The sequence below is a fragment of the Acomys russatus genome, chromosome 4 (assembly GCF_903995435.1).
Source record: "Acomys russatus chromosome 4, mAcoRus1.1, whole genome shotgun sequence".
Classification (NCBI taxonomy): Eukaryota; Metazoa; Chordata; class Mammalia; order Rodentia; family Muridae; genus Acomys; species Acomys russatus.
In genome coordinates, this window is record NC_067140.1 from 42,524,414 (window position 1) to 42,596,352 (window position 71,939).

General features: G+C 45.4%; 1 protein-coding gene across 1 annotated transcript; it reads right to left on the reverse strand.

Moving 5' to 3' along the window:
* Positions 1-42,730: 42,730 nt before the first annotated feature.
* Positions 42,731-54,166, reverse strand: Rcn1 (reticulocalbin 1). The gene is made up of 6 exons (XM_051144286.1): positions 53,636-54,166; positions 49,163-49,356; positions 48,088-48,266; positions 46,359-46,419; positions 44,001-44,200; positions 42,731-43,068 (listed from the first exon to the last, which is right to left on the reverse strand). Exons 1-6 carry the CDS (start codon positions 53,869-53,871, stop codon positions 42,961-42,963), a joined length of 978 nt encoding a protein of 325 aa, XP_051000243.1. The 5' UTR covers positions 53,872-54,166; the 3' UTR covers positions 42,731-42,960.
* Positions 54,167-71,939: the final 17,773 nt, after the last annotated feature.

Below are 71,939 nucleotides of genomic sequence, written 5' to 3' on the forward strand. Positions count from 1 at the left end.
ATTTTACTAAATGTTGAAAGATAAGTGCCACCTTGTAGTCTTAACTAGCAGATAACCTGAGCTTTCTCCATTAAAACCTGTCTTGACCTTCACAAGGCGCCAATGTGTTCACATTCCTGGCTAACGTGCAGGCGTCTGCTAGAGCAGCCCAGGGAAACCCTCCGGGAAGGGCGGTGTGCTCGGCAGTGGTCTAGCCACGGGAGTCCCACCATTGCGACAGTTGTTTGGGCTGGTTGAAACTGACTTGGGGTGACACAGTTGAAGCTGCTTGAGAATTCAGCTGTTTCCTAGTTGAATACCCACACCCCAGGCAAATAAAGAAACAAGCTTGGACAAGCCGTGTTGATTGTGGTGGACATTTTTCAGGGCCGTTCCAATATCTACCGCCAGCTACTTACAAACCTGGATTTTTTTTTTTTTTCTTCTTTTCCTTCACAGGATTCAATCTTCTTTCTTCAGATTTAGCTCTATAGTTTGGCTGGAGTTAACCTCTCCTCCAGCTCCTGAGGTGGCCTACACCAGAGAAGCTACCAATCACTTGCAAGGGTTGGTTCAAAGATGCACACGTGACCCAGTACTGGCCAATAGCAGCATGTGAACCCAGGGGTTTGTGGGAAGCTGGTGAACAGGCAGAGCGCTCTCTGGTGCTGAAGCTGCACTGGGCCCTTACAGTGACTTCTTCTGCTTCCTGTCTGAGCCTTCTAGATCAAGAGGCCACAGAGGGCCCATTCCCTTTGCACGTAATCTGAACTTTTTGGAATTAGTGTTTTGGTCACGTGCAACTGATGACTCCCTAACCGCTAACTTGATGAAACGCAAAGTAAATATTCATTATAACTGGTAGGTGAGGGATTAGTGACAGGTGGAATTAGCCAGGCACACCTGTGGAAGCCTTTGAGTAGGACAGCACAGGGTTCCAGAACCAACCGATTTTTTTCAAACCTCACGGAAGTATTGACAGCCGACTCCGGGCTAGCGATGTTCTGTGGGTCTTGCGGGCTAGGATGCCGCCTCTCTCTCACACGGGTCACATTTCATGATTCTGTGCCTGTTCTTTTGCCTAGTGGAAAACAGTCCATCCATCCGCGTTAAAAGGCAGCTCAAGGGAGTGACTTGGGCCACTGTCTCCTGGGTAAGGGGTTATTCTGAGTCTGAACATTGCTTTCCCTGGAGGAATACTAGAGATACTCGCAACATGCAGATCACTAGAGCCTCAGATGCCACCTGGTTTGGTACAGTAGCAAGCAGCCTCCTGTGGACGCTTCTTGCGTGAATGGAGAGGTTCGGGGATGGACAACTCAGTCATACATGCCGTATGAAGTACATATCTAACTAAAAATGTTTTGAGTTGATTGGGTTAAATAAAATCCATTATTTATATTAATTGCACCTAGTTCTTTCTACTTTTACTACTGAGGCTGGTAATATAGAAAAGGTACATTGCTTTACATATGGTGGCTCCCATTATATTTTAACGGCATTGCACCCCCTAGAGGACCGAGATCATATTTTCCTTGCTTTGCCTCTGGCTCAGAGAGCTCTTCCCACTTTGTGTTTTGAATAATGCATCATGACTTGAAATGGCCATTAAGAGCCCTGTTGTCAGTCACCCATGGCCTGTATTTCTGCTGTGTGTGAGGAGCCTTGATATAGAGCTTGTATGCTAATGTGCTGGATTCTGAGGAAGGCCACAACCTCGTGAGTAAAGGGACATTTTTCTTCAAGAAGGCTACCTTCCTAGGGACAAAATCCAGAAAAGAGGTGCCATCCGAGGAGTAGTGGATGGAAGGCAGTCCTCACAGGACTGGAAGGGGAAATTCTGTCTTTCTCCAAGCTTCATTTCTTTGTATCTGAACAGAGAAGGTTCTAAATGGTCTGAGGGCACTTCTGAAATGGGCGAGGAATGGCGTTTCCGAGGCTGGGAGCAGATGAGGAAAGGAACTTGGGCCCAATGAGTGATAGGAGAGAGAGAGCTAAAACTCATCGTCCTGGATGGCTCGGGATGTGTCGTTCTCTGTAAATGCCCATGAGCACAGCCTGATCTGCATGTTGCCACAATGGGTTGGGGCTTCGAGTCTAAGCCTGACTGGCCAGTGTGGCCACTGCCTTGTGAGCCCAGGCTGTCCCCCTGTGCAGAGACGCTTGCTTAAGTTTCACTGGCCAGTGTGGCCATTTCTCTAGAGCTTTGTTAGCCCAGGCTATGCCTCTATTCAGAGATGCTTGCTTAGCAGACAAGGATCTGCTGCCTTAGCAGCTGGTTTTTAAACAATGTCTCTGAGGTATGTCTGGTGCTCACCAAGGTGGTGAAATCAGCAAGCAATCAGATGGTGGAGACAAGCATTCTCTACCCTGGACTTGCTCAATATGCTTTGCATCCAGGCTCAGTGCCAGGACCAGTCTAGAGCATCCCATGGCACATCCCACGGAGACTTGGGATGTCTTCTATGTCTCATCTTAGTCTACTCTGGTTCTGCTTTAGTTGTTGTACCTGCTATCCACAGACACATTTGTCAGTGTCTCTATGCCCTCTTGACATACCGTGTACTTATAACGGGCAGGTTCACACAGCCCTGGCACAGCATCTGACACAATGCACCAAGATAGGCAGATGATAGATAGATAGATAGATAGATAGATAGATAGATAGATAGACAGACAGACACTTGCAATGCTGGGGACTGAACCTAAGGTTGTATGCATGCTACATGAGCTCTCTACCACTAAACTGTACCCCTCAAATGGCCTCGAATATTATGTTTTAAAAGAAGGCAAACTTTATACCACTAAGTTATGCCCTTGGCCCCAAAAATGTTTTTTCAAAGAAGCTAAGCAGGTTAAGGGCCTGGAATTTATGTAGGTAGACATATGGAAACTCCTAAGCTTCACTCTGTTAACTAGCAAACTTTTTAGTCTCCCTCAGCCTATCTGGGAAATGGTTTGGTGATGCAAAAGCCTGTTTTTGTTTTTGTTTTTTGTTTTTTGTTTTTTCCCATTCATCATTTGGGGCCTTTTCTCTGTTTCTGGCTCTTAGCTCAATGCTGGGACTCCATAATGTAAAGTGCTTAGCTTTGTCAGATGTATGTGCACAGTATGTACACATCTGCATGTGCATCTGTACATGAATAACTGACCCTCTTGTCCTTCATGCTCTTGGCCCTCTGTTCAGCTCTTAGCGAGGAAATACTGCCTTCCTGCCTCCTTGGACAGACTGAAGAAACCACATATGTAAACATATTTTCCTTGCCCAGTCCTGAAATGAAACCGATGCCAGCTGAATTCAGGAGGCTGTGTCTTGGTTCAGCCTGTTGAAATGGCAGTTGAGCACAGGCGAGCGCTCCAGTTGGCTGGGTTATCCACATCTGCCCACAGCTTAATGTGGACAGTTAACCGGCCCACATCACAGTCATGGGAGCTGTAATGCCACATCCTACCCTGCAAGAATTTGGATGAATCTCCTACCATCTTCACAGCCTCAAAGAAGCTCAAGGAATGGATGGCATGGTTATCATTTGAGCAGAAATAATTAAAACAAACTGGCTGGTTCTTAGCTGGATCTTTTAAATTACTAGCTTTCTAGGGTGGCAATTTATGCAATTTTCTGAACGGAAAACCTGTAGGTTTGGGCATGGGTGTGACAGGCTTGGTTTGTTTGAGAGCTTTAAGGAAATCAGAGCTTGGTACTTACTTTGAAAGTGCTTTTCAAGTTTGACATTTTCTACAAATTACTTCCGAAGTTAGACAGTTCAATGTGGCTTGTCGGGGGCAATCTTAGGCACAGATGCCCTCTCACTGTCCTGGTATTGCTCATGGCACCAAAGTTTCCAGAAACTGTGAGTGAGAGCCAGGTGTTTACTTCTCAAGGAGAGATGTTGGAACTTGTAGCTTTCTGGTTCACTGATGACTCTCACCAAATCAAGAGCTTTAGGAGTGACACTAAGAAAGATTGACAGTTTAATAAGAAATTGCATCGATTCCCCAGATCAAATCAACTGCTTCTGTCATCATTTTTTTTTTTCATCCATGCCCAAAGACCTAAAATCAACCCCAAACTCATGTTAGAGGTTCATTCTTGTCTTCCCCCAGACTGTCGGTCTTCCTTGATTTGCTGTTTTAGCCTCTGCCCATTTCCTATCCAATCTGTCAGTTTCCAGTTTGTGACTGGGTGGACATAGTCTTCCACCCTCAGAGAAATCCCACTGAGAAGCCACAGCATGGCTTTCTGAAGTAAACGACCCTGTCTTCCAGTCTCTGGTTCACAGCCTCAGAATTCTTCCTTTTACCCAGTTGATGTTGTTTTCATCTCTCCCTGACGCAGTCTTCTCTTCCTAGAGGATGTGCACTGCCCTCATTAGGGCCCAGAGCTCAGTGCCTGTCAGGAGGTGTTTCCTCAGCTCTGGAGCCTGAGCTATGTAACGATCTGCGTGTCCGTGCATGTGTGTAAATGCTAGCATAGAACCTAGGACCTCGTGCGTGCCAGGCGAGCACTCTGCCACTGAGCTAACACCCCTCCATGTCCTGCTCTTGTTTTCTTTATGAGATGAAAGATGGGGTAACCTAAGAATTTATGCAAATTTGGGGGCATAGGTATTGCTTTATCTTGTTGAATGACTTCAGTTTCTACTTGTTTGCATGATCAGAGCTGAAAATATTTCCTTTGTTATAACCTTTCTTTTTCTTTTCTTTTATTATTTCTTTATACTTTTATTTTATTACACAAGTATAAAACAAACTACATACATCTGGGAGAACCATGTGACAATCATGAGAATAATGAGTTCTATACATGTTACATTCATAGTGACTTGGCCATCTGCATTCGTCTCGTTTGAAGTAAGTGTCTTTCCTGGCTTGTTGAGTCTAGATTTCTGAATGAGATTCAATATCTATCTTATCTCAACTCTAATAGCTTAACTTCTTTATCTTCTTTTTTTTTTTTTTAAAGAAAGTATTGTTCTATGCATATGAGTGTGTGGCTTGCACGTATGTTTGTGCACCCCTGGTGTGCCTGGTGCCTGTGAGGCCAGAAGACAGCACCAAATGTCCTGTAACTGGAGTTGCAGATGGTAAGGAGGCACTGTGTGGGTTTGGGGAATTGAACCTAGGTCCTTTGGAAGAACAACCAGTGTTCCTAACCACTGAGCCATCTTTCCAGCCCATCTGTTTTCTTGATGGTATCCAATCTGCCTGGGGTAAGACAAAATCTTAATGTGGTATTAATTTGCAGTTCCCTGATTGCTAAGGATATTAAACAGAAATGTCTAACTCACTGGCCCATGTACTGATTGGATTAGTTTTTAGTATATGGTTTTAGATGTATTTATTTGTTATTTTTTATGAGTACATACATATGCCTGGGTCAGTTTATGTCTACCACTTGCATATTGGAGCTCTAGGAAGCCAGAAGAATGTATTGGTCCCCATGGAACTGGAGTTATAGGTGTAGTGAGCTACATGATGTGGGTGCTGGGAATTGAACTCACACTCTCTTTAAAAGGTAGCAAGTGCACTTAACCTCTAGGCTGTCTCTTAGCCCTACTTCTTTGTTGACAAAAGAAAAATTTTATCTCACCAACCTTTACAGTACTAGTCAGACTCTGTCTCAGTATTTATCTGAGCAGCAGCAGCCAGGGTGTGGCACGTTGGTGGGTGCTCTGTCCCATGGGCTTTGTGGTGAGCTGATCTTGCTCTCAATGCATTGGGGTCCCTCTGTACTACCCAGGGCCAGTTTGGTGAATGTTATTTTCTCTGGATTTTGGAAGAACTATGTGTAGAAAAGAATACAAATGCAGAATTAGATCCAAAATATTGATGGGGGCCCCCCACTGGTGGAGGCCTCCAAGTTAGGCTCCTATAGCTTCCTGTCAGCTGGTCTCTCCTCTCCTGAGGATGGGCTATGTGAGATATGGAAAGGACTGAGGTCCTAGATGGGCAAGCTGAGCCCGAGGCTCACAGCGGCTGGTGGTCCCTCCTCTCCAGTGCCTGTGCACTTGTCAGAAAACTGAGAATTGCAAAAGATGAATTTGAGAATGAACACCAAGATGTTTGCTAATTATAATTTGTGTTTCATTGCACTGTGTAAAATGTCAGTGCTAAAAATCATTTTTAAGTTAGTAAAAATGCCAAGAAGTACTACATAATTTGTTTTCCATGGGTAATTCATCACGCTTCTTTAGATGCATTTAGTGCCATATGTGGCTTTTCAGGATAACTTGCAAAGTATTCATAATGTAGTGCAGTATTTTACCCTGGAGCGTGACTTCAGGGTCACTGTGCATTTCAGGACACCAGCAGAGTTTCTGCAGAGGACAGGACAGAACTCTTTCTGTGAATTCTTATGACAGCATAAAAGCAGAAAACGGCTTTTGAGAGTTTTTGTTCAAATTCAAGTTTCCAAATGTCTTATCTGGCTGTTTTCTTCACCGTACTCACTTACTTACTTAATTGCCATCGATTTTTTAAAAACTACTTCTAAATTTTGGATTGAGTACTGCTCTTCAAGAACATTCCCTAAAAACAATCACATGTGGATTTGAGAGTCTGCAGCCTTGGGTTTATTCTGGTTACTGTTAAAGGACTTTAAGAATAGCACTCATTTCTCTCTTTGATACATCCTCATGGTAGGGCATTTTGCTAAGCCCTGAAATGGTCAATTGGTCTCCAGGTCAGCACTTCATCCAGCTGTTAGAGAACTATAGAGTGAGACCTCCCTTTTCCTTGTGAGACCTCCCTTTTCCTTCGTCTTCCTTGGCGCATCTCTTCTGAGACCTGGCCTTACCTGGATCCCACAGAACAGCGATGGCTCCAGCCATCTTGCTCCGGGCTGCCTGCTTACAGCCATTGTAATGTACAATTAACACCAAAGCTCATGCTGGTAATAAAAGAATCATCATAAAGCAGTAAACAGAGCAAGTAACATTTCAGGCTGGATTTAGCCCCAAATACCTGGCACTCAGAAGCAGGGAGGCACAAAAACCCAGACACCAAAACGGTACTACAGCGTGGCACGAAGGATTAAAATTATAGCTATAAATCTCTGTGTAGAACCACACTGCTGAAATTTTAGGCATTAGTTGGGACTGCATTCAGTGTGGGTAAATATTAATTTAAAGCTGCAAAAAGCTGGGTAAAATAGTCTCCTAGGCTTAATGTGGCAACCAAACAGTTTGCTGGCCTGGCAGGTAGCAAGTGGGACAGTCAGGAATGTGGAGCCCTGGGGACTCAGGCAGCACTTGAAGGGGACAGATACTTTCTTCATCTCTGTGTGTCATTTTTCTCATTTAAGAGGGGGGAAGTGTGGATAAAAATACTTTGGGTGGGGAGATGGCTGTCAGTACAATGCTTGCTACATAAGTATAGCACTGGAGTTAGATACCCAGACCCAACATATAAAATCAAGTGTGGTAGCATGAAGTACACCCCAGCTGGGAGGAGGCAGGCAGGTGCACTTTTGAAGATCTTTAGCATATGAGCCTTTGGGAGATAGTGTGACAAATCTGGGTTGGGGACTGCATGGTGGGAGAGTGCAGAGACAGTTCTGTCATCAGAAGAGAGAGCTGACTTTCCTCATACAGATTCAAGCACCTTGGTCTATAGATGTGGGGGTACTTACGAGAGCGTGAGAGACCCAGACAGGGACAGATGCATAATAAATAGACCTCAGTGGCTTTCTCTTCCCTTTGTACTCTCTAAGGCTGTGTGCAGAGCTGAGAGGTGATGGTTTATTAATTCCAGTTTCTAAATGCGATGGCAACCTGAGGATGGTTTTCTACCCAAAATAGACACGGAAGATGCAGACGTGCTTGGGGGCCGGTAACTGACCTTATTGTCTTTATCTGTCCAACTAAGCTCAAGAAAGCTGCCAGGCTGGAAGGAGCTGGCAAGAATTATAACAACCTCCAGCCTCAAACCTGCAAGTCTCATACAAGCCCATCCAAAGGAACTGACGGCTTAGAATTACAGTGACGCTTCAGGAGTCTTTCCCGTCAATTTTTCTGTGTGTGTGTATGTGTGTGTGTGTGTGTGTTTGTCTTCGGGGAGTTTGTCTGACATGTATATGTGTGTTTGTGTGTATATGTGTGTGCATGTTCACACACATGAGGCCATCCATAGGCCAGAAGAAGTCATCAAGTGTCTTCCTCTGTCTCTTTAGGCTTCTTTTACTTGGGAGAGGGTCTGTCATTGAGCCTGAAGTCCACCCTTTAGAGAGGCAGGCTGGCCTGGAGATCACCTGTCTCTGCTCACCCATGCTCAGGTTACAGGTACTTGTGTACCTGTACAGGTGCTCATCTTCAATGTTGGAGACTTGAGGTCAGGTCTTTCCTAGTGTTTGCACGACAAGGCCCCTCACCCACGGAGTCATCTCCTCAGCCCTTCTAGTTAAATTTCTTAACAGAGATCAATGGGGGGAGGGGGTAAGGTAAAAATGCAGTCCATTGTTTCTTAGCTAGAGCATTTAAAATTCTACTTGCTAAATGGTATTTTTTTTAGTGCCTGGAGGGTGCCTTTTCCCCATAGAGCTTCCTCTAATCTGTAAGCCGGATGGGACTTCAGCACATGGTGTTTTTATATCCCAAAGTAAGTGGGTATTTTGCAAAGCTTAAATATGTGAGGAGGTGCTCCTTGCATCATTTAAAAAATCTTTAATAAGCTTGTGAACTCAGGAAAGTAAATCACGGGCCTCCAGAGGTTGCTAGAGGTTATTATTTTTCTTTGCTCAACATGAAGAGAGCTAATCCTCCATCAACTCAACACGTCACGTGTGCTTCCTGCTCTCGGGGACAGGGCATTAGTCCTCAGCACAATGTGTCATTATTAGCTCTTTTTCCAGCCTTCATGGTGTGTATTTTAATAGGAGAAGGGGATTTTCTGATGATTAAGAAGGAAAATAGAGCAAGAAAGGTTCTTACTTGCATAAAATGATTCTCTGCGGATATAAAGAGGATTCTCCTGGGATTAATTGAGATGAGAACAAACAGGAGGTAAATGTCCTATATGTTTACAGGTTCAACATTCCACAAGTGGCCGGGATCCAGACCTTTTTAGAAAGGCTCAGGGCGGCTAATTGCTGCAGCACTAAAATGGCATTTTCCGCAGGAACCTATGCGTGCGCACCGGGATAATGCTTACCCTGAGAGAAGTGTCACAGTGGGGACTTGGCGTAATTTGTTGATATGATATCAAAAATAACATTAAGGTAATTACATTTGGCACTTGTAGTATTGTACTTTTTTTTTTAGTAACCTGGTCATTTAAACATTTTAAAATGGAATTGTGTATTTGATGGGTTGTTGTTTCTTAAATGTATGCTCACTCTATAAATGCATACATGAAGCCATTATTTCAACCATCTTGCCAGAGTTAAAAGACCTCAAGTAGTAAATGGGAGCTGTTTCAATGGACATAAGAATAAAAGAATATTTTAAATTAATAAAGCAGAGAAATGAGAAGGGATACCAATAAGCCAGGGCAGCTTGTTATAGCTGAAGTACTGCTTGAAGAGGCCAAAGACAGGCGAGCCCAGACTCTTCTCTTTCCCCTTGTAATGTGTACTTCTGAGAGCTATCAAATCTCTGCTGGCTACTGCTTCAAACGATGATGAATGGACTGGTTTCTTTCAGGCAACTCTACTTAAAGTGTTTATGGTTCTAGTAAAAATTCAAACTTCTCCTTTTTCCCCTATCTTTTTTCAGCAGTACTAGGGATTGAACCAAGAGCCTCATGAATGCTAGGTACATACTCTGCAACTAAAATATTTCCAGGGTCACTAAGAAAGAATCCAGTGTCCTACTGATTTTTTTTCTCATTGCAATGATAATGTAACCAAGATAACACATTTCTTTTGCTCACACTTCCAGTGTGTCACAGTAAAGGGTGCGACAGGACAGCTCATGTCATAGTCAGACAGCAAACAGAAACAGGGAGACAGAAAACCCAAGACAAGATATAAGGTCAAGGACATACCTCTGGTTACTTGTTTCCCTCTAAATATTGAGGATTCAGTATATTTTTTATTTTAATTTTATGAGAGCTTATTTCAAGGCATCTGATTTTTTTATTTAGAAAATAAATAAAATGAGAAGATAAACAAATGCTTGTATAATTGCTGACCTCAATAAGAGGTTTTCTTGGAATAAAGTAGTTCAGTGAATTTATGTATTATTAGCCCAAAGTCTTTGTCCCAAATGGATATTCACAGGAAATACATTATTAAGTAGGAAACTAAAGAGGTACAAAAGGTATGGCTAAGAAGCAACATGAGTGAGGCTGAGACTTTTGGCCAGCAACTTTGGGGCAGCAGCTGAGAGGGATGATCTAAGGTACATCTGTAAGAGGTTCACCCAGCTACACTCTGCTGCAGAAATCTGGGGCCAGGGTCTAGCTTCCTTCCCTATTAAGACAGGCTGAACATTTCTAGTCACTCCTGGAAGTCGTATGACAAATTTATCACCATCGGGACTCCAGGCACAAGAGACGAGATTGTTTCATGGAGCATGGCTGATCTGTGTGTTGTCAGGTGTTTCTCACCATCCCTGGCCCTACTAAGCAGCTGTATGTCAGGTTGCCAACGCTGTGATAAAATACCTGAGAAAAACAGCATGAAGCAGGAAAGCCCCAAAATGCCACTGGAGAGCAGATTGCAGGTGATCTTCACAGAGTCTGTTGCAAAGTTGTCAAACAGGAAAGATAGCCAGAAATGAAAAGCAAAAAAGGGAACAAGGGAATGATAGCCAACCAGGAACAGAAAAACAAAGAATTAACAGTCCCTCAACCAGGGGAAACCAATGAGCTAATCATTTGACGAGCTAGTGGATTGGAAGATAGGAATGAATTCACTCAGCACATAGCATGAATAGAGAGTGTGTTTAACCAAATAAAACAGTAGAAAATTTATTTTTAAAACTTAAACTAGAGAAACAAGGTCAGAAGCACCAGCAAAGGAGATGGCGCGGTAACAGCAGCTGACAAGAATAAAGAGAGACATGGACCTTTAGATGGAGTTGCATATGCCAAACTCAAAGCAGTGACCAAAATTCACAACCACACACACCACAGTAAGAGTTTAGAGCATAGGGCTGGGCCTATAGCTCCACTGCAGGGTGCCTGATGAGCATGCATGAAACTGTGAGTTCAATCTCCAGTGCTGATTTTTTAAATTAAAATATCTTTAGTGCCTAAAGTGTCATTACTCTTAAGCAATATTAAAGACCAGTTGATGCTGAAGTGTTGAGAGAAAATCACCATCAACCTTGACTTTTCATCCAATAAAACTATTTCAAAGTGAGGACCTGGAAACTTTGTCCTAAAGGGCTAAGTAGTAAATACCTTAATCTTTGGAGCTATATAGTTGTCTTCACACAAGATTTATGCTAGCAAGACTCAGTGATTTGAGAGTTTGTTGTGTAAATACTGTATACAGTCAGCTAGGTTAAAATAATATGGATCAGAAGAATAGAAATATACTCCATAGCCTCCAAACTGGATATAAACTCATATCCAGTGGTTCACAACCACCTCTAACTCCAGTTCTAAGGAATATGATGCCCTCTTCTGGACTCCTCAGGAAGTTGCATGCATATGGTACACAAACTCATGCAGGCACACACACATAAACAGTAAATTAGATAGTTAGATGATAGATAGATAGATAGATAGATAGATAGATAGATTTCTAAGAGAGAGAGAAGAAGAAATAAATCAAGAAACAAGCCATCTATAAAATATACAAAATAAGGCACAAATAACTCAGTATTTCAAGAATTGGGACAAATCCATTAAATGTCAAACACTATCACTTTAGATCAAAGTAAAACCACCACAATGCCCAGAAAAATATTGGCACAGAACTCTCCTAAAGGGCTGTCTACAGCAACGGGGTTAGGATTGACAGAGCTGACACTGTTTCTGCACTGTAGCTAGCAGTCAGTTCCGATGGAAGATTTCTTATCTTCGGGTTAAATTCACGTAAGTCAGTCCCCAAGTTTTGATGGTTTGACGTTATGGTGTGGCAAACATGACACAAGGCCAGTACTTGCCACTCTTCGCTGAACTTTGAACCTTGATCAACTTTGAACCTTTCCCTGGGCTGTGATGGGTGGTCCGGTCCTCTCTCAAGATGCCAGAGGGCAGCATCCCAGGCTGTCTGTCTCCTGGGTGAACACCTGGCACTCTACAGCGTGCTGTTTGCTAAGCCAGGATGTTTGGCACGTTAGGCACATCCATCTCATTCTCAGCTTAGTGGTGTTTTCCATTTATAGTCAGGTAATTGGGACATAACTCCACTGTATGTGGGGGAACATCTCTAGTCCCTTCTGTGAGCTGAGATAGCTCAAAAAGAAACAAATTGGACTGGAAGAGTCTTAAGGCATTTCAACGCTAAGATTCCAAGATGTAATGTCTCCACATACATGTGAGATCTTTGTGGGCGGAGTTTCTGCCAGCTCTCAGGTACATGAAGGATGCAGGACATTGGTTATCACTGACCATTTAATGGAGGAAAGGGCTGTTGCCTGGACAGTTAACATCTGCTGTGCAATCTCAGTGTCTCGGTTGTCACTGGGCTGTGTTAAGGAGCCTCTGCAGATGAACAGATCCTGCCATCCACTAATGGGTGACATGGAGATCGGCCTGTACGAGGCAGCAGAGGGCCTTTTACTCCTAATACGTTATGAAAGTTTGATCAGAGTGGGAATTTTCTGTCACTGGTGATTAGTATCAGTTCAGATTAATATTCACTTACTGTAATTCAGTATGAAAAGTGCCAACATAAGGGCACGTTGTGATGAGATGGAGAGAGATGGCAGAATGATGCTAAACACAAATTCTCATGGCTGCCCATCTTCCTAGCTCTCTGATTATTCTGAATTTGTCGAGCTACCCAGCCCAATTCTGTTTTTTAAAAAATACCTTCATCACAACAATAATAGTGCTGGCACCAGGTGTGGCAGTGCCCATCTGTTATCCTAACACTTGGAAGGCTATAGCAAGAAGATTATGTCCTGAAGGCCACCCTGGACTATATACTAAGAACCAATCTTAACAAAACCAGCAAGGGCTGGAGAGATTGCTCAGTGTTTAAGAGCACTTGTTCTTGCAGAGGACCAGAAGTCAGATTCCCAAGCACCCTCACGGTGGCTCGCAACCATCCCTAACTCCTGTGCTGGGGGATCCAGTGCCGCCCTCTGACCTCCTTGGGCACCAAGCACACACAGCACACATACATGCACGAGGCAAAAACAGTCATATATATAAAATGAATATTTTAAAACCCAGCGAACACAAAACAATAATGCTCTATAACGACCATGGAGGGGAGTAATGACTGTTTGGGCTAAGATCTTGATGGTTATTGATTCAGTAAGTTCTCCCTAACACCTTGTTTTATGTATGTGGAAACTGAGGTTTAGAGGGGTTGTGGCATGCTTGACTTCACAAGGCCAACAAGCAGCTCTGTAGGACTCTAAGTCAACAGAGGGATAGCATTGACTATATAGAGTAAGGTTATTCCTGCCCTGGAGAAGACAGCTATTTTTAAGGCTGGAGACAGGATATAGGGGTACTAGGGTTACAGGCATGAGCTATTGAGTTCAACCTTATATGGTTTCTAGTGAGCCAAACTCAGGTCCTCACACTTGTGTGGTAAGCTGAGCCATTTCCTCAGCTCCGCATTCTTTTCACACCCAAATTCTTAAAACTCTTTCCAGAAATGGCCAAGAGTCACTCCTCTGAGCCCCAAATTACCATGAGTGAGAATTACCGCTATGGACCAAGCTGGTCAACCGTCTACTGTGGAACTTATTTCACTTTGGCCTTTGGGAAGCAGTTTTCCTGTAGAAGAGCTCTTGTCTGCAGCGGTGGGAGTAATGGAGTAACTTGGTCCCAGTTATGAGTGTTCCTCTTGAGCTGTGACAAAGATAAATCTGGTCCTCTACTAGCCTGGATAGGCTGTTGGCTCTCCTGGCAGTCCCCTGTGCCAGGTCCTCATCTCTGGGAATGATTGCACATGCGCAAAGGGCTTCAGGGGCTTACTCTACTTGGACCAGTGAGTTCTGGCTACCATGAATGTGGGGGTGGGGTGGTGGAGGAGAGAACCTCTCCTGGGGAGGGGGAACCTCTCCTGGTGATCTGAAAACATGGTGGCTCTCTGTCTGTGCACCAGCATCTCAGAGTTGGTGGCCAAGTCAGTAGCAGCAGTATCGCCTGGAAACTGCTTAGAAATGCTTGTGCCCAGGCCCTGCCCCTTAACCAACTGGTTCTGAGGCTGAAGGAGAGCCCAGTGGGCAGTCAGCATGTGATCAAGCCTCCTTACAGAGAGGATGAGCTGCTTGGGTTGGTGCAAGGACCCCAGTGGAAGCGAGACTCTGGTTCAAACGCAGCTCTTCTCCATGCCCTTGCACTTATAAGCGCCTTCTGTGACTTATGAACTGAACATACCCCTGACTTTTTTATACCTAAAGTTGATTGACATTGGCTTTCTCCTTTCCTCGTCCACCTCACATGGCTGCATTGGGCAAGTGTGGAAAGGAAGCTATGGGGGCAATGTCACCCCAGATGCTCAGGGAAAGTCTATGGTTTTAAAATATTTCATTTTTATTCCTGTGTATGTGCGTGCGTGAATGCTTGTGTATGTGTGTGCACATGCCTGTGTCTGTTGTGAATTTGTGCATGTGAGTGCAGAGCCCACAGATACCAAGAGAGAATGTCAGGTCCCATGACGCTGGAGTTGTAAGTGGTTGTGTTTCACCTGACATAGGTGCTGGGAAGCCAACTCAGGTCCTTGCAGGAGATGGTACTACACACTCTCCGCCATCAAGCCATCTCTCCAGCACTAGGAAACACTGCAGTTTCATCAAGGGCACTCAGAAATATTTAAATATCCCATACAAACTATCCCAAGGTGTTCTCTTAGAACCAAGAGCAAGAATGTGTGTGTGTGTGTGTGTGTGTGTGTGTGTGTACTTAAATAAAATTATTCGTGTACAAAAACACCCTGCCCCAATCTCTGTGTTCACCAGTGTTAACGCTTTGCTGTTCTCTCCACTGCTTTCCACCAGGTCAGTCTGGCAATAACATAGGTTTCCAGTATCCTACAGGTAATTCGAGTGCCTCCAAGGGGCTGGGTGTTTGGAGTTGTTTGATCATAGTTCTCACACGGCATCACTGTTAGTCAGGGCACTCGATGGTCTGTAAGGAAGAATTCAGTTTTCTTATGTTGCAGCCCAGAGCAACAAAGCCTGGATTAAGTTCAGCACAAGGCCCAGAGGGAACTGGAAAGAGGAGTACTGCCCCTTCTGGTTGGGGATATTCTGGGGAAGGAGGAAGTAGTGCTGAGCGCTCAGATAAGACTTCCTCTAGGAGGCACCTCCTAGAGACAGAAAGGTGGTTTTGTATCCACCCAGCACAAGAGGCAAGAAAAGGGGTGCAATTTGTAGTTTTCAGTCATCACAAAGGAAGAATTTTAATGCGATCTTGATTCTGGATGAAGTGGAACTCTGGATTGCCCCTCCTAGGCTCATGTGTCCCCAGAGCTTTGTCCCCAGGTTGTGGCACTGTTTTGAAGGCTGTGGGATCTTGAGGGGGGAAGATCACTGAAGGTCTTCGCCTAGCCGGGATTCCTTCTGCCGAGTGGAAAGTGGTGGGCTTGTGCCTCTACTACCATGGATAGAAGTGCTCCACCACCAACTGTCTCCACCTAGAAAAACTCATAGACTGCCAAAGCTACAAGCCCCCGTCAACCTTCCCACCCTTGAATTGTCTCAGTCAGGTACTCTGCTGACAGGGATGGAGACATTGACTACAAGGGACTACAGTATTATATAAACATTAAAAATAAGACTCAGCTTTTTCAAAATTCCTCAAGCCTCTGTATATGCCTCCACTATAGAACTGTTGATCCCTCCATCTGGACATAATTTATGAGCTGGACTTTGAATATGACATGGCTGAACATAATGGGTCTCTAAAGTCATTCTTATAAGATTAGACCGGCTGTTGGTTTATCTTGAGACGAGAAAAATAAAGAGTACGAAGGGGTGAAAATTTCCTTTTAAGTTTTATAATTACAATGTGGAAATTCAGTTAATTTCTTTTATCATAGCAAGTCATTAAAGACTGGAGTAGGCTCCCAGCCTTTTGTTCCGCAGACAGTCCCCCAGAGGCTTCGTGCTCTGTCATCCAAATGGGCATGATTACAGCAGGGAACCTCTATCTTCAGATTACCGCTCTCTGTCATTAGCATTGTGTTATCTTGCTCTTCAGACTGATTTTTAATTTTTATGCTTGCAATTAGAAATGATTTACAGGGACATTCATTGCCCGACCTGTCCTGAGTCATTAAATTCACCTAGGTTGAGTAGCCTGATGTGCACCTGAAATGAACCAAATCAGCGACATTATCTGACTGGGCTTTTCAGAGGTTTTAGAAATCAAGGAGGAGGCTCTATTCTCCCTCTCAACTCCTGGGCTTAATGGGAAAAATATTTTTAATTGATAAAAGAGCTAATTAGCCAAGGCTAAGAGGTGCACACTAATTGTTCAGTATATCTTGTAGGGTGAGTTTGATCATCGTTTGGAGGGTTGAAGGGAGGGAGGGAGAGGACCCAAGTGGAGATGGTTTGCTTGTGTTTTACCTCTTGCAGTTGAGCCCTTGGAAATAACCACATTTGTGTTTGCTGAGCACCTACTATGTACCAGAAACAAAAGCTCTCCTAACAGTCTTCTTTATCCTCTCTGTAGTCTGTGTTGTGCTGCTCTGATGCCAGGAATGGGGAGTTCCTAGCTCTGATGATACAGAGACTATGCTGTGCTCTAATGTCGTGAGGATGAAGGTCACTCTTGTTTCTCTTCTGTCACTCATGAGGTTGGCTCCTGCTCTCACTCTGTCTTGTCTGGCTATTATATCTCCTTTGTCTTGCTGGCTTCCTCTGCTCATTTGTTTTTCAGTTGGGCCTGGATAGCCACACCAGTCCCATCTACCCATTTCTTTCCAGTTCAAGTCACCACCACAGCCCTTCATCAGTCTCCGCTCTTCTCTGTTGGAGTTCTCGGCATGTCTTCTTTTTGGTGAGTGGGCTGTCTGCCTTTGAGGCAGGAATATGTCCCTTGTGGACAGAAAGGACATGGGTTGTGAGTAGAACAAATAGTGTCAGGGAAATGGCAATCTGTTTGGTGCATTTTAAGACAAGTGTGATTGGACACAGTACGGAAACTGATAGAGGTCAAGCTGTTTGTTAGAAGACCAGCGGCTAGGTGGCAGAGGCAAGAGCAAGGGACAAGGTGTAACTAACTTCATTCTCTTGCTTTCTTCCTGGTGTGCTGGTTCTGTGACAGCTTTGCCATTTGTTGCAGATGTGTGAGCAGAGGACACTCAACACGCTGGCTTATTGATGCTGAATATTAGTGGAGATTCCATGGCTATTGGGGCACTATACATAGTACCGTCCTCTAGCCAAGCCTGGTGCCTTTTATGTGTGTTTAGAGGCATTGGAATAGTACATATCACATGCAAATGTCAGTGACAAAAGAGAATGCATCTTTTTCCATTTTGAGCTTTGGGAAGAGCCTAAGAATATATGATCGAAAGATCAGCTAAATATTTGTAAGGCTTTAACACTAGCGAAGAGACTATAAATCACCCTTTTCCTTACTGCTGAGGGGTTGAGACCTAGGTCATATATACTGTAGACCAGGCTGGCCTCAAACTCAGAAATCTGCCTGCCTCTGGCTCCTGAGTGCTGAGATTAAAGGTGTGCACCACCACGCCTGGCTCTGGGCTTCTTTTTACCACCTCTGTCAGATGTCAGCTGGACGTCTAAGAAAACTGCTTGGCTGTCTTGATCTTTGTTCCTTCCTCTGTGAGATGAGGGAGTTGAGTTGCAAGAAGTGGAATAGCAACATGTGCACTAAGTACAGCCTCATACACCCTGTGCTCATCCCATGACTGTTAAGTCTCTATCCACTCTGTCTCTATGGACAAGAACCTTGTCCAGGCCATGTGTAGCATTTGCTCCAGATCTAAGATTTCTATGGCAAATCCTAGTAATTAAGGAACTATAGGTTTTATTTTGTTTTTGTTTTTTTTTTTCCAGCATCCATTCCCTCCATTTGGTAAAACCATACCCCCTACTGGGTGATCAATACCTCCTCTCTTCATGTGAGCCTAACAAGGTCGTCAATTTACTACCACCCAGGTCTTTGTATGAGTTAAGCTGCTGGCCTCCCTGACTGGACCAAAGATGGACACATGACTGAAGATGAGCAAATGAGAACTTACATTCAGAAATGGGAAGACTAGGTCTCTACTTTCTTGAGGGATTAGTTGTGAAGTTACAAAGACTTGAGTGACCTCTACTGGGACTCCTACTTGCTTCAGTAGAAAGCTACTGAGGCAAAGGGATGGAGAGCTAGACTGAGCTAAATTCTAAGAACGTTGCTAAAATCCTTAGAGATCTTGGCACTGCACTTGAACATCCGCTATGGGAGCCAGAGGCCTCCCTTTTCTTCTTCACGTATCTAGCTCTGTGATCATAAGTGTGAATACCTTGGAGTACCTCACAGCTGACTTGCACTGTTCTCAGCCGTGGCATGGCACCTCATGGTAGTCTCTGGAGACTGCTTGGAGTGTGTGCTCCATCTCCATTACATACCACTTAACTGACTTATAGATGCTCATACTCACAGTTTGCTCATGGTGACACATGTCCACTGGTGTGCTTGCTGTCACAGACCTCACTCAGGATGTCCCTGCTTGTCCAGTTGTCTTAGCTATATCCATAACCAGTCCTTGTGCATGTGCCTCTCCAAGCCTCCATTTCTGCAGGCCCACCTGCCCTTACCCTTGTCATCAACTCTGCAGTTTCTCCCATTTTCAAGTGATGTTTTAGTCCAGCCCCAGTATGTTCTTCCACAGCAAATATGCTATTTCTAATGAGGCAGCCTTGAGGCATCACCTCCCCAGCTGAGCAGACTTTAGCAGGGAGTTTGATACCATCAGTAACTAGTGATGCAGCCCATTTGCAGCCTTAGCATTCTCATCTTCACAGGGGAGATGTCTTGGGCTTCCCTCACACAAACATACCCACCCTGAAACAAGCATAGCAGGAGATTCAGACACACTTGGCTTGGGAATTTGGCAACAGTGCCCTTTTCTCAAATCCATTTGCATCTACTATTCTGCATCAAGACCAAGTGCCTCCTGAGGGGTGGTGTTCAGGGAAATGTTTTGAACAGCTAGCATCCGTGTACATGCCTGTAGTCAATATGGATTTCACTAATAACAAAAGACAGTTGGCACACGGTTTGCAAATGGTAATGAAACCTACAATCCTGTTTATTGTAAATTCCATACAGCTAATTGGTTCTCAGAGAACATTGTTAGGAATTTGGGTTGAATTCTTCTGTAGCCAGCCTTCAGCTGCAGTTGACACACAATGCACCTCTGGCATGGAATGTTGGTTGGCATTTGTGTTTGAAATGAAGACTGTGTTGTTGTGGGCTTTAAAAGGTAAGTTTTTAAGGGCCAGAGAGATACCCCAGTTGGTAAAGTGTTTGCTTTGCAAGCATGAAGACCTGAGCTGTCTCCCCCAGAACCCCTGTAAAAAGAGGCAAGTGGACCCAGAGGCCTCCCTGCTGCCTGAGCCACTATGATGTGAAAAGTATGCGGTGGAAAGCAGGAGAGAAAGAGAAAGAGAATGGTTTGAGCCTATGAAGAGAGGCGGAACTGGAGAGGCAAGGGTAGTGAGGAATAGTCTGATGTGAATAGCCTGCCCTGTCCCCAGAAGGCATTGACTCCTGCTGCAGCTGAGGGCCATGTCTGGGTCTGTGGTGTGCTCGTGCAGCAGAAAGGGTCTGTGTTGATGTTTGTGGCCCATGTTGCTGCCAAAGACCATGCAGACGTCTCTCTTCTGGGCTGCCACCTGGGACCATGTTGATGTTCAAGGGCTTCAAAGAATTGGGCTTGGCCCTCACTGGTTTCTGCACACGAGAGACTGAGCCCTGTATCACACCTGGGCCACACAGTAGAGCTGGCCATGATTGTGGGTAAGCTGGCCTCACCCTTCATCTGCCCTGCAGTGGCATAGGCAAGGGAGAGATGCCAGCCCCCCAGGAGAGCTGGTCCTGAGGTCATAACAGAAGGAGAGCTATCCCTGGTCTTCACTGACTGCAGCACTTGGGGGAGCAGGCCCTGTTCCTCACCTGAGCAGTACGGTAAAGCTGGCCCTGGTGGTGAAGGTGCAGATGAGCCAACTGCAGAACTAACTCTGCTTCTCACTGGTTGCAGTATTGAGTGGGCTAGCCAGGGTAGTGCTGGAGAGCTCACCCAGGTGGTGTAGGTGCGGGAGAGCTGGCAGGCTGGCCAACTCAGCTACCACCCAAGTCCAGATCCAGGGCTCTGAGTTGGGCCACCCCAACATCTTCCCCATCTGTGAACTACTGGAGGGCATGAATGGCTCAGTCCTTCAGAAATAAAGCTGCAGGAACTCCATGACACAGGGCCACCACAGGATAACCAAGAGGAGTGCTAGTGAGGATCCGGTATAGATAGCGTAATAGAAGCCAGGGGCCTCAAACCAGACCAGTGACTCATTGCAATGAACAGTTCCAAGTAAAGATGTTTGGACAAACAGGTATACTGTGTGACACACTGTGACACACTATAACTTCCACGGTGAGATGTTGTTGTTGTTATTATTATTATTATTATTATTATTGTTGTTGTTGTTGTTGTTGTTGTTGTTGTTATTATTATTATTATTATTATTATTATTATATTTTTTCTTTCAGTGGGGGAAGATTGCGAGAGTGGAGGGGGGATACAAAGGAATAGGAAGATGAGTGGGATTAGGATCCATGAAGCACAATTCATGTATAATTAAAAAAAAAAAAAACTCAAATGTGTGGCACACATGGAGAAGCAGAAACAGACAGATCTGTGAGGGTTCCTGGCCAGGCAACCCATTTTTAAAAATAGGTTTTTTTTAAAATGTAATTTGTATGAGTGTTTTACCTGTAGGTATGTCTATGCACCATGTGGATTCCTGATGCCTGTAGAAGCCAGAAGGCGGCATTGGATCCCCTGGGGCTGGAGTCACAGAGGGCTGGGAATTGCAATATGGGTGCTGGGAATTGAACCTGGGTGCTCTGCAAGAACGGCTAGGGCTTTTAACAGCTGAGCTGTCTCTCCAGCCCCAGCACTCAGCCTGTTTTAATCATCAAGTTCCAGGCCACTGGAACATAAAGGGAATACTGGAGGACAGTATCTGCCACTTTACGCTATTCATGTTGCAGACAAGACATGCGTTCGATTCTCCTCTGCATTTTAAGCATGTTATTAGGTCTTTAGCTGAGGGATCAACATATCAGGACCCTTCAGCCAGCTCTGGCCTGTGCCTGCTTTTGTAGGTGAAGTTCACTGCATGTTTGCCTGCCTGCTGCCTTAGACGTTGGTGAGCAGTTGTGACAGAGACTGTATGAGCCACAGAGTCGGCAACATTCACTCCCTGATCTTCTACAGGAGATGCCTGCTGCTTCCTTCCCAGTCGCTATACTCAGTAAAATAATAAGTTAACTGAGAAAAGCACTCATCTGTAATGTTTGCTGATTTCAGTGCTGGTGTCAGTTACCGCCACCATGGAGCTTTGCAGCATATAACAGTCTCATTGTGCGAGTACAATAGATCTAAATCAACGCAGAATATAGGTTTAAAATGTAGTAAATACAGGGACTGGAGAGATGGCTCTGCTCTTGCAGAGGCAGACGATACCAACCGGTTCAATTCCTAGCACCCATACAGCAGTTTACAGCTATTTGTTTCCAGTTTCCAATGCCCTCTACTGGACTCAGTGGGCACCAGCCATGCTTGCGATGTACATACATACATACATGCAGCCAAAATACCTACACACATAAAATGAAGATAAATAACTTGTTTTGAAGTTGTAGAAAAACAATTAGAAATATTGAGTTTTGAGTGTTTAAGGCTATCATTTATTTCATTTTTTTGTGTTGCATGTAATTTAGTTTTTAGTAGTGGTCATATTTAATAACAAGTTGGTAAAAAGTTCTGAAAATATAATCGGTCTTATGAGTACAGATTTTTTTCCCTAGGGAAATAGGAACCATTTCTCTACTGGGGGCTGGATAGACAAAGGCATAGTTGTCAATTCAGTTGGAGATGGAATGGCAGCAGGGTGTGGGAGGCCAAAGAGAGGCAAAGAGCCAAGGAGCAGAACAGACCTCTTGAAAGAGAAGACTCCACCCAGACTCTGAGCAGAGAGCGCAGAGGGCAGGGGTTGGGGATGGGGTGTTGGGGGGCGACCATCCTAGCACTTGGAAAACAGAGGTTGTAGGACTGTGAATTTGAGGCCAACCCGGCTGACCTGTGTGTGTAGTGAGACCCTCCCTGTCTGGGAAACAGCAACAAGCAGAGCTGAAAGGTCTCTGCATACAGACGCTTTGCTAAAGTACCTTCTGAAGGTGATGGGACTCAGTCAGTACTTAGTCTGTCCTTACCCACCACGCAGCCAGCAAAGAAAGGGAGTCTGTTATCAGAAGTGGGTGATGATGCTTTCCATCCGGCCATGGGTTCGATATATCATTGCATGGCTGTCAAAGCTATTCTGGGTAGAAAGTAACAGTGTGTCGTCGTGAGGTACTTTTGAATCTGAGGCAAACACAGTTCTAATACACTAGATACTCCACACCAGGTGGTCCGTAAGCAGGCATCTATTCGGCTGTTGGCTTCCCTTCTCTTTCCCCTGCCAAGACAAGCCTCGCAGTGGTACAATCTTGGTGGTAAGTAACTCGCTTACCTTCTAGCCTTCAAGGTGTGTGAAAACACCGGCTCCAGCTTTTGAGTGTCCCTGATACTGGTGGAGTGTGAAACCTGCATCTCAGTTAGCTTTTCTTATGCATGCAACTGTTCACCCCTGAATTTGATTAAAAGCAGTGTTTGTTTTTAACACCTGTTTCTTCCATTTTTGTTCTCATTCCATTTGCCTGGTTCCTGTATCTGTGGACAGTCTGGGTCTTTATTGATCTGGGATGACTTTCACCTGGAGGCTTAGCTAGGCCTCATTCTGATTCTCCAGAAGGCTAGCCTGGGCTTGCTCCTGTGGTAAAGGGAGAATCTATGAGGTTTTGGGGGTTCAAAGGGCTCTCAGAATGTAGCCTTGGGTGTTTTTTACAGCGTTCCTTCCACTATCCCTTTGCTCAGAGTATGTTATAAGGCCTTTGATGGCTATTTTTGGTTGTCAGCTTGACTATATATGGAATTAACTAAAACCCATGTGGCTGGGTACACCTATGAGGGGCCAACATGTCTCTTCTTTCTTTCTTTCTTTCTTTCTTTCTTTCTTTCTTTCTTTCTTTCTTTTCTCTTTTTTTTTTTAAATTGGATTTTGGAGAGAGGGTTTCTCTGTGTAGCCTTGGCTGTCCTGGACTCCCTTTGTAGACCAGGCTGGTCTCGAACTCACAGAGATCCACCTGCTCTGCCTCCCAGAGTGCTGGGATTACAGGTGTGCACCACTGAGCCTGGCTAGGATTTTTTTCTATATTAAGTCATCTGAAGTGGGAAGACCCACTAGCAGTCGGGATCTTTTGAGGTGGGGAGATCTGGCTTTAATGTGGGCCACACCTTCTGCAGGCAGATGAAAGCCACAGAAGAAGGACGTGTGCTCTCCTAGCTGGCTCTCACTCTTCCTGCCAAGTCCATCCCTTCTCTGGCATTTGAGCCTACTTCTTTAGGATTCCAGCATATCCCGAAGACCAGCTGAGACATCATCTAGCCTCAAAGACTGAACAACTAGTGGATTCTTGGACCTTCCACTGGGAGACACCCGTTGTTGGACTAGCTGGACCACAGCCTGTAAGCCAGTCCAATTCATTCTATCAGTTCCATTCCTCTAGAAAACCCTGACGTATACAAGGCCTGCCCAGGGTTAGGGAGACGAGGAACGGGAAATTCTGAGGTAAGGGCATTGTGCTCCACAAAGCCACTTGTTTTGAACACACATAACTGCATACAGTCCTGCCCATGGCCCCAGTTTGCTCTAACACTGCCCCCTCCACTTCTTCAAGCCTCGGTGGCCATTTGGGTCTTTGGGGGTCTCTTTCTTTGAGGTTGTGAATTTCGACTACTTTTCTTACCAAATCTTGCTGACGGTGAACTGCCTAGGGAAGATCCCTGTTAGAAAAGCACAGACCCTGGAGGAGTATGCATTCGGAATCTTGTTATTTCAAGGGCGTGTGACTGACTGTGCTAACTTTTCCGGGCACATTTCTCCTCCTCTCAGAATTTCTTCTCTGCTCCTTGGAAACTATAAGTCTCCTGGTTTTTTTTTTTTTTTTTCCTTCTACTTCCTGGTCCACATGGTCTTATTTTCTCTGCAGCTCCTATCTTTGTGCACCAGCCTTAGGTTGGCTCTTCCTAGAAGCAGACCCAAGCCCCAACTTCAAAAGACAAAGTTTTATAGAGACATATCAGTTCTGTATAGCATGGAGGGCCCCAAAAGTGGGATTTCCCAGAAGCAGGCTTGATGCTGGGGGTTAGGATAATGCATCTGTTTGGGAGGTGATTTTGGACCCAACTGGAAAAATGTAGGCAGGTTAAGATGGGGAAATGAATGAAGCCAGCTCAGTCACTGCTGAGGAGACAGGGGGATCAGGCCCAATTGGACCCAATTGGGTCTTCATGCGCTGATGTGGAGTATACTTCACTTGTCCCATGAGATAGATGCCAAGGAAACCGTGATATTTCTTCAGCCACCTCATCCATCTTCACTGAGAACAGTTAGTCTGCCATTTCCGACTTGCCCCAGGCTCAGTCTGTGGGAAGCTCCTCTGGTGGTGTCTTAGTCCATTTCTGTTGCTGGAACAAAATATATGAGCTGAGAATTAGTAAAGAAAAGAGGCTGGAATTTCTCATGATTCTGGCAGCTAAACAGAGCGTCTGTTGAGCTTCCCCCCACATTGGCTACATTGCAATGTTGTAGAAAAATGGAAAAAGGAAACAGCCAAGCAGCCATGTGCTGAAGAGCCCACACAGTGAGCCAGGAAACCAAAGAGGGGAAGGGCAGACTTGCTCTCCACAGCTCTTGCTGCCTTGGTTCTCATCCTGAGGGTTTAGCAGCCACCTTGAAGGTGACACATCTGACGCCAGCTGGTCGCTCTTTCTTCCCTACTCCATGCTCTTTTTAAGAAAATTAACTGTTCTTATTCACAGTCCTTGGTTCCAGTAGAGCCCCAGCAGCTACGCTCAAGGGAGGAAAGATCAGAGTGCTCTGGACTCTTAGCTGTGATGGTTGGCTTGGGGTTGGACACATGACCCTGCCTGGCCAATAAGAACACCTCACTGAATGAATACAAGATTCCAGTCCTTAGGACAGCTGACTCCTGGAGGATGTGGCTTCTTGTGTCTAGGACCTAGCTCTCACTCCAGACATTTTGTATTAAATAAATGAACATGAAATATTACTTGATAGAACTGAACACTGGATATTCAAAAAATTAATGCACTGAGTATTTTAAAAATATTTAATCATGTGAGCTGATTAAAAATGTTCCTTGAGTGCTTTTCTAAAAAGATTACTACTTTAACCATTAACAAAATTTCAGAGCCAACTAGCCAGGCAGATTTAGTAATCATCTCCAAGAGTGGAGTCCGTATTTGAACAGATGTCGAATAGATTCTGTGGTCTAGCTTGCCCTTGCTGTGTATCTTTTTAAGGGAATCTAGCGAGGGGCCTTTGCTAATTACATTAAGTTATTCCTTAATCCTTCTGGTCCCAAGTAGATTCCAAAAAACAACGGGCCCTAACAACATGGAAAGTGGCACCTTCTACTGTGCCCGCACTGTCCCTTTCTTGCCTCTTTTAACTCAATCTCTTGTGGATGGATTTGAAAGGCATTTGAGCCTGGCTGCCCAGCTAAATAATTCACTTGCTCAAATGGTCCAGTCTCCTCAGATTGCCTTAGCTTAAGATATATACTCCCTACTCCATCCTCCAACCCCCACTTTACCCCTCATCCACTCTATGGACCTTACCATGCCCTTTCATAGTGCCCACTGAGCTTCTGGCCTTTAAAAGAACAGTTATTTTGTCCTTTAGTTTTTCTTTTTTCTTTTTTCTTTTTTTTTTTTTTTTTTTTTTTTTTGTTTGTTTCGTTTTGGTTTTGGTTTTGTTTTTTTTTTGTTGTTTTTGTTTTGGTTTTTTTTTTTTTTTTTTTTTTTTTGGTTTTTTTCTGTTGTTGTTTTGGTTTTGTTTTGTTTTTAGACAGGGTTTCTCTTTGTAGCACTGGCTATCCTGGACCCACTTTGTAGAGCAGGCCTGGCCTCGAACGAACTCACAGAGATCTGCCTGTCTCTGCCTCCTGCGTGCTGCGATTAAAGGCATGCACCACCACTACCAGGCTTATTTTGTCATTTGAAAAGAATTATGTCTTTGATTTTTTTTTCATGTATGTAAACTAGCTTCTTCAAATCTCTCTTCACCAATTCTTTCCCTCACAAAAGTAGTTTTATGATTTTAATAGTACAATAGGTTCATTTTAAAAAACTCAATAAAAAATTTAAAAGGATAATGAAAAAAAGCATTGTGCGTGCTGGTTAGTTTTGTTTTTTGTTTTTTGTTTTTAAATCAACTTGACATAAGCTGGGAAGAGGGAACCTCAGCTGAAGAAATGCCTGTATCTGATTGGTTAGCCTGTAGACACATCTATAGGACTTAAAAAAAAATGATAATGTAAGTAGGTTCTGCGACTGTATATAAAAACAACAAGTTAATAAGCTGGTTAGCAGGGTTCTTCCATGGCCTTTGTTTCAGTTTCTGCCTCCAAGTCCTTCCTTGAGTCTCTGCCCGGCCTTCCTCTCCTCCTCAGGTTGCTTTCAGTCATGTACTTATTGTATCAATAGAAAGTCAGCTAGAACCTTGTTACTAATGCCAGAGAGACCACCTTCACTAAGAGATCCATATATTTGCTGCTCACATCTTAGTTTCTTTCTCTCCAAGATGTTCTTTTTTCCCCCCAAAATAAATCTATGAGTGTGTAACTTGCTTAAGAAAACCACACTGAGGGCAGGGGGAGGTGGGGTGGGGGTAGGGTGGTGGAGAGATGGCTCCGTGGTTAAGAGCACTGGCTCCTTATCCAGAGGTCTTGAGTTCAATTCCCAGCAACCACATGGTGGCTCACAACCATCTACAATGAGATCTGATGTCCTCTTCTGTCTGATGCTCTCTTCTGTCATGTGGTCATACATGCAGATAGAGTGCTTATATATACAAATACACAAACAAATCTTAGAAAGAAAGAGAAAGAAAGAAAGAAAGAAAGAAAGCTACACTGTGGGAATTAAAAAAAACAAAACAAAAGCAATTCTTATATGTATATGCCTCTCTATGTTCACAGGTGTGCATATGCATGTGGAGACCAGCAGCCAACATCAGGTGTCTTCTTCAATCACTCTCCTTATCTTCTGAAACAAAGGTCTTTGTCTTGCCTTAGAGCTCACAGATCTGGCTATATTGGCTGGCTAACAAGCCCCAAGGCCTCTTACAGTCACCTCCCCACTGCTGGCATTACAGATTGACATTAGGGCACCCAGCTTTTTTTTTATGTGGGTGCTGAGGACCTGAACTCAGGTTCTCATGTTTGGATAGCAATCTTGACTGCCTGAGCCATCTCCCCAGTGTCCCCAAAACTGTCTTTCTAAAGATCTGCCTCCCCTCAGTTCTGCCCTTTCTAGATAAGAAAACTTCAGAGTCATTTCTAGCACTCGAGGGATTCTAAAACCATTTGCGCATTTCAAGTCTTTTCTGCCCTGTGCCGATGTAAGAAAAAACCAGAAACTGCTGCACCTTCTGCAGTTGCCTGTGCTGAATGCCAGGCCAGCCAGCATCTTAGTGGCCTTCCTGAATGCTGTGCTGAGGGAGGCATTACCCAGACACATGTGACCGTCTGTGCACATGCTTCCCAGTGGACCCAGGACAATGATCAGATGCCTGGCCTGCTTCATTTTGAGGACTCCAGCTACTTTCTAACCACAGCTCAGAGACGTGGTCTTTGAAGCATCCCTATGGGAGCAGTCCCAGCAAAGGCAGGGAGCATGACAGTTACAGTGCCATCAGTGCTTCGTGGGCAAGTTTCTCTGTACCTCAGCATCTCTGTTGGAGCCCTGCTTAATGGCAGATTCTGCTTCTCAGCGTCTGAAAAATCAGATAGCTGTGTTCTACATTTACTCTAGCTGATGGTGTTTTCCTGTTAATTGAGCATCATGTCATGGTCCTCCTGTTTTCACTCAAGGCGTTCTAATGAATTTGTTTCACTCTTTCAATTTTCAAAAAACAAAACAAAACAAAAAATTGATTCAATTCCTTAATCTTCTGAACACAGAATTCGACTTTCTTTTTTTATTTTCTTCTTCTTCTTTTTTTTTTTTTTTCTTGTTATATATTGTGCCTCTAGAGACACGTTGGATTGTCTTGTCATTTTGACACTGATTTACCAGAATGAACTTCCTGTGAGAATGCAGTTACAGAGAAATGCTTCTGCTCTCAGAGCAGATAATTTCCATTATTTTGATTTCCCCAGTCTGGGACCTTATTGAATGCACACTAAAAACTGCAGTAGTTACGGTCTGCAGCCAGCTGGGGCTGCACATATTCCTAATGTAAATGATTGCTCACTTGTTTGGAGCTAGGCAACTTGGTTTAAAAATATCATTTTTATTTTTTATATTGGTATATTGCCGAGCACCAAGATAAACATAGCTTGGACTAAAGGCTTATTTGGATATTTGCTCAATCTCGCATCTTGCTAGACTTTAGTTTTGAGAAATTTTTCTTGTTACCTCCAGGATCATTTGTCCTGTAAATAAAGCCAAAATATGCTCAAAAGCAACATGAAACTAATCAAAGGGGGGAAAACAACCCAGAGCACTTGAGGTCATAGTTGCTTAAAATACGAGGCTGTCAAAAAGCATTCCGGTCCATTTTCATCTTCACTGCCTCCCATCCCTTTTCGAAGCAAAACAGTTTCCATGTATTTCAGATAAGTTTACTTATCTGTACGGTCATTTCCCCTAGCTGTGGAATGATGTTCTAGAAGGACATGGCCACACCAGACAGTGGAATAAGAGCCTAGGCACAGCCAAGAAGAATGATGGGTTACTATCAGGTCACCTTCCTTTATAGTGAAGACCAGGTGGGGACATGCATCCTTCTGTGACATACATAACTGTTGTCAGCTGTGGCCTTTGTCAGAGGAAAATGGCTAGCCAAGAAAAAAATCCCAGGTCTCTTTCTTTTTCTCCTTCCTTGACTCTCCATGGAAGCCACACTTTGGTCTCTAATGTTTCCATCAACCAAATCTGTGACTTCCTATCCTGTCTCTGCATTTACCCTGCCTACGCCAGCTCATCCCTAGAGCTGCATATCCTGTGGTGCAAACATGACCATGCTGCTACCTTCCTCCCACAGAACAGTCCTACATCGCTAGGGTAAAGTCCAATGTATACATGGTAGGGCCCAGCCTCCCTCTCCCAGCTCACCCATTCCATTCTCCCATCCCATCTCTTTTTGGTACCTTAAAAGCTCTACCCTCTACTTGCTTTATATCAAGCCGGGTTCCTTTATTGCAGCATCTCATACAACTGTATATTTTGCTTTCTTGCAGTGCACACTCTTGGTTTCTAATGAAGTGGTCACCATTCTTTGATTATTGTAGGACCACCAGAGAAGAAAACCTGGTATTTGTTTGTTTTTACCAGCACCAAACACCAGGATATGGTTAAATTGGTGAAACTTAAGCAGTTAAGCTTAGACTATAAACTTTTAATATCTTAGTATCACTAATTGGCTATGCTTGAGTCTTTGTCACCAAGGACCCAAGCTGGACCTCCTGAGTAAATTCCTATTATAACAGGGCAGTAAATGTTAATTAAGTTCTACTATACTTACTATGCAAATTGCAGTAGTTTAAAATCTGCCTCCATAACTGCTCCTACTGTCTTCTGTCTTTGAGTTTGTACAAGGCCCTGGGTTGAGTTCCCAGAACCACAACAAACAAACAAACAATTATAAGAAGGGGGCTTTTCACTGGTATGGTGATACACAACTTTAGTCCCAGCACCTGGGAAGAAGAGGCAGGTGGATGTCCTTGAGTTCAGGGTGTACACAGAGAAGTCACCCTAGGCTCACTATGACAAATTACTGAACATGGCTAACATAGAGACTATTAGTCTTCCTGGGCTTTGTAGATCCTAATCTTCTGTGCCAACAAGATACACACATGCTTGATAGAAGATTATTCATGCAGAGCCACAAACAGTCCATCCCAAGTGGTCCCGAGGCTGAGTGTCCTGCTGATCCTGTCGGATGCTCCCTGGGGACTCAACCCAGTGTGGGCTCCCACTGCCAAACCTGTGTTTAGATGGGGCAGGGTGTGGAATGGGTTTCCTATCATCTTCCTGCCCTGGGACTCCAGATGACTGACCATAGGCCTGTTCTCTATAAATTACAGCAAGTGACATAAATAGCTGCACCCCTCTGAAAGGGTTTGCAATGCTATCTGCCCAAGGACCTCCCATTCTCTGACAGGCGCGTGTTCTTCCAGACTGTGTCCTTAGACAGACAAGAAGCCACTTAGGCAGGACTTTTTCTTGGGGGCTCAGGCAGAACCCAGTTATGAGTTCACTGAAGGAGATGAAAATTTGGAGGAAAGGGGAGTGAGTGAGAATGAACCCAGTTGCTGGGCCAGGTGCAAGTCCTGGCAGGTTGGTGGGCAGTGCTCAGCTGACCCCGAGCAATGACTGCCTGGGAGACAACTTGGTTCCTCAAGCCAGAGCAGGGGCTGAGTTACTGGGTGAAGTGAGCAGCTCCTCTGAAAAGTATAGAGCCTTTCTATCTGAGTGTTTGGGGCATTTGCCATCTCATGTGGGTTGTCTCCTTATCCAAGTGTGAGCGTACAGTGAGGAGACACTGATTTGCATAATCTCCTGCAGCCAGGAACTCTGCTCAAGGAGGTCTGGCAGGGTGTAGGGAATCTGTGCCTTTCAGAGGGTCTGCAGGAGATTCTGATTTGTATCAGGGTTGAGAGCCCCAGTGCTAGAGGATCCATTCCCAAAGGCTCTTTCAACTCAAGCAGTCCATGGTCTACAGTGTACTGACTCAGGTGTAGGAGTGCAGGAAGGACTAGCATTCAGCACCTGCGAGTCATATGCTTCCGGTTTAGTGTTACACCCCAGGAAGTCATCGGCTGCCAATGAGTTTATGGAGGGCTGAGTCTCTGGGTCACCAAGACGCTCTCCTCCCATGTTTGATGATCACTTCACCCAAAGATTGTAGACTGGGGCCTTGAAGGACAAAACCTTCAGGTCTCACTTGAGTCTGTTGGTAAGACCACCTTCCAAAAGTCTGAATTTGTCTGGAGTTGGACCGGCGCTTGCTTTCCAGTACCCCACAGACATACCACACTGTATTCCTCACAGCCAGCCCGACCCTCTGGGTTACCTGCCCGAACCAGATTCCATTAAGCCCAGAGCTTGGTGTTTTTCCCAGGAAGCATTTGGATATGTATACCTGGAGCTCAAAAAAACAGGTTTGGCTGGAGGTAGGAGCTGAGGGAGGCAGGGGACATTAGGCAATGATTCATATCACCTCTCAGAACCTTCCAGTCTCTCAACTCAGCCTCCTTGGCCCCTGACTCACTTTCCACCATTCCTTCCTGCCACACGTGGAGTCATCAGCTCCTTCCGGAAGCCTGGGAAGTGCTATTTTAGGCACCATCTTCCTCATTCTGTCACTAGACTTTGGCTAAAAGAAAAAACCTCTTGAGCTCATCAGCTTGTTTTCCATCTCCTCTGTGGCCACTCTGGCCCAAGGCATCAGCATCTTTTCAGGAGGATAGAGTTGCCTCATTGCTCTTTTCTGCAGGCATTACTGCCTTCCATGTCTTCCACTGTTCCATTGGAAACCACTCATTGTTTCACAAAACCACCCCATCTTGCCTCCCCCCTGCCTGTGCCCCCCCCCGTTCTCTGTCTCTGTCTCTCTCTCTCTCTCTTTGTCTCTCTCTCTCTCTGTCTCTCTCTCTCTCTCTCTCTCTCTGTCTCTCTCTCTGTCTCTGTCTCTGTCTCTGTCTCTGTCTCTCTCTCTCTCTCTCTCTCTCTCTCTCTCTCTCTCTCTCTCTCTCTCTCTCTCTCTCTCTCTCTCTCTCTCTCTCTCATAAAGGGATAAAGGCCAAGCTCACTCACATACCCGGTAGTAGACTGTCTTCTCTGCAGCCTATGTTCCAGCTGATGGAACTTCTGCTGTGTCCACAAATAGCCCATCTCTCTCTGGCATTTTCCACAGAAGGCTTTTTCCTTCTTCTGGTCACTTGGGTGACTCCTGCATCTTTTTAACATCTCATTTTGAGCTGTCACTTCTCTGAAAACTACCGATGTTTCCCAAGATGATGTAGGCTCGCCCTGCTCTGACTTGGCAGAACTCCTGTACTTAGCCTGGTATTGAGTTTATCACATTGCATCAGGATTGAGTCTGATCGTTGATTCTGCTTGAGACTTAAACTGCACACAAATGGGCCCTGGCTCCCAGCTCATTTGTTTTTTCCTTCTCCTCATCCAGGACATGTTGGGGATGTAACAGGTACACAATTAAGGCTTGTTGAAGTTCCTCTGCAACTAAAAGGGAACAAGCTAACATCTTGCCAAGGGAAGGGTAATAGCCCGTAGAAAACTGCTAGGTTTTATGTGTGAGCACTTAACAACTACTGGACTTTCTTACATATATTAACTTTGAGAAAAAGAAAAGTGACAGTAGACAAGCTTCTTCTCGCTGGTAGCCTATGGCTACCACCAATCCAGTCGGACTGGTTTGTGAAGTTTTCAGCATGTTGTGTTTTTCAGGGTGATGACATTGCTCTTAAGTCACAAAAACAATTGCAGTGTAAGGGTTATGGCTCCTGGTAGGTTGACCACACTGAAGCTACACACACACACACACACACACACACACACACACAAACACACACACACGAAGTTGTAGAGCTAAGGGAAGTGGGGTGGATATGAGGGGAGTTAGGGAGATTAATTAAGTGATTGTCAAAATATATTACATGAATTTCTCAAATAATTAAACATATGTTTTAACGTAATTCATCCACTGACCTAAGATGCAGATTTTTTTTTGTTAGTTTCACCATCTAAAATTTCAGGATGAGGGCAAGGAGCAGGGATATGAACGCGCATCAAGAAAGCCCAGAGTTTGGGGCCAAGCCCAGCACTACTAAGTGCAAATCCCCCTGCTTTATTTCCCTCCCTGTAAAGTGGGGGAGGCAAACACTGCCTTACAGTGTTGTTTGGAAAACTGAAGGGAAAACAATGCAGGGAACATGGGCTTGCCACATCCCAGGTGCTGAGTGGCCGCTGTGTTTAAATGTGCTGTGGTTCAATTATTTAAGAGCAACCCAGCGGCACAAACGAGGAGCTCATGAAATATTTCTATCCTGGAGGGGAAAGATACACTTTCTCTGCTGGTTCCTCTCTAACAGAGAGACGGAAATGTTGCCAGGCATAGAAAAACCATGGAGAAGTTCTGAAAATAAAGTGGGCATCTGGTTCTCAGTGGATCTTGGAGACAGAGCACAAAGCAAAGTTCTTCTTGGCTTTTCCTTCTGCAATGCCATGGATGTTTGTGCCATCCTGGATTCCCACATTGAAACGTAATCTTCAGTATGAGGGACTCTAGAGATGGGCCCCATGGGAGCTGATTAGGTGATGAGGGCAGAGCCTCATGAACAGAGTTAATATCCTATGCTCTAGACCTGGGAGAGTGCCTTCACTCATGCCCTGCACGCACATCAACACTGTAACGCATTCACTGGATGCTCCCCTGACCCCAGGCTGTTGATCTTGATCCCAGATGCCCTGGATGTCAGAACTGTATGAAGTGAGCTGCGGTTAGAAGCCCCGCAGTCTATGCTGCTTTTGTAGCAGTCACTTGAGCAGACTATGCCATTCCTGAGGAAGAACCAGAGGAGCCAGAGGAGGAAAGCCAAAGACAAGAGACCTCATTGAGATCTTTGAGTTCCTTTTTTTTTTTTTTTTTTTTTTTTTAACATTCAGTCATTTTAAAACATTGTCTTCTTCTTTCAAAGGTAAATTGTGTTCAGTTGGAAACATTCACACAAGGAAAAGGAAACACTGTAAACCTTAGATATCACATCACTGAAAACAGTTTGGACATACACTACGTTCTTAGGTAACAAATGAGGTCCCCCTGCATGATACAGTGCAACTGTTCTGTAAAGGTCTTTCTCATTGGACACTTTTCCATGTGGCAAGGTTAAAAAGTACCCAGTGTTTCCCTGGGTGACATCAGTAAGCAGCAAGGTGACTGAGAACAAGCCCCTCGGGTGGCCCTCTCTGAAACCTAGAGTTGGTTTTTGTCACTCCACCTCCAGTGAGCCACACTCCAGTGGACAATTTTAGAGTGGACCCTTTATATAACCCATCCTTGTCCCTTACAGAGAGATGCCTCACAGTCAGTCTTTACAAGAAAGGGCAGTAGGGAAATGCTGAATTCACCATAGTGATGGACCTTCTGCAGAAGGAGGGAGGTGCTGAGCTCAGCACAAAGTCTGCCTTCCCGCTCTGTTTGACCCTGAAGGCTTTTGTTTTGTTTTTCAGTTCTTTAAGAATTTTGCCCAGTGAGTTTTGAGCACGTTCACTCGTCTTCCCTCACCCCTTGCTAGATTCATCTCACCCTCCCCTTCCTACCCAGCCCTATGACATCCCCCTTCTAGATAGGCCAATCTGTGTCAGTCTTGGATGTGTGGCTTTCTGCTGGAGCATGGTCGACTTCTTAGGGCCTACATACTTGGAGAAAACTGACTCTTCATTTTTCAGCAGCTAACACTTGCCAATAGGTCCACTTTGCTGGGATTTGGTCCTCCGAGTTTTATGTTAAGTGTAGCCCCATTTCTTGTCAACAAGCAAAAAATGAGATACAGCCCCTGTTCTTGAGATCAAAGTCTAGAGGCAGAGATAACAGATACTGTGACTTCTTATGAGTTTTCTCTCATTTAGCTCAGAAATTCCTAATTCTTAATGAGAAGCAAAATGGGTGCGATGGGTAATTTTGATTGTAAAATTGGTACAATCTAGAATCTTCTCGGAACATGGGCTCAATGAGGGGTTGTCTAGATCATTTTGGCCTATGGGCGGGTCTGTGGCAGAGTTGATGTAGGAAGACTTGGGTAGCACCGTTCCCTGGGCATGGGATGGAGAACTGTGTAAGGATAGAGCTAAGCACTGGCAAGCATGCGTGCCTTCACGCCTCTCTGCTCTTGACTATGGATGTGACCAGCTATTTCAAGCTCCTGTCACCTTGACTCCCTTGCAGTGATAGACTCTAACCTAGAATTATGAGCTAAAATAAACCTCCCTAAATTGCTTTTTTGTTATAGGGTATTATCCCCACAATGGAAACAAAACTAGGTAAGTTGCAGAATTATATTAAAGTAGCCTATGTTTAATGGCAGCTCATTATGGCTAGGAGCTGTGGTATACTAAATGATAAACATTCATTTTTTTTTTTTTTTAAAGAGATGTTACTTTTATCTCGGCATATACTTGTTTGTGGGTATGTGCACGTGGATGTAATGACCAGGGAGGCCAGAAGAGGGCACTGAATACCGTGGAGCTGGTGTAACAGGCAGTTGTAAGCCTCCTGACATGGGAGCTGGGAACCAAACATGGACCTTCTGGAACAACAACAGCACATGCCCTTAATCCCTGACCCATCTCTCCGGCTCTAAACATTGGCCTTTTAATGCTCATATTCAGACTACAAAGACTATGGTCTTTATAGTGTAGAAACTGAGATACAGGGAAGTTAAATAAGTTGTCCAAAGGAGTTCAGGTAGGTGATAGAATAGGCGGTCCCAAGCTGCTGAACACACAGCCCTTGGGCTAGGAGCTGTTGTCAGTGTTGTGGTGACCTAGAGTAAGCACTGTGCTTTCACTTTCTAGGTGCTGTGGCCTGGAAACCAACTTGCTGACGTCACCCCTGGTGGGGTTCATGGTGACCAATCAGTGCAAGTACCACACCCCCATCAGTTTCCCTCAGATCCCAGTGGCTGCCCTGGCTGTGGAGAAGGTGGGCCGCTCCAGTGTATGTTACCGTCTGGCTCTGTTTCCTCCTAAGCCCAGCAAAGAACTGCCTCCAGTGGATCACCGTGACCTCACCGATGGCTTCTTCTTAGGCCACGCTAAATTAGCACACTTTGACACTCTGGCATGTACCACGGGGTCTTCAGTCCATGTCTTTGTGAATCCAGCCACTGGCAAACCAGAGAGCCTTCCAGAAGGCTTCAGGAGGGGTCTTCAGAAGCTGCTGAGTCCAGCGTAGCATGGATTGGGCGACACTACACACGGAGCTTGTCATATCATAAAACAAAGGCTAGGTTGCGCTCTGCTTAATTCCTTAGCATGTTTTCCTGCCCCTAAAATGGCTGTCGATTCTTTAAATATGTTTACAACAGAGTCATATAGTGTCATCGTCGAGCAGCTCCTTGGGTCAGCCTTGTAAGTACTTTATGCAAATTCATCGCGCAGAGCAGCTCACAACTATGCAGTGAGGTGGGCACCATTGTGACCCTTTCAGGAAAAGTGCATAGTGAGGTTTACACAGAGAAGCCATTCGCCTCGGTGGAACTACCATACTCCAAACTCACACTCTCAACCCCAGCCGTTATGGCCTTTCTGCCCATGCAGCCCCTGAGCAAACCCAGGGCCACGAAGAGGGCCATGTCCACAGATGGGCCATTCACTGCCTGCAGGCCAGCTGTTCTGCTAGCTTCTCCACATCCAATGGAATTCTTTTCTTCTTTGCCAATATATTACCAGCTAGGTTACCTGTTTGCCATGGTTTGGATTAATTAATCTAATATGAGTCATTACATGTTTTTAGTTTCTTTCAGTAAACAGATATCTCATTTGTTTTTGTCAATGTGAAGTATGGTACTGGGGAAAAATATCACCTTTCCTTTTCATATATTTCATATATTTCAAACAACAAAAAGACACACCTTTGATATGTCTCTGGCACATCTTTAGCTTGTATTCATTACCAATGTCATGGGTGGAAGCTGACAAGTAACTGAATAAAATTAATCTTTGATGCTAAGATATGTGAAGACCTTGCTGAGGTGTGATGCTAAGGGCTGCCTGTGGTGAGTGCTGAGCCATCTCCCCAGCCCTGGAACCATCTTTCTGTCACACCAACTCTCCACCTCATTACAGTGGTCCTGACTTTCTACATTGCACCACGTAGGTTTTAAACAATGTGGAGACTGTGATGTCTTTCACTGAGAGGGTCTTAAGTCAGTGTTAATGAGAGCAAGACCTGGCTCTGTAGCCTGAGTCCGCCTGTTAGGCAGGAAAACAGCATGTCTTAGGTAACCCAACCGGCCCTGATTGTCCTAGTGATGTGATAGACCCTCCCCTGACACTTACAGACCCTAGAGTGGGAACAAAAGTGACAATGTGTCACTCCACATTTCTTCCTATCAGTGGGCACCATGTAGGCTGTGTATCTTTGTTACTACTTTTATCACAAAATACATCAATCTGGACCATTTATAAAGAATTCTCACTGCTCTGAAGGCTGAGACACCCAAGATCAAGGTACTGGCTGCTATGGTATCTATGAAGAGCATCCTTCTGCTTCCACAATGGTATCTTGTGTGTCTCCACATCATGAAAGCATTGATGGTCAAGGGGGCTGGTTGGTTCCCTTTTATCGTATACACACACACACACACACACACACACACACACACACACACACATACACACACACACACATTACTGATCCTTTGACCTAACCATCCCCTAACGGGCCCACCTCTTAATGCTATCATATCAGGTCTTCAGTTTTGGTGTATGAATTTGTGTGGGACACATGCATGCAAACCAGGAAATTGGGAGGAGACCCCATTGGCTAATTGTGGCAACTAGAGGTGTATATACCTGCCATTCTGCCCACCTTTTGGAAGATAACGCTGGAGAAGTGCTCTGAGGTCATTTGGCATGAATGCTGGGTCCCATGGAGACTTGGCATGTGGCATCACCGATTCTGAGTCAGCAAAATCCCTTTGACCCATGGACTCCTCCATCTTGTGGAAAGGCACTGCCAGAGCAAGAGTGGAGTGGGTCTCTCTAAAGCCCAGAGTGGGCAGAAAAAGTGGCTCAGGATTTGGGGAGATGCGGGCAAAAATGTCAAAACCTGGGCACTCACAGTTACCTTTTGCAGTGAGCTGTGTAACTCGAGTCACTACTTCCCTCTGTAATTCCCTCATTTGTGGAATGGGGACAACAGTGCCATGCTGTGATAAACAGTGCTGTGCTGACCACAGTCCCTGGCCAAGGTTTTGGCAGCAGGACTGTCCTTCCCTGGTACCTGAGAACTAAAACGCTGTATGTGTCCATGACACACCCTAAGGCAGAAAACCACACAACTGGTACATCTCTCTTACCTGCTTCTGTAGTGAACCAGACATCATTTCTATTTTATGTGAGAAAACCACAACAGTGAATAAGGAGCAAGGGATGTTGGGATGCATTTGACCTAGATTGTCTCCTGGAATCTCCCCCTTCCCCCCGCAATTGAGTCGGGATAGTTTCTTTGGAAACAGCCTCAAGATTAGGTAAACACCACGAGCTGAAGTGTGCCGACACACTCTTTGCGGCACAAACCAAAGGTCTTGCGTCACACCACTCACTGGACTTGAGTGGGCAATTCTAGTGCTATAAAATCACTTCAAGACTGCAGAGAGAGCCAAGTCTTGGTTGCATGTTCTTGGAGGAAGCTAGGATGTTATTATAAAGGTGACTAAGTAAGCCCAGAGTCTTAAAAAGAAATCGCTGGCTGCTTGTAAACTACTCCACAAGAAGTGGTTAAGTGAGCAGCTTGTAGCTCTTGTTACCGGGCCCTTCTGAACAGGTGTGAGTCTTGTGCTCGCTAACAAGGGGACCAACTGTAATAATCTGAGCAGGTGAAGAAAACTCTCAGACAGTGCAGCTTTTCTAAGTGCCTTTTGTTACACTTGAGTTCATTTGAAAACCTACAGTAAGAGACGAGGTACAAAATGTGTGTTCATGTTCGGCTTGGACAGAATATGGCTCCTAGCAATTAATGCTTTCAGTCACATTAAGCATTAAATAATGCCTTGTGACATGACAGTATTGCCCATTACAAATCAATTTTGCAGTGTTTGTTCATAATAAGACTTGAAATGTTACCTAGAAACAAAATATGTTTTCCTTGAAACAGTCAGACCTTATTAGAAATCCAGGGCTTTACAAATCACCATGTTAACAGCTATGTCCCCTGGCTAAGGTTTTCTTTCTTTAAATAGTGTTAAATTCAGCCTCAGACACTCAAGTCTCTGAGTATTAGTCTTCGTGTGTGCACTGGCTTGAAAGGAAAAACTTAATGCTCCAAATGCACCTACTGTCCCACTATTTGCAACCCAGCTAATCATCCGGGATTCCTTTTTCAGGGAAAAATAATAAGTACCTTGCAAAACTGTTATTGACTATATACAGGGCTGCACAATGTTACTTGGTCATTTTGTTAAAAGTTGGGGTTTCCTATCCTTTATAAAGAAAAAAAGAAAAATTATTGGTCACAGTGACACATAGCACTTGGGGAGACTGAGGTAGGCAGATCACAAATTGAACTCAGGGTCAGCTTAAGAAGCATAGTAAGACATGGCTTTAAAGAAAGAGAGGGAAGGGAAGAAGGGCAGGAGGAGAGGAGGGAGGAAAAAGAGAAAGGGACAGTGGGAGGAAGGGAAGATGTAAGGGAGAGATGGAGAAGGAAAGGGACGGTATGTTGGATAATTCTAGGTCAACTTGCCAACAAGCTGGAGTTGGGAAGAAAGGGAGTGCCAACTGAGAATGCCCCCGCAGATTGACTGGTAGTGCTTTTTTTTTTTTTTTTTTTTAATGTTTGGTACTGGAGGTGGCAGCTCACAGTAAGCAGCATCCCTGGGCTATGGTCATGGGTCCTACAAGAAAGCCGCCTGAGCAAGCCATGGGAGCAGGCCTGTAAATAGAACTCCTCCACGGGCTCTGCATCAACCCCCACCTCCATGCTCCTACTGTGAGTTCCTACCCTGACTTACCTCAGTGATCTGCAACCTGGAAGTGGAAAATGAAATAAATCCTTTCCTCTCCAAATTGCTTTTGGTTATGGTGTCTTATCACAGCAACAGAAGCCCTAAGACAGAAGGGAAGGGAGGAAATAAAGTGAGAGGGAGCGAACTAGAGCAAGAAGGACCAGGAAAAGAAAGGAAGTGAGACAACAGGATAAAAAGCCTAATTCTGGCTTAGAGGAGTTAGTCACTTCTAACCACACAATCGTAAACCAACGAGGAGCAAAGACAGAAAACTAGATGAGAATCAGAGACTTAGCTCAGTACAATACTAGGTCGCTGAGGCTTCTGGCACCTAGGTTTGAATTTGGACCCTGCTGATGTCTGGTGTGCAGACTCTACCATTCCAGGTCCTCAGAAGCAGATGAGACAGTCCACCGTCCACTGAGATCACCCGTGGCTACTTGGGAGAGTCTGTGAGGACTGGATGGAAGGGATGAGGGGGGTTGGTGGGCCCTCACCTGAGCATCCTCCTGCTTTCCCCAGTCATTTGTATGCAATTCTGCCCAAACTGGAAGTGTGGCTGTCTTAGTTATTATTTTATTTTATTTTATTGCTGAAACGAAACACCATGACCAAAAAGCAAGACAGGGAGAAATGGGTTTATTTGGTTCATACTTCCATTATTGCTGTTCATTGTTGAAAGAAATCAAGAATTTAAACAGCAGGGGGCCTGGAGGTGGGAGCTGATGTAGAGGTCATGACTGGTGCTGCTTAGTGGATTGCTATCATGCTTGCTCAGCCTGTTTTGTTTTGTTTTTTGTTTTTTCGAGACAGAGTTTCTCTGTGTCACCCTATCCTGGACTCACTTTGTAGACCAGGCTGGCCTCGAACTCACAGTGATCCACCTGCCTCTGCCCCCCAAGTGCTGGGATTAACGACGTGTGCCACCACATCTGGCCTCACCCTGTATTCTTACAGAACCCAGGACCACCAGCCCGGGGATGGCACCATCCACAGTGGGCTGGGCCTTCTTCCATGCCTTACAGAAAATGCCTTACAGCTGGATCTCTCATGGAAGCATTTCCTGAACCGAGGTTCCTTCCTGTCTGAAGACTCCAGCTTGTGTCAAGTCGACACACAAAACTAGTCAGTACAGTGAGTATGGCCTTGGGATCTCTGTGGCTGTGAGGAAGCTGTACCCATCCATGCTGGGCAAAGATTCAGCCATATGCTGCCCTAGGATCAGCCATGTTCTTGTCAGGACCCTGTCACCCATGCTACCCATGGAAGCCCAGGGAGCTCTCTACTACACCGGGTGAGCTCTGGTGGAACTGTGCTCTGGCTTCTCATCAGGACATTGTTCGTATCTCACCCAGGAAGAGAATCTTATCAACACTTGATGTGTTTGAGGACAACAAAGTCAGTGAGGGTGGAGTATGGGGTAAAGGACGGGAAAAGATGGAGAAAAAAAGAGGACTAAAGAGGCGGTGCTCAGAAGGGAGGCAGGGACGGATGCTGTAGGGCAGGACCCAGAGGCCCTGGTAAGAGGTCTGGATTTTCCAGTTAAAACCTGTCTTGGAACAATCCTACTGTGAAAATGGCATCAGGTTCCCTAAGGACCCAGAGGAGACGAAGGATACAGTGACGAATCAGCAACTGTGGATATGTGCTGAACTTGCTAATAACTGCGTCCGTTCCACTCTGCCCCATGGACTCCTTCAACTGGGTAATTCCAGAGGAACAATAAAACCATACTTTCTATGTCGTCAAACACCACAGGACACGTGGGAAAATCCTCAAGGGTATCCTTTATTCCATTCGCCTCCTGCTTACAAGGTAGAATTTCATCTGTACTTGTTACTCCAGCTAGTTTGGTCAATGGCTTTGGATTACCACCTTGCCCTGTTTCCTTGGCATGAGCTGTGCTGGAAGCAGGCTCAAAGGCTCAGGATTCAACAACAAACAACAACCTCCACCACATCCGGATCCCTAGCTGTCCACAGCCTCACACAAAGAAAAAGACTGAATTTCTATTCACTATTTCAAAAAACAGACCCACTTCACTAACGTGTTAAAAAAAAATTTCTCAAGTATATTTAAAGTGTTGAACATGGTCATACAGTTTTTCAAATAGCTGGCATTCATCTTTTTCCTATCCCTAAAATATTTTTCTTGTTCACATTATCTTTTTTGATTGCTTCTTAGTATTAAGAAAAAAAAAGATGTGGGTTTAGTGTGCACATTAGCAGGTCCATACAGAAAAACACACAAAAGTTTATATACCATTTACAGTAACAGCTCAAAATATAAAGAATTCGAAATACCATGCTTGCTTCAAGGTTAGCCAACCTAGGACAACACAGCATTCACTCCTTCCGCATTTTCTTCACCACCAGTGGCAACTAAAAAACCCAAAATCTAACAGTTCAAATGCATAGCAGTCAATTGTATACAGATGTGTCCCACTGTCCCACCCCCTGGGATTTACAAAACCCTTTCTTGAGTTCTTTCCCCTTCCTTTAAACTGAAGTGGGGAGAGAAGACTAAGAAACCACACTGCAGTGATGCACCCCTTCAGGGAACTGTGGTTTGACAAGAGTTTACTGTGCTTCCAGGGAAATCCTACTGGTACAAATAGCAATGGCTATTTTCCAGTAACTATGAAGTGAAAAATAACTTTTACCCCAATCTGAGGTATAATTTCACTGTTTAGGGACACAACTGCTATACACTCGACAACCATAGCAACCACCTAGAACACCTGAAGAAAGCCTGTGACAGCTGCCACATCAGAATGAGTGTCTTTCAAAGTTCATCATGATTTTTGGTGAGGTCTTCTCCGTAATTGGTGGCTTGGCTTCCCACAAACATGTTCCAGTTTTCTAGAATCTCCTCCTTGGTTAGCAGCTCATCCTGAGGGAAAACAGAAGAGCTGGCAGGGGGGCGGTGCTGGGAGTTCTCACTGGTCAGCATCCCACCCACACTTTATTTCATTGATCTGCAGGGTTTCAAACACCATGTCTAACAGGCCAGAAGCCAGAAGCGGTCCCCTCTCATCCCCCATGTCTGCGGTGCAAAACTCCAAACCGGAAGGGACTCTCACTGTCTGTAAGAGCTGTGTTGCAGTACCAGGAGATACACTCTAAAAGCAATGATGGTGTCTTCAAAACAGGCCAGAGGGACCCCACTTCCCTTTCACAGCCTCACTGTGTAACCTGTAGGTCCACAGAGTTCGGTGTTTGGAGCAATTAACAAAGCCAGATGAGGCAGGAATGTTGTCTTAATCTTATTTATTTGCTCATTTGGATTCTAAATAATTATTATTACTATAGTACTGGGGACTGACTCACGATAGCCAAGTGCTTTACTACTGAGCTACAAATACCCTCAGTCCCTATTTATTTGGATACCTATCAGCGGATATGGAAATACTGGTGATAGGGCCCCAAAGCAAACAAACGAACCCCAGGAACTCCCCTGGGGTGTTTGACCACCAAGGGAACTGAGTCCCTATGCCAGGCATCTTTGATAAATATCTGATGACTAGATGAAGGGAGGAATAAACATGCCTCAGGTCATACTGAGTTAATTTCTCATGCCCCACTATATCGAAGAAGTTAATGTTTTAGTCCTATAGGGTGTGGCTCAGTAATTTTAGTCTATGGCCCATGACTGATTATCTGGGAAAAGACGAAGCCTTGCTCACTGCAGCCGTCATGGTACTGGTGTAGCATACAGGTCTCCACTGGAGAGTAAGAGACATAAACAGGCCTTGTGAAGGCCGACCAATCCAGTCTTGCACAAACTGCTTCCTGTCAACCAATGGCTCAGAACATGGAAGTTACCTTGTTTTTGTCTGACTCGTAAACCAGATGCCGGGCCTCGGCCTGTGCATGGTCATAGTCCTGAGGGAGGATCCAGTGGCGGATCTCATCCTTGTCCAGCTTCCCGTCCTTGTTTAGATCCCGGAAATCAGTGAACTGCTCCCGTTCTGACAAAACCCAGTCTGGCTCAGGGCCATTGTCCTCATGGGAAAACATGTCCGCTGGAGAGAAAAGCTGTCCTCAGTTACGGAAGGGAGGGGAAACTCTAATACACTTTACTCCTTCCTTCTTGGAAGGATGACAGCCCATGAAGAGCAGAGCTGAGGGATGGCCATTGAGATGCCACAGGAGAGCCTGGTTAGAAGCCAGCAGATGAGACCTGGGTTATCTTAGTTCAGTGTCTGAGACCAAAGCTTGCAAAATGGAGAAAAATCATCAGTACATCACACTTCTTAAGACCAAAGGGCTACTTATGGGAGCGCCTCTACTCTCACTGGGATCGTAAAGGTGAGAACATTGGGCACCTTCCACAGGCCAGATTCGGCAGGAAGTGCCCTACTATGCACACTTTCTTTTCATTTCAATTACGTCACCCTGTCTCAAGTGGTCCCCCCCATTCTACACATGAGAATGAGGTGAAGCTGCAACCCACAGCTGGTCTGAACTGGAGGCTGCACAGGGCGGCGCGAGGCTTGTGGCCAACGCCGCCTTCTCCTCTGTGCGTGTTACTCCGCCTGCCACGTTTCCAAAGGGCTTCCTCAGCCTCTAACAACAGAGGGCAGGTCATTTTCTCAATTTTATCAAATGCCTGGGAAAAGAAGAAGGGAACATTCATACACTGCATTTTGTTTGGTTTGGTTTGAGACAGGGTGTCACTATGTAGCTGGGCTGGAACTCATTATATAGACCAGGCTACCTAGAACTCTCAGAGAATTGCTCTCCGCCTGCCAAGTACTGGGATTAGAGGGGTGCTCCACCATGCCCAACCCCCATACATTTAAAAATTTTTGTTATTGCTTACTTACTACTTTGTGTGTGTGTGTGTGTGTGTGTGTGTGTGTGTGTACACATGTACCCATATGTGAGTGTGCAAAAGGCTTATGTCAGGTTTCTTTATCAATTAGTTCACCTTGTATTTTGAGTTAGGGTCTCTCTTAATGCACCTGTAGTTCACTGATTGGAGAGACTGACTGCTCGTGGAGCCCAGAGTCTGGCTACCTTCCGAGTGTTGGGATTACAGGTGTGTGTCATGACTCCAGATGTTTTATGTGGACACTGGAGATCTGAACCGAGGCCTTCCTGCTTTCAAATGACACCCCTGCATAGTGTTTTTGGGAAACGACCATCATATTAGCTAGTTTGAGCCTCATGCAACCCTGCAGGAATGGGTGTTGTTTGTCCTCATGTTGCAGATGATAAAACTGGGGTATAGAAGAACTACAGGGCTCTCTCAGGACCACACAGTCAGTGGATGGGAAAGCTAGGGCTCTGGATCCCAGAGCCTTTCCAGTATGCTACACTAGCAACTCACTTAAGGTAGGAATACCCCAGAATCAGGTCCTAGCTTGACAAGTTCATATGTTAAGTCTTTCTCACTATTAGCTGCTGGAAGTTTGATTACAGAGCAGAGAGCCCTCTTCCCTCTCTGCACAGTATTAATAATGAAGTGTTTCTTTTAGTCAAAGCCACTATGAATTTTTGCCCCTGCAAGGTACCATCTTAATGCAGAGTTCAAGAGGGCAGTCAAGGGTGTACACTGTTAATCAAAAGTGTTGTATCATTTATTTTTATCACAGAGCCTTTCTCTATCTAATTCAATCACTGCTGCCATGGTGACAGGGTTGAGGCTCTGAACACTCCCCTCCCTTCGTGCCTCTCAAGAGGAAGCCTCCACACTTACACTGAGGAGGCCACTGTTAGCATCCTTCCTGTACAAGGCCAGAGTCACCAGGATCACTTTAATTAGAGGCAAAGAGCTACCTGGCTATTTCCTGTGTCAGACAGGGAAGTGTTCAGTTCTAGAACCATATATGGCCTTTCAGAACTGGCAGAAGCTGTGTTCATCATTACCAAAGGTCCTTGTCATTTTTCATGGGGACAAAAGCCGTACAGCCACAAACCTGGCAACCTGGGCTGTGGGCCGTGTCGAGATCAGCCTTTTGGAGGCCCACAGAGAATGGTGAGTGAAACATCAGCGGCCCCGGGGGGGGGGGGGGTTAATTATTCACTTTGCAGCAGTTGGAGCTATGCAACAAATAGGGCTGGAAGGTCCTCTCTGTTGTGACCTCTTAGCAGTGAGGCCATCAGATCATAGGTGTGAGTGGGTGGAGAAGAATGCTGCCCAGTGTGGACAGCTGAGCCACTGCAGCCTACACTCACCAATGTACTCATCCTGGTCCACGAAACCATCTCCATTCTTGTCGATGTCCTCCAGGGTTTCCTAGGAAGCAACGGGGAAGCAATGCAAGACAACCATGTGCGTTAAACCAGTCCGAGGCTCCTACTGCCCTCTTCAGCTTTCCTAACTCTTGGGGATTCATTTTCTTAGCTCTCTGGACAGCGCACTTACATTAAAAAACAGGTGATAGTTGGTATCCCCGTATCCTCTCTCCACAATTTCAAGGGAAGAACCTTCTCTTCAAAAGGAAAAGGCCTGTGAACTCTGTGTGCTCTGATGTCCTCAAGAAGCCCTGACAAACCAACCAATACCTACCACCAGACATCACCCCCAGGAGACGTAGAGCCCAGCATGAGAAGCTGCCATAATAGCAGATTGCACAGCTAAGAGAACGGGACACTCACCTGGTGTCAGAGACACATAAAGCTATAGAGAATTAAGCATTAAAGGGTTAGCTGACTTGTGAAGATTTTCTACTCTAATTAGCTACATTTGATTTTTAGTTATTTTTCCCCCCCAGCATCAGTAACTAAGTGAACTGACTGTCCACTGGCCCACCAGCTCAAGCACATCCTGAGTCAAAAAACCTCTGGCACCAGAGCACCAATCCTGGTTGCAGGCAACCAATTCTGCTGTGGCACCGCCCCCCACTGTCCTCTAGAAAATTAGTTATCACTAAATGGATGCTGAGTGATTAAGAGAAATGATTCTTGGACCACTGCCCTGTCCTTGGGGTCCTGGAAGCCATGAGACAAAATATGAGGCAAAAGAGGACACTGTCATCGACTGGGTATCTTGGATACTCAGCTGTTTACGAAAAGACAACAACAACAACAACAACAACAACGCCTTTCATCAAAAGCTTCTCAGCTGTTTGAACTGACTCTGTCCAGGAATTAGGTGATGGCATTTATTTAAATGTCATGTAAAATGAAGACACATGGGGCCCAAAGCGACACTATGGAGAGCAGTAACACTGAGAGGCCTTATAAGCATTGACCCTTTACAAGCCTGGCATCCGAGCCATGTGCTCTCTACAGACTACTGCTGGAATAGCAGCCTTTCCAGCCGCAATTTCACTTTGTTTCCATGAGGTTTTCTATTTCTTCTAAGAAAACAAATGAAAGAAAGAAAGGAAGGAAGGAAGAAGGACGGAGGAAAAGGAAGAGAAACTACAGCATCAAGAGTCCACCCAGCTGCTCCCTAACCCATCAGCTCTTTCTGCATGCATGTCAAAAGGTGTCTCTTAGCCGCTGCATAACTAAGAGGGGCCAGAATGGACAGGTACAGAGATCCCTTTTCTGGCCTGAACGGTAAAGACAGGCGATCACATTTCCTTCAGTCTGTCTCTATTCTTTGTCTACCACCTGGCTGTTACCAAGACGACCCTGAAGCTAAGATGGCAGAGCAGAAGGCAGAGGTAGCCTGGGTACCTGCTAGTGTTTAGAGGGGAGCTGCCCAAAGGATCTGCCAGGGACCATCCTTCAAATAAGGAACAAGCTTGCTTTGTGTTAAATGGTTTCGCCCAGGGGTAACTGTTACAGCAACCAGCTTGTCCTGACTACTAGCCAGATAGAGATTTGAATTATTCAATTTCCGTCATTCCCAACTCCTAGCAGTTTGAAAGAGTGTCTTTTTGGAAAAAGGGACAATGTGTGGGTACAGTTATCTCCCTCATCTTTTCCCAGTCTGGATGTTTACTGTTCTCACCAAAACTACAATCTCCTTCATATGTTCAAACTCCTCCGGGTGCAGAAAGGCAGTGAACTCCTCCCGGGTCGCTGTCAGGTCGCCGTCAAGGTCTGCCGCCTTAAACCTTCTCTCATCACGCGGCAGCATCTTTTTAAAGGTGTGATGGTCGGAACTATCTTGGAATTCAGTGGGGTTTCCTGCAGGGCGCACACAGCAATGACCAGCCTTTGTTAAGGGGGGACCCTTTGTTTCATCAGATCACTTACTCTTCACATACAAAGAACCTGATTCACTCGTTGGCTTCTTTAAAAAAACGTTTCTACTCAAACTGCCCCTTTGCACCCTCTCTCCCTCCAAGTCATCCCATATGACCACAGCCTTAGTGCCCAGTAGGGGCTTTTTTAGCAAGCAAGCATTGAACAGCTTGGGCTGTAGGCCACACAATTTCAGACCTCTATTTATCGATTCATGCGTTCATCATAACACCTTTGATCTAGGACATACAAGGATTCCCTGTGTGTTCTAGAGTATCTAAAGATGCCTCTGCTGGCTTTCAAGCTCTCAGAATCTGGCTTGGATTATCTTTCTTTCTCCCCAGCCCTGTCTCCCTGCTGTCCACCAGGCACCTGGAGGGTCTGCACCATGCTCCTCCCTCCTTCCTCTAACTGATTAACCCAAACCCCACCCACCGTGCATGCATTTCCATGCCTCTGCCCCTCCAACTCCACCACCTTCCCCTCAGTCTCTCACCCCCTGCATCCCACCCAGACCCTTCCTGATGATGTTTCCGGCAGACTTCACCCTTACTACCCAACTTGAGCAGCAATTAGAAACTGTCACAAGCACATTCTCTTTCTCTTCTCTGCCTGCACCTCTGAGAGCTAAGTTCAAGCAGGGCCACGACCTAAGACATCTTCCCCTATGTCAGTCAAAGGAAGCACCTTGGTACATTCTTAGTAGGCAGAGGAGGATGTTACACAACAGGTTTTACTTTGAAGGTTGTGACATCGGCTGGGGGGGGGGGTAGCCATGATAACGGAGTCTCCTGCCACCTTATTCTTCACTGTGCCATCACCACTGTGGCGCCTCTTACCTAGGTAGTAGCCATAGGTGGCCTGCTTGTATTCTTCCCAGGAGATCTTTTCATCTTTGTCCCTATCATAATCCTTCCAGACTTTAGCGACATTATCATAGATGTATCTTTTCTGTACTCGTTTTATCCAAACTTTCAGCTCCTCAGTACTAACAAAGCCATCTCCATCATTGTCAATTCGATCAACAATTTTCCTGTAGAAAAAAAAGATAATAAAATGAAACAATAAATACCTCAAGGCCATAATAAAGACTTATATGGTCTTGGTCCAGCAAAATGTCAAGCAATTTGCAATCTTAAACGTTATAAAATTCTAAGATACATTCAGCCAATCAGTGATCTGATGGTTCTTTGGAAGAGTCTTAAGGTTATTCCTTTCCAAAGATTATCATGCCTGCTCCTCCTAGAAACCAGGGCCAATGGCAAACATCACTAATGGATCAAGCTGACATCAATGGTAGACATCACTAATGGATCATGCCTCTACATCCTGAAACCCAGATATGGATTCAGAATTCTTCTCAGCTCAGGACTTTGGAGGCCGCCATGACCAACTGATGAGAACTGGCTTGGAAGATATATCAGGTCTAACTGAGTTGAGCACTTATTCTATTTAGCTTCGGATACAATGCAATGGCAGGAAGTTTTATGTTAATTAAAAGATGTGGGAGCTGTTTGTTTTTAAATCCTGCCAGCTTTAACTCAGGGATTTGAAACAAGGCGCAGGGATCAATCTTGTCAGACAAAGCAAAGTCTTCCAGAAACCTGGCTTTCCTGCAGCTGAAAGGGTGCTAACAGGGTACAGAGCACTGTGCCCTCCGGCGTTTCTAACTCTACCATGGCCTAGGTTCCAGGGATTTCAAACTAGGCTCTGCTGAGGCATCCTAAACACTAGTTCAGGGTAAACTCAGGCTGGAAACTCACCACCTATCGCCACCTCTGTGGGGAACTTTGAAACACCCACAAGTGATTGCCAATGGTTTTTTGGTTTTGCTTTGTTTCGAGATAGGATTTCTCTGTGTGTAGCCCTGGCTGTCCTGGAGCTCCATTTGTAGACAGGGTGGTTAGCCTCAAACTCAGAGAGATCTGTCTGCTTCTGCATCTCAAGTGCTGGGATTAAAGTTGTGTGCCACCACTCCTGGCACTATTGCCAATGTTTAAGAGAAGTTTCTCAATGCCTAGGACGAAAGTCACACAGGCCAGCGATGACTCAGTATCTTTCCTTGGAGCTAGAACTTTATCAAATGTGATTAATCTTATTGTCACTGATTAACAGTTAATACTGATTAATTAAAGATGGGGAGTGAATTCCCTAGTTCCTTATAAATACAGCTTGATCTGTAACTCATAACTTTTAGTGGAAAAGGTAAAAATGGCGGGGGGGGGGGACAAAGTCAACATCTCCTACCTGAACCCAGGGAGCCTAGCTCCCTTCTCTGCAAGTTATGGACATTATGAACAACTTTAAAGTGTCCCTTCAAGCACAACTGTGACAAATCTGGGACAGGAAGACTAAATCTCAGGCATCTTCAGGCTTTCCTGCGGAAGACTCAGCTGGACCCAACAGGATTCATTCACACCGTGCAGGCAGGGGTTGCTCCAGTCCTGAGGATGCACTGGCAGCACTGCCCATTGGTTACCCAACACCACTGATAAGCAGAACCTCAGGCCAGCACAGGCGCAATGACCTGAAGTCACATAACCCTCTTTTGAAGAAAGAATAGCATTTAATTTACAACAACCAGCATCCAGGGCGTAGCTCTGGTCCAACACACAGCAAGGGCTTGAAAACTGCTTACTGGGGCTGGGCGTGGTGGTGCACGCCTTTAATCCCAGAACTTGGGAGGCAGAGGGAGGTGAATCGCTTTGAGTTTGAGGCCAGCGTGGTCTACCGAGTGAGTCTAGGGCTGCCAAGGCTACACAGAGAAACCCTGTCTCAAAAAACCAACAAAACAAAACAAAAAGGAAAGAAAAGAAAACTGCTTACTGGAATTACAGGGGTGATTTGACCTCTCTTGAAAGGTCAAAAGATCAAGATAGTAAGAAAGGAAATGGAAGACAGAGAGACAAGGAATGCCTTAGTCAGAACATCCAGTTCTACATCCTGGCTCTGGTCCCCACTATCTGTGTAACCTCAAGCAAGGGAGCCTCTGAGGCTCAGTTTCTCCACTGTTAGCAGAAACATCCAAGAGACAAGAAGTGTGTGGGGAACAAAGAAGAGGAGGGTAACTTTCCTCACTCAGGACAACAACGTAGGTCAAGTGTGGAAGAAAAAACAAACAAACAAACAAAAAAAGACAACTCTCAGCAAGTAAGAGAAATGAGTAACGCCTCCAGGAAGGGCCCAGGGCAAATGGAGTGCCCCCGCCAGTTGCTATCAAGGAGCAGAGAGAAACCAGAAACTGGGGTGGGCAGGTGAAATCAGTCCCAACTTCAGATGCTGGAAAGTCATTTGCATTTTTCTAAGACTGTATGAGGCCGCTGAGACCGAATTCAGCCTCTGGCTTCACTTTGCAACCCAGGACTCCGTATGTGCCAGTTAGACTCTGCGCTCTACTGCCAGGCCAGCCTTCCTAACAAGGTTTGGGGATTAGGACGTCCTGTGCAGCACATTGGCCAGGCATACACAGATAACATCGCCACCTCCCTGAGGCCCTGCCCTCTGCCCTTTACCTTCCCTCCTCCTATACCTCCCATTTTCCTCTCCTCTGCCTCTTGCGGAGCCCAGCACCCCTTCTGGCCCACAGAGTTCAAACCCCTGATAAAACAAGCAGGCCCTTCACTGTGGGACAGCTTTTTGTTATGATATACCCAGCAGCCTTTGGACCATCTCGTAAGCTCTGATGAGGAACCACCTGCGAGACCCAGGCATCTCTCTGCAAGCTGAAGCCCCCAGGGGCCTCCTGATAAACACAGGGATAGTGTCACCACCATAGCAATCCTGAAAGTGCTCGCCTGTCCTCCACATCGGTTGGCCGGCACCATGAGACCTACAACGTCAAGGCTCCTCTTAGTACCCGCCAGATGCTGAACCCTGTGCCAACACAGTAGCCACTGTAATAATGCTTGCTACATGAATAACTGAACAAAGTCAAGGTCTTCAAACAAGTATTAAACCCCTAGAACTCCATGAACACTCTGCCACTTAAGCTAATTACCCTGATAAAGGAAATCGATGAAGCCAGAGGACGCAAATTTAGGGCTTCAAGTTCCCAACTCTGTTCCCACTCCTCCTTCCCAGGACAGTGCAGAATAGCGGCTGCAGCCAGGGCCTCAGGATAAAGCAGACTCCAGGCCTCACAGCTGTACAATAGAGTGGATTTATCAATGGTCCCTATTGTTAGATCCCAAACAAGAAGAGAAAGTACTTCCCTGCCAAATAAAAGATAAGTGTTTGGAGGTGACTTTCAAGTCCAAGGTCTTTTTTTTTTTTTTTTAATCACAACAGGCAGATGTTGCATCTACACAATAGGGTATCACTTATCCTGGGCCACTCAACACTCAGGCCTTTCTGTAGCACAGAGATAACTGTGCACTTTTCCATTGTGGCAGAACTCGAAGATCCTCCACCTTCGGGCAGCCAGCTTCTGGAAGCTCGGGTGGCCCACAGGCAGGTGGCTGTATTCCTCCCCTGCCCTCCCTCCACCTGGCCAAGTGCTCCTGGGGACCAGAGGGGGGAGTACTGAGATGTTGCCCGCGTTTGTTTCCTAATTCCAAGCTAAGCTCACAATGCATCACCATAGCCATTCTACAGATCTCCCTGCCCCCCCCACCCCCCGCACCCAACAATCAGTTGCCAAAAAACTGAGTGCCTCAGTCATAAACTCATAATGGGGGAAGCAGAGATCAAGGACTCAGTTTCTATCTCAGCATCTCCTCCTCCTTGTACAAGCCCCAATTATCTCCTTTAAAAACCTGATTTCTATGTCTCTATGGGAGATTTCTGGGATGACTGGTCAGATGACAAGAACATCCGTCCTGACCCAGCGACAGGCCAGGCACAAGCCTCTCTGTCCCCTGCTACCTTCCTTCACCTCTTAGGCCATTTCTGTCTGATCTTGAGGTGCTTTTTAGGAAGTCTCAAGTGTCTCTCTCTAGACTAACACTATGGGAAAGAACTCGGGTACTAAAAGGCCAGAGCCAACAACAAACTCTGGCTCACTCTCTCCAGTCTCATCTGATGAAACCAAATTGGTGGGGGGTGGGGGCGGGCCCTCTAGCTCCCAGCTCAGGCTGCCACGTTCTCGCCTCCCCGTGGGAAGCTATCTCAGCTGGGGCGTGGCAGTGACCTTTACCGGCCGGGTCTGAGAGCCCGCTGGCAACTTTGTGCCGCTGAGCCTGGCTCTGGCCTAGGCGCTGTGGCCAACTGGTACAATTTCACTTTCGGTTTGCGCTCGAGGTCCCGCGTGGCTCCCACTGCGGTTGCCGAGGACCCCTGCGTGGTCTCCCGCACGGCCCGGGCCGCGGCCTCACCCTAGTCTTTCCTTGCTCTCCTCCGGGGTTAGCTGATCGAAGGTCTTGGAGTCCTCCTTGCCCAAGAAGGCCTCGTGGTCATACTGGAAGCTCTGGTTGTCCTCAGGCGGCCGCTCACCCAGCTCCGAGTCGGGCCGCACCACGCGCTCCTTGCGCACCATGGGCTTGGCTCGCAGTGCCAGCGCCAGCGCCAGCAGCAGCCCCACGGTGAGTCCCAGGCGGCCACCAAGCGCCATAGTCAGGAGCAGAGGGAGGCGGCGGGGCAGTAGGGGCTCGGAGCGTCGCAACCGCTATCCCCTCCCCAGCGAGGGGCGCGACCGGCTAGCGCGGGGAGGCTCGAGCCGTCCCACTCACGCGCCCATTGGCCACGGCGCTGCCGGGGGAGGCCGGGTCCGCAGAGCCAGAGCCACGTAGTCAGCCGGGGTGGTGGGCGTCGGGCTCGGGTTTCGCTTCGGCCCCTCCCCGCGATCTAGTTGCGAGGGGCGGGCCCTGATGAAGGGGGCTGTGTACAGGAAGGCGCAGGGCAAGCCCGAAAGTTCTTTGTAAAAAAAAAAAAAAAAAAAAAAAAAAGCAACAGATGTTCGGGATGATAGCTCTTCCTCCAGCTTAGAGAACAACTCTCTGCCTAAGGTTCCAGCTGAGAGCCCGAACCTCAGCCCTAGGCTTGCTGGGAGAAGAGCACTTAAGCCCACTTCAACTCCAGTGAATACAATTTGCAATGTAGGTTCCTGTACAAGAGTCTGAAAGGAGGCCAGGATGGACGTGGTCCCCTAGGTTAAGGAGGAGGCAATCGTAACATCCAGGAGATAACGCTGAAGAGCTGTGGCAGGGGACACGTGAGAAAGTCTTTTCTAGCTGCTATGGGGAAAGAGACAGAAAGGCACTATGTGACTCAAAATCTATCAGCATATTAAATGTGATATAATGATACCAGAGATGGTCTATATTATATAACTTTCTGCAAGGATGGAAATGTCCTCTGCATGGGCTGTCCTATATGTAGTAGCTATTGAACTCGACGTGGAGCCGGTCCAAACTCAGTAGTTGAGTTTAAATATAAGCAGCCGCACAAGGCTAGGGCTTGTCATACTGAGGGTGTCAGTCTGAGACTATTATTCTTTTCACGAAAATGTATGTAGAGCTGATGGCATTGGGATTCCATTAAAGTGAAAGAGATTCACTGGATCTCCTAAATGACCCCCAGGAAACTTTCACCGAGGAGAGAAGCCTCCCCCAACCCCAACCCTAGCATCTCTTTACCTCCTTCACCTTCTTAACATTCTCCAGAAAGGGTTACTGGGCTGTGCTTCTTGCCCTTGCAGCAAGGAAGTCAGGACGTACAGCCTAGATGCAAGTACGTTTCTATAAAGACCATTTTCCGTTAACAAATTAAGATGATGGGTGTAATTGAAAGTATAAAGGAGAACAAGACAACCGCTATTCCACAGAGTATATGTAACAGAGTAGGTCAGTCAAGGAAGGCTTCCTGGAGTGAAGAACAAAACTGAGGATAATGATAAGTAGGGGAAGCCAGGCGGGGGAACGTGGCTCTGTGAGAGCGTGGCTCTGTGTTATCTGGCAGAGGACCCTGGAGTTGGAAGTAATGCTCTGTGACCCTGTACAGCGAGGTTGTCAGCGTGAGGGGGGCTGGGGGGCAGCTCCCAGGTGCAAAAAGAGCCAAAGGGAAAGTGCTCTCGCCACCTTCACTTCCTGCTGGTGAGGGCCACCACAGCTGTCAGACTCCTGGCTTCCAAGGTAGACTGAAGACCAGTGACTCCCCAGGCAACCTCTGGCCCCTTCAGCACTAGCTTAGGGCTAAGCAGCTAGCAAGTCCTCAGCCCGTTTGGCACAGAGCCGACCACTGATGGACCAGCCACTCCTATCCTGTAAGCCAATGTAATAAGTCCTCTTTTACAATACTTATTTATTTTATTGTTTCTATTCCCTGAAAGAACCCTGACTAATAAATTCCTCAAACACAAACGTCTCCAGGTAAGCGGCCTAATGCCCTTTGTGTTCACAAGGCAAACAGGTTATGAATTGAGTCGGGGAGGATGGAAGAACAGTTTGGAAAGAGAATGGGACAGTGAGTGGTGACAGGCCGCCCATTCATGACTTTTGCGGCGGCGGGGCTGGCCTCAGGAGTGTTGAACCAGAAGGTCAGGAATGAAGGTGACGTATCTTCACCCTTGGTACAGTTTGGCTTCCTGCCACACACTGGTGGCTTCCCACAGATTGTTTCAAAGGTAGGTGTGTTCCTGTCCTGTGGGATTTACCCATAGTGCTGTGAATCCAGATGCATTTGAGTAATTTCCCCCACAGCTCTACATTCTCTTCTGGCATTTTCCTCTCCAGTCTTCCCTGGAGAATTGAGAAGTCCTTTCAACCCAATTATCAGGAAAGGTGATGATTCAAAACTTGCTAAGGTCCCTCACTAAGTAACTGTGTTCTTTCGTTTTTAAAGCTTGCTTTTTATTTCTCCCCTGTGCCCCAGGATCTCAGGAGGAGGAGGAGGAGGAGGAGGAGGAGGAGGAGGAGGAGGGTAGCTGAGGTTTGAACCAGCGCAAAGAAGGAAAAGCAGTTTCAAAGAGTTGAGTTGATAGGTTAGGGTCTGCTGGTCTGCTGCAAATAACACCATCCAAACTCAGGCTAAAGGTTAACAAAACCAAGGAAACATTACGTCATTTATCAAAAAGCCTTTGTGTGGGTTTGTGTGGGTGCTTTTGTTCCACATCCTGGCCGTGGTTGGACGTGGCATTGCCTGGCGTGTGAGCTAGCAGGCACTCTCCTGTCTCAGCAGACTCCAGCTGTACGTGGATTTCAAACCCATGCTTGTTGAGCAAGCACTGTACCGGTTGAGCCACATTTTCAGAGCTCAAAAAGCCTTGAGTTAAATCATCTTTAGACTGGTTCCTGCACATGGCCCAAGGGTATCATCAAGGAACCAGGTTTTAAAGCATTTTTGGTTTTCATCCAATAGAAAGGAGGAAAAAAAAAGTTTCATTCCTGTTTTAGGAAGACAACTTTCCCACCAGACCTCCTTTCACATCTCATTGGCCAGAATGGTATGGAAAGTCCATGATTGATTAGGTCAATTGAAATTGACTCCACAGGCCTGGAAAAATACACAGAACCTTCAGAAGCACAGGCTGAGGGTTCTGTCAGGAAAGAAGTAGCCAGATGTCTATAGATGCCACAAGGATTTGTAATTAACTGCTTGTGTGTTTACAAGGTATTTCTTCATCTCCACCTCCTGCCTCTCCACCAGTCAGAGTCAGAGAAAGTTGCCAAAACTCAACTCAGGTATCATTTATTCCATGATGTTTTCCCTTAAGTCTCAGATTAGAATCAACCACTTCTAACTCAAAATGTCCAGAGCCTTTGCATCTCACATATAATTTTTTCAGAGTCTGAGATTTGTACTAACAGATGCATCTCACTTTCTCCTAAATCTGAACTCCTTAAGAGGAGTGATCCTATAGAACTCCTGTCCGTAGGCATAAATCCAGGGACTAGCTCATTTACTGCCTTCTCATTGCCGTTAGCCACAATATGAAAGCTTGCCATGAAGCTAGGGACCATATTCTCACTACTGCATACCCACTACCTAACACAACACCTGGCCTGTAATAGGTGCCCCAGTGACATGTGAGTGCATAAGACACTACTGTATACCAACTTTTGTTTCTGGTTAAGACAGAGTAAGGTAGAGAGACTGTGTTTACCCTAATTCTCTCATTCAACACACACACACACACACACACACACACACACACGAACATCAGGCAATGAAGACACTGGGAATAATCAAGCAGAGCTGAACATCCAGAGAGACTGTTGGTTATATTGCTTAGTAAGCATACTAGCAAGAAGAAAGCTATGGAAGAGAACTCCTACCACTGCAGTGAGTCGTCACTGAGTACCAAAAGGCACTGATCAATGCTTGTACTCAAGGCTGAGGAAGGAGTCATCTGCAAGATTCGGAGAAACAATGAGGACCACGCCCAGCACCTGTTCCCACTGGTCAGGCTGGAAAAATACATAATTAACTGGGTACTGGGCAGAGAGCTCAGAAAGGTCTTGCTTCCGAGGTAAGCCATAGTCATCTCCAGACTCAGCACTGCTCCCAAAGAGGACTAACAGAATCTAAAAACAAAATGTGAAAATACAACAGTTCCAAGTAACTTGACTTCCTCCGGGAGACATTGTTCAAGAAAACTTATAGCAATAAAATAGAGAACACACAAAGTGTGTGTGTGTGTGTGTGTGTGTGTGTGTGTGTGTGTGTGTGCGCGCGCGCGCGCGCATGGGTGCATGCATGCACGTTCTGCAGCAGGGGCGGGAGGGGGGGAGGAACAATGACACTACCCCAGTGGTTCTCAACTTTTCTAATGCTGTTCCTCACGTTGTGGTGACCCCCCCAACCATAAAATTATTTTTGTTACTATTTTATAACTATAATATTGCTTCTGTTATGATCAAAATATAAATACTTTGTTTTCCAGTGGTTGTAGTAAACCCCTGTGAAAGGGTTGTTTGACTCCCAAATTGTTCAAGACGGACAGGTTGAGAACCACTGCAAAAATCACAATTTCTAATGTTCAAACAAAGACATAGCAAGAGAGACAGAACTGGTGGTGAATACTTGTAATCCCAGCACTTGAAAGGCTGAGACAATAACAACAGAACCAGGAGTTAAAAGCCACACTGGGCTATATGGTGAGAGCCTGCCTCAAAAAAGCAAACAAAAAAATCAATAATAAATTCTTTAAAAGACAAAACAATGCATAACATAACAATAATGAGAAACTACTAATAAAAGCTGACCCAGATGTTAGGATGGGTAGATGTTAGAAATTCAGAGGAGACAAGGAAGTAATAAATATATACAAATAGAAAATGGAATGATCAAAACTGAAATATATGAGATGAAAGTATTCTATATAAGACTAGAAGACTCGATATTGTAGAAGAAACTATTTGAACTTGAAAGTGTAGCAATGGAAACTATTCCAAAAATTTCTGGGTAAGCTGCCTCCATGAGATCCAGTGCAGAATATCAAGATAATTAAAAAAAAAAAAAAAAAAAAAAAAAAAGGCTTTACAGTGCTGGGTGTGGTGGCACATGCCTTTAATCCCAATACTCAAGAGGCAGTAGCAGGTGGATCTCTGTGAATTCAAGGCCAGCTTGGGTCTACAGAAGAATAGGAGGAGGAGAAAGAAGGAAGAAATGAAGGAAGGAAAAGAGAGTGGGGGGGGCCTTATTATGAAGATAAAAGGAAATGCACAAAAGAATGCAATAGCTAGAAAAGCAAAAGTGTGATTCACTGAAAAGTAGAATACCAAGATGAACACAACTCTAATCCGGGACCCCAGAGTCAGGAGGAAAACAAGCCTCTTCCAAAGGGTAAAGGAGGAAGTCCAGTAAAAAGAAAAGAAGGCGTACCCACAGAACAAGCCCACAGCTCCCTAAGCCAGGACTCCAGATTCAGGACTTGATAGGATAGAGACTTTTCCCACTACGGTGGGTTGTCAGTGAAGAAGAGTCTCCTGGCTCAGAGGGCTGTGGCAGGGAACCCTCTTGAGAGATTGTTTACAATTGAGCTACACTGGGGCCCCTAGAGCAGGAAAACAGTCACAAAGTTAGAGAGCCTAAATTTAACTTGCCAAGCAGACATGCAAAAAGCCAACCAACCAACCAACCAAACAAACAAACAAACAAACAAAAACATTAAATGTAGATGGCTTCAGTTCTCCAACAAAAAGACACAGACTAGATGACTGGGATTTAAAAAAAAAAAAAAAAAGTATTCATGTTTGTCTCCAAGAAACATGCCTTACTGGCAAAGACACCTACAGAACAAGATCAAAAAACAGAAATTAGTCTTTATCAAGCAAATTAAACCTTAAAAACTAGTTGTCATAGCTATTTTAATATTTGATAAAGTAGATTTCAAGCCAAAATTAGTCAGAAGAGGCAAAAAAAAATGACTACATACTAATGAGGGGAACAATTTATTAAAAAGAAATAATAATAATTATTAGCATATGTGCCAAATGCTAAGGTTCACAATCTCTCTCTCTCTCTCTCTCTCTCTCTCTCTCTCTCTCTCTCTCTCTCTCACACACACACACACACACACACACCAATAATGGAAAAGGTAAGTTAGATCCTGCCACAATAATAGTGACTTTGGTATTCTTCCATCTGTAGATATGTCATCCAAACTGTAAAATTAAACTACACCATAGCTCAAATGAACTTAACAGATGAGTACAGAATATTCCATTTAACAGATAAAGAAAACACATTCTTCTGAGCAGCCTATGGGACCATCTCTAAAACAGACCACATTCCAGGTTATATAAGAAGTCTTAAAAAATACAAAAGAATTGAAGTATTTTCTTGTATCTTATCAGACAACAGTGGACTAAAAAAAAAAAAAAAATCAAAAGAAATTACAGAAACTGCACAAATACTTGAAGACTGAATGATATACCATTGAATGACCAGTGAGTCATGGAATAAATTAGAGAAAAAAATTAAATCCCTAGAATTAAATGAAAATTTTGGAATATAGTCAAAATAGTTCTAAAAGGAAACTTTATACCTGTGAGTACTTATGTTAATAAACCAGGCAGAACTCAAATAAATAACTAATTGGTACAACTGAAAGTCTCAGAAAAGTAATAAGTTAATAAGCTAATCTCAAAAGTAGTAGATACCAACACATTAATGAAAACTGGGACAGAAAACTGGGACAGAAGTCAATAAAATGGGGACTAAATGAGCAACAAATAGAATCAGATTTTTCTTTGGAGAAATATCGACAAACCTGTAGCCAATATAGCAAAAAAAAAAAAAACCTGAAAGAGGACCCAAATTAATAAAAGTAAGCCCTCAAAGAGGACTTCCACACATTCTCATGCATTGTTTACAATAGTACAGGATACAGGGCGTGTTGAGATGGCTGTCAACAGATGAACATATAAAGAAACTAGAGTATGAGTGGAATTATGAGATGCAGAAAAATGAATGAAATTGAGTATTGTATTTATATTATAAAAGTTAAGCCAGATGCAGAAGGACAAATGTCATGATTTTCCTATCACACATAGAATCTGTATTTAAACACTGGTATATGAGTAGAGAAGCCATGGAGATTTTAAAGACAGACAGAAACAAAAATGAGTAACTATATATATATATATATATATATTACCCATATATATACACACATATATATAAATGTATTGAAATACATTTTGTGTGCTAATCAGAAAGACTAATAAACATAAATAAAAAGAAATGATACCAAATGAAGCACATAAACAAAAGTGAAGTATACATAGATTATTTGAGTCTGGGAGGAGGAAGAAAAGAAGGAAGAGAAGGAGGAGGAGGAGGAGAGAAAATTACCTAAGGAAAGGTTGGCCCAAAGTTTCCCAGACTGAATTAGAAATATATGCTACGGATTGAAGAAGTTCAACACATCTCTACCACAAAATATTTGAAGAAAACTTTGTTAAAGCATAAAACATATATATGTGTGTGTATGTGCATACATATCACACACACACATATGATAAAGGAAAAAATCTGATTAGCAACCATATCTGGGCAGCAGCAGTAGTGGGAGGATAAAATCTGAGTGCAGGCTGGAGAGACAGCTGAGCAGTTAAGAGCCTTTGCTGCTCTTCCAGAGGACCCAGGTTTAATTCCCAGCACTGCTTCTGGAGGCTCACAACTGTCTCTAACTCCAGCTCCAGGGAATCCAATGCCTCTGGCTTCTGTGGCTACCTGCACACACGTGCATCTACCCACAAGCAGACACATACACCCATATATTATTTAAAACAATAAAAATAGATCTTTAAAAAAATACCTGAATGTGGGATGCACTTACAAGCTGAGACTCGAGCAAGGAGAGCACAGGGAAAGATGTTTGCCTAAGGAGAGAAAGAAAAGGGAGAGAGAAAGAAGGAAGGAAGGAACAGAGGAATAAAGGAAGGAAATTTGCCTCAAGACTTCGAAGGGCTAAGGAGTTAGAAATCCCTGCCCTGCCCTGGGGCATCGTATTACTTATCCTGGATATATGAAAATTTAGAACCTGTTAGTACACTACTAGAAAAGTTCCTTTGTTTGCTCAAAGGTCCTTGCTAAACCTGGTAGGGTAGGAAGACAAAAACTGTTGTACTTAGCTTTGCCCCCATAGACCGGAAGCCGGTTTCCTCCACCCCTGAGTCCCTGTGAAGGGGGCTGGGAGATAGGGCTCCTCTAGCCTCTAAGGATGCTGCAAAGCCACTTCCACCCAAGGGCTTCTCTTTACAGGGTCACCAGTGAGTTGTGCCACCTACAGTCCTTAGTGAAGCTTGTTTGGTACAGTGGTACCACTTCTGAACAGGATGCGTCAAAAGTGCCTGACTGTGACACTCAGCAAGGAGCTCTATAAAGTCATTCAGGACTATTCTTACAAATAGTCAGCATCTTGTCTATCAGACATGACGCATTGATATGCAAATATATGAGTGCATCTTTTATGAACATAGGACTGTATTACATACGTCGTGCTACGACCTGCTTCCTATCACCTCAGCTGTTTGCCAGGCTACTGTGAACAATTCCAGCCACGACACATCATCAGCGCTCTTAGAGACTGCATAATGCTACACCATCCTCCAATTGTCAGGAATTTAGACATCGATCCTTCTCCATCGGTGTACTCATACCTTAAATGAGCAAACAAGAATAAGTGAACAAGAGCTCAGTGAACTCACGTGTTGTGGGCCTCTCTGCCGATCTGAGCCGGGCTGTCTCACACTCTGAAGTCAGCTGCCAGTTGGCTGAGCACTCCTCAGTTTGACTATGCTTACTCACAGGCTCTGTGGGCGGGCAGCCTCTTGACTCCAGGGAAAAGGTTACAGCAGAGACAACCGGGACAGGATGACTGTTCTGGTGAACTGTCCCGGAGGCCAGCTGGGGCTTGTGGCTGTTCAAAGGAGTGAGGGCTAGCTGTAACGAGCAAGCTCTTTTGCCAGCATTTGCTGTGTGCCAATTGCAGAATATACTTGTGGGTCCAGAGAAGGGCTGAGAGTGGGAACTCTCCCTGCAAACTCCCGTGCAAATACTTTCAGTGGTTGTCTGATTAGTCTGCGATACAAATTTCTAAATACAAAATAAACTGGCAAATTGCTGTGGAGAAAGATAAACCAACGAACGTTCTAATTTACATTAAGTGGAAAAGTCGATTTCTCTGTATTTCTGATGTATCACAACCTGTAGGTTGTTCATAGACTGAGATTTGCACTTGGGTCAGAGGATAATTACCAAAGCTTCACAGACATGGACAGGAAAACAAGGTATCTTCTAAGGGGAGGGGCTGGAGAGATGGCCCAGCAGCCAAAGTCACACTGCTCTTGCAGAGTGCCCAAGCTCAGATGCCCCCTGCACCCACATAAGGTGGTTTACAACTGCCTAGAACTCCAGCTCCAGGGATAATCCGGTGCCTCTCCCCACCCTCCCTCCCCACACACATGCATTTATAACTCATTGGTTGACCGTGTTGGACTTTGATGGCATCCATATTTTAGTTTGTTGTGGGTTCCCTATCTGGCGTGAGCAGATTTGCAGGTTGTGTCTCCCTAGGAAAAGTTTTGCCATACAGCATGTGTGAAGGTGAATTCGTTATGCTCTATTTTCAGACAGTTCTGAAATTTTCTATCTGGGAAGATATATTGAAATGTATTTTTTAATGTTACCGAGAATTTATACACAAAATTAGTTTAGCATTGAATTGTGGTAGCCAACTATAAACTATGTCATCACTGATGTAATGATTCTTCTCCGGGGATGCTGGGGAAGAATTCTCATAATTACTCGATATTCTAGTGAGATGCTATAAAGGAAACAGAGCCAAAGGGGCAGATTCAACTGTGAAGGACAGGCTGAACACACAGGAGAGAGACGTCTCAAACACTACAAACTCTAGAAGGAGATGGTTGGAATCCAGAGTCACAGTGTAAATGGGTTGGCATCTGCAACAAAAGGAAATTCCCATCTGGTGGTCTCTAAATCCCCAGAGAGTTAGGACTGGGGTCCGGTGTGAGAAAGCTAGGAGATTAGCCAGTTAGGAACCTGTTGTTTGAAGAGATTTGACAGTTGAAAGGTGAGAGCATCGAATTTACCAGAGGAACTCTGTAAGTTGCAAAAGCTAGAGTGTTGCTGAAGGGGCCGCTTCCGGAACCTGGAGCTGGACACAGAGAACAATGGAAGGAAAACACATCCGGGTGACAGGAAAGGGAGGCCTTGACCAGTAGCTGGTTGAAGAATGTATTTTTGCCCCCAGCCAGTCCTTTTGGGGCTCATGAAGTTTATGTGTGTTGGGCAGGACTGGATAACTGGTATTTGCACGTTTAATCCTAGAGATTTGAATCCGAGAAACCGAGGCTGGTTGGACGCTGTGACAAAGCTGCCTTCATGATCGATGGGGAATGAGGTTAAGTTGGGGCTAGCAGCCTTTAGGTCCTACTGGGCAAGCGCACAGACTGACAGCAGATCCTGCAGCTGTGGGCTCTTTCAGGTGGCCATGTAGTTTCCTTGTGCTGTGATCGCAATCCCAGGGTCCGGTATATCCAATGGGTCCTCTTCCGGGAATCTGGATGGGGCCTAGACAGCTCACACCCAAGGACTGTAACCACTGGGGTGGACGGAGGGCAGCAGCTTGTGCTTTGCTGTTTGTTTTTGCAATTTGATTTTAGGAATAAAAAAGTTAGCTTTTAAAAACAACCAACCAGCCAACCCTCACTGCTGAGGTTGGCACACTTGGGCTAATTGTTTTCCTTCTAATGTAGACTTGCTGCCTACTGCGCGTGGGGTAGTACTTTCCAGCAAAGCTCCGGTAATTCCTAGGAATAAAGCAATTACCTTCATTTCCCAGCAGGACTTACTGAAGTGAGCTTATTTGGAAAAAAAAAAAAAAAAAGCAGAGAGCATAGTTTTTGTAGCTTAGCGCCTGGAAAACTATAACTTCCGCCTCTTTCCTGAGTCATAATTCATGTTGGTTTTTTTTTAACTTGCACCAAATTCTGAAGGTTTCTGAGTTTGGGCGATGCTAGGATGGTGTGTTACAGCACGGCTTGTTTGTCGATTTAGCTATCATCTAGACCAAGTTTACTTCATATTTCTCCTCTCTTGCAACGTCCACTATCAACCGTGAGTTGCCAGGTGTCAGAGAAGAAAGCTTACTGTGGCTCATCAGAAGCAAGGTGGAGGGAAGAGAAGCATTGGCTTTTTCCTGGTGTCTCTGCTTCTCTGAATTGGAAGTGGCAGAAAGAATGTGCCTGGTGGGTGAAGAGAGAACCCAGCCTGGGTAAAGACCACTGGCCTCATGACTTCAGTCTGTCCAGACTGGCTGAGGCGAGGCTGACTTGCTCTGGGACATTGGGTTAAGGGGGGCCAAGCAGAGGAGCTCTGAGTGGCACCTGAGGAAATCCAGAGGCATCTGACTGACTCATTTAAGTCTGAACCAACAAGTGAGGTGAGGTAGAGGTGGGGGGAAGGCTGTTGACAGGGACGTGGAGAGAGTAACACAGACCCCAGGGAAGCATGACTCTGCCCTGATACACTCCTTGTATCTTACCTTGTGCCCCTAAAGGAGTCTTCAGGCATCTGCTTTCTCAGTCAATAGCATCACACCTACCTTTATCCAAGCCACATCCCTGGGGTCCATCAGATCCTCCTGTTATTGTCAGGCCCCTTCCCTACCTCGGCGACTACCATCTCCTGCTGAGAGCAGGGCTCCAGCCTTCCCTGGCAACTCCTCTGCTAAATGGAGGCTTTTCTATAACACATGGAATCAGCCCACCCCACTCAACCCCACCTTTCAGTGGCTTCTCCTTGTCCCCACGGCAAAAATGAATTCTTTTATATATTTCTTATATTAAAACATCATTATATCACTTCCCTGTCATCTCTCCAGTCCCTCCCATGTTCCTTTGCTCCAACTCCTTCTATGCCTCCCCAACTCTCAAATGGTTAGTTTCTTTTTCTTTATTATTATTGCTACATATATGATGCATAAGTATTCAAAAAAATATATAAATGTGACCTGCTAAGTCTCAGGGCTGGTCATCTTGTACTGAATAGCCAGTTATGGGGCTCATCCTTGGGAGAGCTCATCCCTTTCTCAGCGTCATTAGCTGCCTGTGGCTCTTTGTATAGTGTGGAATTCTGTGATTTTTCCCTTCTTCCAGATTAACATGTCCATTGATATTGCCACTGTTTTAGTTGTGCTTATGCAGCCATTCCCAGGAGAGACTGTTTCACAGCAGACTTCCCGATTTCTGACTCCTATAATCTTTCTGCCTCCTTTCCTGCAGTGTTTCCTGAGCCGTAGATCCCCTGGAACTGGCTCCCTAGGATCTGTTGGTGTCTGCTCTGTGTCTGGTTGTGGTTTCCTGTGATGGTCTCCATGTGATGGAAAGAGAAGCTTCTTTGATGATGGGTGGCAGCTACACCTATCTGTGGGTATAAGGGCAAGATGAAGGAATCGCACTGGCTTAGCAAAGTGGCTGTAGCTATCCTTTCCTAAGCTCTGTGACCTCACTAGCAATGGGAGGTCGGCTAGGTTTCTAGTACCAGACATGATTTTCCTCCTGTTGACTGGGACCTAAGTCTAATTAGACAGATGTTGCCCACCACCAACATGTGAGTGCCACGTCTTGCACCTTTACTGATAGCTTGCCACAGTGGCCATTGCCGTGGTGCACAGGGGTTGCAGCTGGGTAGGACGATGGCTTCCCGCCCTTGGCAGCTTGCCGGTGTTTTCTGCTAGCATGGAAGCTCGACTGCAGGACAGGAGTCCTCAGGTCATATTCAGCTCAGATAATCCAAGTCCTGTGTCAGGAGAGGCCAGTGTCCCCAGCAATAGGAACTTCCCTTCCACCTCTCAGCAGCATCCCAGGACAACAGTCGTAGTCTACATTGCTTTGGGAGTCCATTGAGCTACCCGAACTAACCATTTGAAAATAAGTTTCTCATGAAAAGGTGAGCTATTCAGTGGAGCTCAAGGCCTTAAGCCTGGTCTCCATTTCGTCTACTTCTTCTCGGGTGTCTTACCTCCATATTTGCCATCTCTGGTCGTGGCCATGTGCAATCTTCAATTCTGATGGTCAACCAAAAACCTCTCAGAAGGGCCACCATGGGAGCTGGTGTGACACTACATGAACCAGCTCTGCTGTGTCAGTATAGGGTCTCATTTCCCAGAGTATTATCTGGCTGAGAGATTGTGAGGTGCTAGTAATCCAAATGAAACAGTTTTTCAGACACAATTTGAGCATTTATTCCACTGAACTTATTATTCAAAGTCAAACCCTCTGCATTGTGAACACCAAGGCGCTGGAGACCTGTGTTCATTGCTGGCTGCGCCTTCTTCACTACAGTGAATAGTTTCTGCCTGCTTTTCTTTTTTTCCTTTTGACTGACTAGAAAGGCCGCATTCCAGAATGATAGATATTGTTCATTTAACTCCAGCATTTACTTTCCCCTAAACTAGTGCTGTGTTGATGATCGATCAGACTTCTCCCCCATTTAGCACCCATGTAAAACATTGCAAAAGATTGGATCTGTGGCTGGGAGACCGTTCTCCGCCCCCTGCCCCCCCCCCCCCCCCCCCCCCCAGCAATCCGTTCAAGCCGCAGCAGGCACGGAAGCTCTTAATGAAAAGGCGGTGGATATTAGGATTTTATGGACTGGAAAACAGTACAAATCAAAGCGCTTTGCTTACTGTTTATCTGTTTAGAGCATTTTTATTTTCTAAACCCAGCAATGCTCATCTTTTTCATGCAGCACTTTAGTCTGGCTCTTTACATATTGATTTTCCCGTTCAGTGGTGTGCCCTGATGAAGTTGGAACGCCTAGCGGCACAGGAGAGGAGTGAGCCCAGGAACGGGGCAATTGGTATATTCTCAGCCCGAGATCTGTCCACTCAGCGGGAGGTAGAGAACAGGGCTCACTGTGCAGAAACAAAATTTCTTGCAACAGTCTTTCCCCCGCGTGGGTTTCCTTTTGAGCCTGTAGCCTGGGCCTTTTGCGATAGGAGACTCCCACCCAGCACTGACACACAAAGTGGCATCTCCTCTTTCAGTGAGATTTAAGGGTAATACAATAAACAAGGAAGGCTCCAGCCCAAACCAGATCCATCAGATGGTTTGCCCACGGGTCCAGTAATTATTTGCTATGAAGGACCAGATAATATTCATAAATAATTTTACAAGTCTGTCTAGTCACATACTGTCTCTATCAAAACTCACGGCAATAAATAATATCTCGGTACTATGTGCAGCCATGTTGCAGCAAAACTCTCTTTAACAAAAGAGACAAGGAGAAAGATAACAGTTGGGACTTGTTATGTGTGGGGGTCCATATCTGTGGATGCAACCAATTGAGGGTGGGGTCGGGGAATGTGACTGTATTGAACATGATTGGCTTTGTTTTTCTTGTGTATATTCCTTATTCAATATAACAACATGGCAACATTTAGGATGACATTATCTTATAAGGTACCACAGGCTGATGTATGCAGTGGACTTAAAGTATGTGGGAAGGTAGACATAGGCTCCATGTGAATACAGTCCCATGTTATGTTAGGGGCTTGTATGTGTAAGGATTTGAGTGTCTGAGGGGACTCCTTGAAGCAGTCCTCTTTGGCCAATGACAGGTGACTCCATTTGGTTTATGGGACATGTTTGCTGACCCCTGGTTTAAACTGAAAAACAATGGGACAGACATATATGTGGAGGCTGGAAGTGCAGAGGAGTGGTTGGTGTTCTGAGTAATGGGGATCAGAGCCTGGCTTTCCTAATAAGTGAGGCTTGACCGTCTGCCTGCAGAATACCAGCTAAAGAGAAGGGTGATAGTGAAAAACAGGGAACAGAGGCTAATCCAGTGTGGCCATATTAGGAAGAGGAAGAAGAAAGAGGCAGTGTGAGCCATTACTCCATTTTCCAGGCACTGTCGTGGGGTCTAGGTTTAAATAGAGAAGTAAGGATAGACAGGCAGCCTTGGCTAAGGGACTGTCTCACTCTGACCTATAGTCTGTCTTGCAATATGCTGTCAGCACCCACATGAATATTTTTCCCCTGGGAGACAAGTCCCTCCTGACATGAGGGCTTTGGTCCCTAGCGTCCTGTAATTTGGGGTTTTTTTAAATTTGTTTTTAACAGTCTGACAGTCAGAGGGAGGGACAGAACCAAATCTCTTTAGTTTAGCGTGTGTTTGTTCCTGCCAGGATGCCTACAGTGCCTCTAGCCTTTGTGGGTAGGGAGACAGTAGAGCATAAGGGAAGAATTCCCCTGACCTCTTTCTCTCACCCCCTTCAGTCTCTTTCCATCTGACTCGGTGTGGGCACCAGCAATGTTCCTGGGGTTGAAGTTGGCATCTCAGAGCACAGAACAGTGACGTAGGGTGAAGAATGGCACAGGGCAAGCTGGAGCGAGGACAATGAGAACAAGAACATAAAATGTCTGAGGACTAAGGTCCTAAAACTCCTCCTTTCTGGTGGCGACAGGGGCGGGCGGGGGGGGGGGGGACAACCTGGAGCAGCCACACTCCTGGGCTCTGGTTCTGCACTCTGGCCTTACTCTGAAGGGCCCCTCCCTCCACAGCAAATCTATGATCCAATTCAGGGCAGGGAGATGCAGGCTCTGTGCTTTCACCTGAATTATCAGGAAAGACATTCTTTTTCTGGCAGAGCCAAAGTCAGGAGCTGGGAGCCACCTTGAAATGCAAGGGCCCTCTCAGAGGCAGACCTGTGTTCAGTCAACATGGGGGAAAGCAGGCTGCACAGGGTCAGGGCCGCCGCCATGGAGATGGTTGTCATCTGGCCTCGCACAGAGCTGCACCTGGAATAATACCTCATCTCTCTGTTACATAAGTCAATTTGAGCTCTCTTTTTTTCCCCCACCAACATCGATTGTGTGTTTCTAGAATCCTGACTAAAAGGGAGAGTCTAGATTTGCTTCTAGAACCCAGATCTGCCTACCCCTATAGTGAAGTGGGCATCAGATGAAGTGCTTTCCATTTTTAAAGCATGCAAGAAACCTTGGTTCTGCTGTGTGCATGACTATTTTCATGTGTGCATGTGGGTGCATTCATGCACAATTTTTAATGCTAGTATGCACTTTTCTTAGATGTAGAAAAAAATTCTTTCTTTTTCAAATACCTACAAGACACAGACCTCACTTGTCACAAAGACAGCAACTTCCTAGATAATTGCATAGATCTGTGAAGATAACCATAGCAACCTGGCAGGCTCTGAGGCATGATGTCATGTAGGTCGCCCTGACTGGGGAGACACTGATGTTAATATAGTCTCTGCCTAGGTCCTGGTGACTCTCGTTTGCTTCAACTGTTCTTTTCAGACAACATCCCCTGCTAGTTAGTGATTGCCAATTTTTTAATTTTATGGACCAATAAAATGTCCAAATAGAAAAGCAACAGAGTTGTCAGGTGTTTTTTTCTAAGTGAGAACATTTAACAAGAGCTAAACCAACCAACCAGCTATGGCTGGATTTCCATCATTGAAATAAATACACAGCTTTAGGGACTGTGGCTGGCTAGACACTGGGGCAGAGCCAGGACTTCCACATGAGGGATACAAAGGGCCTAAGCACAGCCTTCCCACTGCCAAGCCAAGCTCCCTGCAGGCACAGGCTGCGTCCACTTGGGTGAAGACGTATATTCATCTTTATACAATGGGTTTTCCTGCTTGCCCTGCAGCCGTAGGGTCGTGCCTGGCTAGAAGGCACAACCTTTGTAATCTATACAAAATTCTTTTGGAGCTGACAATGGCACTGCACTGCATTGTTCTGCTTAAAAAAAAAAAAGTCACAAGGGCTGGGCTTTCACCCGTGCCTGGAAATTACACGTATGTGTTCCATGGATGCTACACGGCTATGGGAATTCCACTGGGAGCCATTTCTGGAAGCTGTCAGTAGGAAACCACAAGGATAGTCATCTTGCTGCACTGGTACCCAAACGGAAGAGAGTGGGGAGCAGGATGAGCAAAGCCTCTTCTAATTATTCTCTTCATGGGGACAGCCAGGAAAGCAGCCTGGGCAAGTGCCCGCTGTGTGCCGAGTAAGGCAGTGAACACTAAGATTATCTTACCTCATTCAGTTCCAAATGCTGTTCACCACGCTGTCCGTTTTGTTTTTCTGACAGGGCTCTTGCTGGCGTGGTGTGTGCCTATTAAGCTAGACTGACTGGCCAGTAAGTTCCAGGAGTCCTGCTGTCCTTACCTTCCAAGTGCTAGGCTTACAAAGGTGCACTACCAGGCTTGTGACTCTGTTATGGTGGTGCTGGGGAGCAGACTTTAGGTTCCATCCTTGCACGATGAGCGCTGAGCTATTGCCCTAGCCCCAAACATTGTATATTCCCTTAAAAGCCCAGCTTCTTGGCTTGCTCTGCCTCATCTTTGAAACTTGCTGGAGTCATCCTGTGCAATCTCATTTCTGCTTAGCCCCATGTTTGCAGGTGCTGCTGCAAAGGGGCGATAGCTTTTTGGAAGGGTGTGGGCAAGTTGTTGTCCCAAGTGGTCTGCGGTCTGGTCTTGCCTGTACATTCCCTCTTGATGCTGAGGCATATGGGGCATTGAGTAGTAGCTCCTGCTGCATCCTGAGCTGCACAGCTGCACATGCTGCCTGGTGCATCATTGGGAATGCTACACTTGAACGCTCGATTAAGCTGGTGGCCTTCCTTTTTGTGATTAAGTCATTGCTGGGAGGATAGGCATTTTGGCATTATGTAGAATCCTGGTGGCCATCTGACTTGCATTCCTGGGTCTTAGCATTGTTAAATCAATATTGCACTAGAGTTGGATTCTTAAAAGCTACTCTTGTAAAATGAAGACACCCCAGCATCCAGCCTTGGCTAAGAATGGGGAGCTATGCAGAGCACTTTCTTTGCATACCAAGTTGCACGGACTGCCATGTCTACCCTTTCCCACCCTGTGAGACCCAGAACCCTTCCACCTCTGGACATAAACACATACACACATACTCAAGTTTACCTTCCCCCAACAAACACGTGCACGTGTATGTACAAAGGACATATCACATTTAAATTTCTTTACACAGTGTTAAAAAAAATTCTCATATCAAAATCATGGTTACTCTGCCGGGAAGAAACCTAAGAGGGAATGTTCGGGCTGCTGATTGTGTGTGGCTTTTGAGTTGAGAGTCACTTAGATGATTTGTGAAACTGTGTAGGGTGTGTGCATGTGTATATGTTTGTGTGCATGCGTGT

What these genes read in the sequence shown, in the direction of transcription:
- Rcn1 (XM_051144286.1), bottom strand. Translation starts at nt 53,871, where the DNA reads ATGGCGCTTGGTGGCCGCCTGGGACTCACCGTGGGGCTGCTGCTGGCG. An exon ending in TGAAGGAGATTGTAGTTTTG is followed by an intron (nt 46,420 to 48,087) that starts GTGAGAACAGTA and finishes GTTGCTTCCTAG; the next exon opens with GAAACCCTGGAGGACATCGA. An exon ending in GGACCAGGATGAGTACATTG is followed by an intron (nt 44,201 to 46,358) that starts GTGAGTGTAGGC and finishes TTTTCTCTCCAG; the next exon opens with CGGACATGTTTTCCCATGAG.